The 72089-nt window shown below is 36.2% G+C and overlaps 4 protein-coding genes and 1 non-coding gene across 5 annotated transcripts; 2 read left to right on the forward strand and 3 right to left on the reverse strand.

The window, feature by feature from the left end:
• Positions 1-8463: 8463 nt before the first annotated feature.
• Positions 8464-14202, reverse strand: LOC115994671 (squalene epoxidase 3-like). The gene is made up of 8 exons (XM_031118891.1): positions 13772-14202; positions 11175-11286; positions 10827-11001; positions 10549-10717; positions 10157-10375; positions 9723-9998; positions 9112-9390; positions 8464-8861 (listed from the first exon to the last, which is right to left on the reverse strand). Exons 1-8 carry the CDS (start codon positions 14027-14029, stop codon positions 8748-8750), a joined length of 1602 nt encoding a protein of 533 aa, XP_030974751.1. The 5' UTR covers positions 14030-14202; the 3' UTR covers positions 8464-8747.
• Positions 14203-22990: 8788 nt separating this feature from the next.
• On the reverse strand, positions 22991-24725 carry LOC115950255. Its single transcript, XM_031067482.1, has 4 exons — positions 23964-24725; positions 23825-23884; positions 23525-23683; positions 22991-23314 (listed from the first exon to the last, which is right to left on the reverse strand). Exons 1-4 carry the CDS (start codon positions 24723-24725, stop codon positions 22991-22993), a joined length of 1305 nt encoding a protein of 434 aa, XP_030923342.1.
• A 22124-nt stretch (positions 24726-46849) lies between these two features.
• Positions 46850-56758, reverse strand: LOC115994160 (probable WRKY transcription factor 19). The gene is made up of 6 exons (XM_031118223.1): positions 55767-56758; positions 49736-49826; positions 49333-49611; positions 48386-49246; positions 47673-48280; positions 46850-47024 (listed from the first exon to the last, which is right to left on the reverse strand). Exons 1-5 carry the CDS (start codon positions 56252-56254, stop codon positions 47702-47704), a joined length of 2298 nt encoding a protein of 765 aa, XP_030974083.1. The 5' UTR covers positions 56255-56758; the 3' UTR covers positions 46850-47024; positions 47673-47701.
• A 4418-nt stretch (positions 56759-61176) lies between these two features.
• LOC115950256 lies at positions 61177-62811 on the forward strand. Its single transcript, XM_031067483.1, has one exon. It carries the CDS (start codon positions 61177-61179, stop codon positions 62809-62811), a length of 1635 nt encoding a protein of 544 aa, XP_030923343.1.
• An 8588-nt stretch (positions 62812-71399) lies between these two features.
• On the forward strand, positions 71400-71492 carry TRNAY-GUA. The gene is made up of 2 exons: positions 71400-71436; positions 71457-71492. It is a non-coding gene; the product is annotated as a tRNA-Tyr (tRNA).
• Positions 71493-72089: the final 597 nt, after the last annotated feature.

Genomic DNA, 72089 nt, shown 5'->3' on the forward strand with positions numbered 1-72089 from the left:
GTCTTTCTGACATGGTTCTTGTGCTTCATTGCTCTACCCTTTGTGACCATTGTTCTTTGATTTTGTTTTTTTTTGTCTCTAGGATTTTCATAGCATAACATTCATGCATTTCATTCTAGGTGTTTTTTATTTTTATTAAAATAAAATAATAAAAAAAAGGAAAAGGAAGCACATTTTGTTTTTGCACTATTCTTCTTGGTTTTTGAGAACAAGGTTGGTCAATTTATTTTCACATAACATGTTTTTTGTACCTTGTTTAGCTTTGATGAGCTTATTTATTGCACTCTACTAGTTGAAGATTTGTAATGCATGTTGTGTGGGAAAGATGTGTATGGTTTTTGATTACTATGTCTTAATCTTGAAGTCACATGTTTTTAAATGTTGGACTTGAACTTTTAGAGAAAGGCATAAATAACCATCTCACCACTGTTCACTAGCCAATCATGAACACCTTAGTGCATATCATAAGATTTTGTGCTCAAGAAAGTGTAGCACATGCACAAAAAGAACATAAGGTGAAGCCTCGGTAAAAGTGCTTAATTCTTAAAATCTAATTGGTGTGTACTATTAGGCTTGATGCCAAACTCACATAAACTTAAAATTGGAATGTATATTATGAGGCATAAATACAAGAAACTTACATGATTGTAAGCTTATGATCTAGGAGATGTGGGAGTTATATGATGTAACTCTTTAGGTGATAGTTTCTTTTAAATTCTTTGTGATGAATTTTGTAGACTTTGTGATTGATTGCTATTCACATATCACCTCACATGTATCTCAAGTCTTTGCTAGTCGCACATACTACACAAGTTACTCTTTTCTAAACACTGTACATGTTATTGTGTGTGTTTATGGTCTGACCAACCAAGTTTTTGCAATCACTTTGAATTATGTGCAAACTAAATTTGTTGCTTGAAAATTTGTGGAGAATGCAAAATTTTGTTTTTGGGAATATTGGGATTAAAATTCTTGTTTGGAAAATCATATAATCTCATACTCATGCATTTTTGTTATTAATTTTAATGCTTTGATTTAAATCAACTTGTTTTTCAAAAATTGTGTTTTTCCTGAAAAATATGGTGAGCCTCTGCTTGATTCGATCGGTCCATTCTGTTTTTCGACCGATCGAAATTTTTAAAATTTTTAAAAATTTGAGAGAGGGAGTCTCTGTCTGCTTCGACCGGTCGAGGCTGATTTTCGACCGATCGAAACTCGTATATCAGGTTTTTCAAAAAGGCAGAATTGGACTTTTTCAAACATCTTTTTCAAATAGTTCTTTTCCTTTCTCTCTCTCCGCGTTGGCTCTTGGCTCCACCAGTCAATTTTTGTCATTTTCCTTCAAGATTTTTGCAAGGTTTTTGTCCTTAGAAGCCGGTAAGACCCTTTTGCCCTTCTTTTTCAAGTTTATTTCTTGATTTCATGCATTTTTCATGCATTATCATAGGTATTTTTGGCATCTTCAAACTTTTTGGGGTTTTTGATGATTCAAGACTATTCTTGTGTAATTGATCAATGGGTTTTTGTGCCATGATGTTATATTGATGTTCCCTATGGTTTAATTTGATCAATTTTGTGGTTTTTGAAAAATTGAAAATTCTAGGGTTTTGAATTTGATCTGAATTGGGGATTTTGTCAAATTGGCTTAAATTGATGAAATTGGCTTCTTCAATTGATGTATTTGGTCATTATTTTTGTTATTATATCATGTGTAATGATCAATTCGTCAATTTTTTAAAATTGATCAAGTGGTTTCTATATTTTGGGGTTTTTGTGTTAAAAACCTTTATGTGCAAGCCAATTTTGTAATTTGAACCTTTTTGACTTAATTCACTGCATTAGAACATGCATCATGACATTTAAATTTATTCATGCATCATATAGATTTTGATTCTATATTTTTGTTTTTGTGCTAACTTACAGTCTGCCCTTGGTTTTTGGTTTGTGGTTTTTGTTCTTTTGCTCTGTGTTTTGATCCTTATCTTAGCACCATGCCTAGGAAAACTAGAGCTCATAGGACCACTTCCACTTCCTCTGAGTCTCCACCTAGAGTAGAGCTGTTTAAGAATGATAAGTGTAGAGAAGCCTATGACACCTTGAACTGTAGGCGTAAGATCTGGTCTGAGCGAGCTGTTGTGTTAGATGAGCTTGATCCGGCCATTAAGGCCAATTTTGAGTCTAGGGGTTGGTTGCCTCTCGTAGAGATAGATCATCCACCTCCGACTGCCCTGATTAGAGAGTTCTATTCGAACCTCTCTTGCCACATCTATGATTCCAACACCCTAGTTAGGAGTTGGATACGAGGTGTAGAGTTCACCATTACCCCTCAGGTAGTGGCTGAGGCTCTTGGGGTGCCGGTTGTTCGGGATGCTGACTATCCCTATGATGAGTCACCCTCTTTAGATGTTGTCATGTCTTACATCACTGGGTCATCTATCCAGTGGGGTTCTAATCCTCGAATCACGTTCGCTGAGCTTACCGAGACTGCCTATCTCTTCTTTAGGATTGCGTGTCATTCCTTGTGGCCTATCTCTCACTTCCACACCATCCCTTTAGAGCGATGTGTGTTTTTGTACGCCTTTGCTTCTAGAGCGTCCATCAGTTTTCCTCACTTGTTCCTTTGTTCTTTGAACGAGGTTCATAGGAGTTCTGCCGTAGGGCATGCACTGATTCATCCTATTTTCATTCATAGGATTCTACTCTATTTAGGTCTAGATGGTTTTCCATCAGGTGAGCCTGTTCATGTGATAGCTCCCATAGGTGCCACATTTCTTCGTCAGAGGGCTGCTCAGTTGAGAGTTCCTCCTCCTTGTCCTAGAGGTGCATCATCTAGTAGTATTCCCCCTTCTCCCTCTTCTACAGGTACAGCTGCTGTTGAGACTTCAGGTGCTGCTGCTGATGCTGATGCTGCTGTTCCTCCACCGACTGCTACGGATGATTCAGACATTTGTCGCATGTTGGATCATGTCTTGACTGTTCAGGCGGCTCAAGGACAGATTTTGGTGGACGTACTTGATGAGATCCGTGCCTTGCGTGCGAAGTTGGCACAGTTTAGACCACCTCCCTTTTGATGATGGATATCTTGTTTACCCTTTGGCATTCCGTCACAAAAAGGGGGAGTACTTGTAGGTTTCTTGTTTTCAGGGGGAGACTTTTTGATTTTGGTTGGAGCTTGTGGAGTTTTAGATTGTATCTAAGTGCTTCACTGTGTACTTAACTTTTTTAGCTCTTACCTTGTTCTTGATGGGATATTCATGTTAGGGGGAGTTTTATGTTTTTGTTGGTACTTTATTTGTTTCTTGTTTCAAACTGTTTATTGATTTATATTTATGAGTTATTCATTGATATATGTCTTTATTTGTGTGTTGTTTGAAATCAAGAAGTTATTTTGTTTACTTGTATTATTTCCACACATGCGGTTATGCATTTTGTTTAGTGTTTCAGGAAATATACAGGTTGATTCAATTGAGCTACTGTCTACACTTACAACTGATGGATAGTAGTTAGGATTGAATTTGATTTATGAGCATTATTTTGTAAAGGGCTTTTCATTTTGTAAACTTTGAGCTTCTAAGTTGTGTTTTGTCACGGATTGCCAAATGGGGAGTTTGTTAGGTTCTAAAGTTTAGGATTTTATGTATTTAGAACTCTAATTTGTATTGTTGGCAAACCATGATCAAAACAATGTGTTTAGAAGTGTTTAAAGCTAGCTCAAAGTTGTATGTCAATGTAAAGTTGGAATCGAGTGTAAAGCAGGAAGCACTGTGGCTTTCGACCTGGCTCGATCGATCGAAGCTTAGGCTCGACCGATTGAAGCTCGGGCAGATCGCTTTTCTGCAGAATTTTCCAACTCAGCCCTATTTGTTTTAAAACGTTTTTAGGGTTTCTTATTTGTCCTAAATATAAAAGGAAAACCCTAGCCACGTTTTAGTGTTGCTCATATTGCGGTTTGTGTAAATCTCTTGTGAGATCTAGATGAGCTTTCCTTTACACAAACTTAGGGTTTTTAAGGAGGAGATATTTTCTACACCTTGATGATCAATTCAGTTGTTGCCATTAAAGCTTAAAGAATACACAAGCGGGGGTGCTTGTCGTTGGTGGGAATCCAAGAAAGAAGGAGTCCGTGGATTCGGAGCTTGCACGTGGTCGTGTCAGTAAGTTCTACTGGTTGGTAGCATTAGGAAGTCAAGCGGGGGTGCTTGTAAGTCCTTTTGTATGAACTTTGATTCTTTCAAGAGAGTGGATTCAAGTTTACCTTGAGGATAGCTAGGTCAAATCCTCCCCAGGTTTTTACCGGTTTGGTTTCCTGGGTGATCATATCTTGTGTTATTTATTTTCCGCTGCTTTGCATGATTTGATCTTTTATATTGTGATAACCTAGACTTGTTTAATGGGATTAAGTAACAACTTAGCTAATTACCTAGGTTTAATCAATTGTTTAAGGGGTCTAAAAACTGTCAAGTTATATTAAGGTTATGAGTAGTGAGGAAATGAAAAGATTTGAGGAAATGTAACAGTAGAGTACAAAATCAATAGAAAGAAGAATAGTAAAAAAATAAGAGAAAAATGGTTGAAAATAAGTAGGTAATGTGGCCACTGATATGGTTCAACTGGAGCGTAGCAACAATAAATACTACGCATTATATATATAATATTAGGGTTTAGTTAATGAGTGTAGAAGTGCATTGATTAAGTTTGAGATATTTTTTATTTTTTATTTTTATTTTTTGCAATTGATCAACTTTTTTGTTTGTTAATCACACAACTTTTAATTGAAGAGGGTTTTTTTGTTTTTTTAATTTTTAATTTTAATTTTAATTAATTTATATATATATATATATTTTTTTTTTTTTTATGGATTCAGTTAACTAGTGCCTCAAGGAATTTTGTTAAAATTGAAATTTTTATTGTAATCAATTAGCTTCTTTTTTTCTTTTTTCTTTTTTTGAGGATTCGTACATAAGTCAGTTAAATAAGTGTTTCTTAGTGGATCTAGCTAACGAGTACCTTAATGCATATTTTGAGGAGTCACATATTAGTTAGTCAAAAGAATTATTTGTTTAGGGTTTTTGTTAATGAATGTTAATGGTTAATGTACATTTAATGTTTTATTAAATAAATTTTTTTTTTTTTAAAAAGCATAGTCAAATTATGCACAAATATCCAAAAAAAAAACATATAACCAAAATGAATTTATACGTGTAAATCAATAAATCATTAACAAGTGTATTTTTTTTTCTTCAAAAATGTGCATTATAACCATGGAGGGACGAACCTCTCCCTTAGAAGGTATTGTCCACTTTGGGTGAAAACCCTCATGGATTTGCTCAATCCCACATTAGAGAGAGATGCCTCCCACCCGCAGCGAGACGCCTCCCACCTGCAGCATATAAGCATGAGCTCACATGATCACATGAGTGGTACACCTCACATGTGAGCTCATGCTTATATGCTGCGGGTGTGAGGCGTCTCTCCCCAATGTGGGATTGAGTAAATCCGTTAGGGTCTTCACCCAAAGCGGACAATACTTTCTAAGGGAGAGGACAATACCTTCTAAGGGAGAGGTTTGTCCCTTCACAGTAACTAATAATTAAGGATTTATCAATTCTTAACATAATTACAAAATGGACATAGCAAACCAATGCCCTTAAGCACTTGTTAACAATACCCATTGTTTATTTGTTTTCGTTGCATTCCAATACAACGAGGCTTACTAAATTGTAAATTCCTCCTTAATAGATGTGCAAATAGGTGAATGTACCTATTAAGTATTAGCAAAAGCATTATTTACTATAAACCGATTAAACCTTAAAAATTATGAAAAATATCTAATTACTAAAACCTGTTGTTTTATTTACTATAAACCTAATTTGTGGCCTATTTAAACCATCTACCTAGGGATGTCAATGGGGTGGGGCTGGGTCGAAGGATGGGGTCTTCATCCCCACCCCGCATGGTTTTGTCTTGCCCCATCCCCGCCTAGTCCCGCATTACGGGGAAAATTTTCTCATCCCATCCCCGCCCTTGGGGCCCCGCGAAGCCCCCCCACACCCCATAAAACTCTACTTTTTGTTAATTTGCCTTACAACTAGTACAATTTTTTAATGAAACCTATTTCATTAATAAAAATATACTTGAAATTACAACTAAATTTATCCTATCAAATCAAATCAATTTTTAGAAAAAATTAAATAATATATCTAAGTGTTTAACAAGACAATCATAAAAAATAAATAAAAAATAAAAACTCATAGTATAACACAACAAAATAAAAGCAGAGAACTACATTGGGTAGAATAAAATAAGCTAATATTGATATGTTTATTTAATAGTAGGGTTTTAGGGTATGAAAAATTTACAATTATAACCCTTAGCAATGTGGGGTGGGGCGGGGCGAGTCTAAATAGTTTAAACCCATCCCCGCCTTGTCCGGTGGTGCAGGGCTAAAATCTTGCCCCATCCTCGCCCCACCACCTTTACGAGGCGGAGAAAACCTGCACGGGGCAAAGCGAGGAGGGGCAGGTTAAGCGAGGCGAGGAAAAATTGCCATCCCTACATCTACCTTCTAGTTGGTGCTATTGTCGTTGTCATTGATATCCAATATAAAGCACATTTTGAGAGTGCAAGACTACAAATATTTAAGAAACATTTGACTATTTGGTTTGGACTTTGGAGGGTGTCTAGGAATAAACTTGTAGGCAATGTAAATAACCCAAGAATGTCTCGCCAAAAAATCAAAAGAAACAGGAACTTCTTCCATTCAAAAAATATTCTTAAATGTTAAGGAGAAATACATGTTTTGGGTTGGAACAGAAGTATTGTTCACCCAGTAAAACACATCTTAGAGCACTCACAGCAGTGAAGCTAAATAGCTATATAACTATTTTAGCTTCACCAAAACACAAAAATCCATACTACAGTAGTGAAGCTAAAGGTAAAATTTTTACCTTCATTGCTACAGTGCATAACTATATATGGCTGTGCACTGTAGCTGAGAGCTAAAAAAAAAATTACTCTCAGCCGGATTAAAATAATATATGTTTGTTTATTTTTTTTATATTCTTTTATTCTCCCAACTGTGCCTTTCTCAGACTCACTCTCTCAAACTCTCACCTCTTTGTCTCACCTTCTCTCAAAATTCTCTCAAGCTCACTCTCTCAAACTCTCACCTCTTTATCTCATCGACGCCGACCCGACTCAATCCTCGTCGGCACCGCCCACCAAACCACCGAAGCTCGACGTCACCGACCCACCAGTCGACCCACTTCTTCAAACTCCCAAGTCGTCGATTAGCCTCAGGCCCACGCCGCCAATCCGCATCAGACCCACGCCGCCAATCCGCATCAGACCCACGCTGCCAATCCACTTCTCTGATGCTCTAAACTCTATGAAACTCTCATCTCTGAACTCTCACATCTCTGTCCCGCCGCCGCCATCACCGATCGACGCCTCCGACCCGACTCGCCTTTAGGTAAGTTGTCTTTGTCTTCTTCATCTACATGCTTGGGATTTTTGATTTGGGTATGTGTATCTATAAATATAGAATAAATAAATTTTAGATGCAATAATTTTTTTTGCTATTCTTGTTCAATGAAAATTTCTGTCATTTGATCTCAACAAGCTTATCCATGCTTTGGTAAGTTGAATTGATGAATGGACAGAATAGAGCAGTAAATTTAGAGCATCCATTTGTTTTGATTTGGATTTGAAACTTGCTTACTACCTTGTTTTTATTTTTTTTGCTTCATGCCTTATTTCAATGAGTTGTGAGTTACTCAGTTTTGACTCATATAATATTTGTTGTGAGTTGTGAGTTGAGGATTGGAATGTATTGGGAATTTTTTTGTTTGTAGGAATTTATGTTTTTGTTTTTAAATGTTAGTTTGGGAATTTTCTGTGTGTAGGGAAGGCTACAATTTTTTTTGTTTCTATTTTTGCTTCTTACTAATATTCTGTTTGTTGATTTTATTTTAATGAGAAATTGTTAGTTTGGTTTTGAGATGCTCAAAAATGAATTTGTTGTTTTCTTTATCAGTGAGATTAAGCTACATGTCAAATTAAGTATTTATGCATAATCATGTTCTATTGTTATACTTCTAAGTATTTTAAGTTTTGATATAAATGTAAGTTTGAGAATTTTCTGTATGCAGGGAAGTTTACATTTTTTTTTTCTTCTAGTGTTTACATTTGTTAATATTAGACGATTATTTGCTATCATGTGGCGGCGGCGGTAGTAGTAACGGTAGCGATTACAGTGGCGGTGGAAGAGTCGGTGGTGGTGGTGGTAGTGGTAGCAGTAGCGGTTGCGGTTGCGGGCAGTTGTGATTGTTGTTTATTGGAGTGAATATATGATTTTATTGTAATGGATATATTATTTTATTATGATGTTTATATTATTTTATTATGTTGAAAGCTAAAATAGATACACTGCTATAATATGTTTTGTAAAGTGAGTAGGTAAAATAAATAAAATAACGTTTTGTAATGCAAAATAGCTAAATTTTTAGTTTCGGGGCTGTGGATGCCCTTAGTAGTGGTCTGAACAAATAAATGATTGTACTATGCCCTCAAGTGGAGGCTCTAGCATACAAATTTTATGTACTCTAATGGAGGGCTTAAGAATTCAAATCTTATGAACTCTAACGGAGGGCTCAAGCATACAAATCTTCCCGTCTTCACTACATAATGCAAGCTGGTTTGCTTTACTGCAAAAAATTCAAACCTAAACAGATCTTTGCCATATTCTTCTAAATATCTGACTTAACACTAGGAGCTCTATAATATGCCGGAACAGTTGCAGGGAAGAACATCTGCCTCACTCCTTCTGCCTTGATGATGGGAAATATTATACCTGCTGCACCCTGGAAAAGACAAAGTTGTTCGATAAGAATTATTGAAGAAATATACTATATGGACAATGACATAAAAGAAAAAAACAATAAAAATAGCATATGTTTTGAGTAAACGGCTCAACGTGGTAGGTGTCATAAAACAGATTGGAGGCTTTAAAACAGAACAACAATAACTTAAAGGAACATAGAAGAGAAGAAAAACTATCTGCATGACTCAGCATTCTACAACAATCATACAAAGAGAATAGGATATACGTACCCAAATCAATCTAGCTCCAATCCACAAGCGTTGAGGTGAAGGAAATGGTAGTAGCAGGCGACCAACACCATAAATCGCCACAGCAAAGAAATGTAGAACTAAACTTAATGGACGAGGGTTCAGACCAGAGAGCAAAGCAACCGGTCCTGTAGAAAATATTCCTCCCAGGCTTAAATAGTCAAAGCATGCTTGGCGCATCTCCTTCCTTGCCTGATCAGGTGAAGCAGAAAACACCTTATAGAGGGCACCTGCCAGAGTATTTATTGTAGACGCCACTGGCTGCAATAAAGACCATATCATACAACAAGTTACACAATGTGAAACATAACAATCCCTGGACATAAAAAGGCTCCTTGATTTCCAACAATTTTGGAGCCAAAGATGATCACAGAAGAAAGCAATCCCGAAATCACATCTCTCCAAAATATCATCTTGACTGTTTTTTACCATTCACTAATATGAAATTCTGAAAAAACAACAGCTCACCCTTTCTTTTAATAACGATCACTGGCACTTTGCGATTCAATTCTATTTGCAACACACACAATCAGAAATTCATATCTGCCCCTTGTACATTTCATGATTATACTCTTGCTTTCTAGAAAGCATACCTTGCGCAAGGTGTAAAAGGATTCAAGATATCTGGACAATGAAGCTGCATCATTTAGGTCACGCAATGGCTTAAGAAGATCTCGAAGTACAACAATATCAGATAGGGCCACAGTCATTCCACCACCAGTCAAAGGATGACGCATGTTGAAAGCATCACCCATTAAAAGGGCTCCAGGAGTAGGATGTGGATCTGCTGGCATGCTTCTGTTTGGCATAGTTCTAATGTTTCCTTTATCGATTGCTGACACGAAGGCATCATGAAGCTCAGGTGGAATCTGCAACATAAATTCTCTTGATTAAGGGGCAGGACATATATGTTGCTTTGAAAGCCAAAGTGAAACAAAGATGAAAAATAAAGAACACATAAGTATTGCCAATGCAATTGGGCTATGGACTTGATAATCTAAGATCATATACTGAACAGAATAAGTACCTGTGGAGCCACCATTGTTTTCAAATATTTGGCCATTTCGCCATTAGCAATGGATGGTAATTTCTGACCAGGTACATCAACCAAACAGCGAACCTCTGTACCACTGATGGGATAAAACAAGATGGGAGAAGGGTCTGCTAAAATAACATGCCCATGATTTGCAAATGGAAGTTGACAGTTTTCCAAGACTAAACCCACAAAACAAGAGGGCACGTCTACCTGTTAAACAAAAATAAAATTGTACTATCAGTTAGCCTCAGTAGAAAGCATGAGTGCAAATGCCAACTGCAAGAAGCAATAGATACATATTACTCCCTATATAGCCATAGGCAATTTTCCAATTCATCGAATAACACCAAACAAACTGTTAAGTTTCAAGATGGCAACTTCACCTTGGGGTTGCAAAGAGCGCGGCGCAGATTTGAGAAGCAACCATCACACACAATTGTAAGAGGAGCATAAGCTGTGTGTTCTTGGCCATCCTTTGTTTTGTATTGAACCCCCCTGATAGTCCCATTTTCTTCAAGCAGGGATGTTACTATACCTTGCTCCAATTTCACACTGAACAGAAGATTGATCATGAAAAAGGACAAGAAAATATAAAATGGCAAATTTTAACAAGAAAATAAACTGTGATACAGTGAATCTATAAAAAGGCAAGAAAGTATACTTGGAAAGAGTAGCGGCTTTTTCTCTCATCCTTTGAATGAAACGTCCATTGTGGAAGCTCCTCCCGGACACATCTGAATGAAATTTTTCCAAAGGATAAGACAATTTAGTATTTTTCCCTTCCTTGAAGAGAGCGTATCCAAGCACACGCTGAGCATCAATTTCCTCCATGCAATCTGATGTCAAAGTGCAATTGTGTCACATTTCACATACAAAAGGCTAACAAATTCTTTATTGAAACAGAAGTAGTTCTAAAAACCATGTCCAACAATTATTCTGAAGATTTTCCATTCAATGTATTTGAAGGATATTTGTAAACTAGATTTAGGATGTTAACTTTGATACATACCTTCAAGGCCCAATTCAACTAATTTCAGGTATCCACCAGGCTGCAGCAGTTCACCAACAATTCGGTCTGGCTCTGTCAAGTCTCTTTCGATCACATGAACTCGTCTTCCATCCTGCAATTGGTAACAAAACAAGTAACATGAAGAACATTTTAGGCTGAATGGTCATAATGGGAAAAATTGCAGCATGCATGGTGAGAAAGTGAAACCAAACTGTATCTAAATTTGTGGACCAAATTCTGCCCATGCTAGTTAATCATGTGGAGTTACACACAATGATGCGTGTGCAAGCCAACAAAATTGACTCAAAACTCCACTACTTAATACATCTTAAAACACATTTAGGGTCCGTTTTGTTGGAGAAATGGAAAAGTGGGAGGATGAAAAATTAATTGGAGAATGGAAAAATGGGAGAATAGAAAAGATTTGGTTTTCCCTCATGTGTGTTTGGTTGGAGGGGTGGAAAAGTGGGAGAGTGGAAAACTTTTTTACTTGGTTGGAGAGAAAAATGGGAGGATGAAAAATGTAGTTTATATAAATTGACTATTATGTCCTTATTATATAATAGAGGGAAAGTGAGAGGGGTAAGTAAGTGTAATAAAGTGGAGGTATTTGTGTAAAATGCATTTCTCATCACTTTTCTCTCCTCATTTTCCTTCCAATTTGGGAGAATAAAAAATGGACCCAGGAGGGAAAACTTTCTCCCCTATTTTCTATCTCTCCTATTTTCTTTCCTTAACCAAATAGTGAAAAACAACATTTTTCACTCTATTTTTCTCGACTTATTTTCCATCCTTCCTATTTTCACCATAACCAAACACACCCTTAAGGATTGCATTTGCGTTCAGGGTGAGTTTGGTTCAGCTTTTTGTAAAAGTGCATAATGAAAAAATAGAATTTTCAAAAAGTGCATAATGAAAAAGTGCATTTTCAAAAAGCTGAGTGTTTGGTAAAAACTGTTAAAAAGTGCTTTTTGAAAAAGCTAAGTATTTGGCTAACACTTATAAAAGTGACAGTTTGAGGGATAAATTACCAAAAAGGACAATGTATATATAAGGGAGTTTATTTCATACCTTTTTTTTTTTTTTTTTTTTGGATGTGAGTTTGTTTCATACTTAAATCAACTACTTTATCATACATAAATCAATTTTTCTCTTTCTAAAAAAATTATTTTTTTCTCACCAATATTAGCTAATAATAACCTACCACTTAAGATTTATTGTGAAAATATTGTGATAAAAATTGATACTGATTTTAATTTTAACATACTATTAAAATTATTTTTTTCTCTTTCTAAAAAAATTATTTCTCACCAATATTAGCTAATAATAACATAGCCCTTAGAATTTGTTGTGAAAGAATTGTGAAAATATTGTGATAACATTTCTTTCTTCTTTTTTCCTTTTTTTTCCCTCTCTTTTTATCCTCCACACACGGCATTTCTTTCTTTTTTTTCCCCTCTTTTTTTCTCCTCCACACACGTACCCTTACTCTTTTCTTTTTTATCCTTCTTTCCTCCTTTTTTTTCCCTGCCATTCCTCCAAACCCCAGAACGTTCCAAAGCTCTCCTTCTTCCTCTCTCTCTTTTATTTTTATTTATTTATTTTTTAAAATTTTTCCTTTCTCCCTTTTCTCTTAGCACTTTGTCTATTGGTTCTTGGCGGAATCGATAGCGTCCTTGGTTCTAGCGACATAGAATCCATCAGAGTGCGCGACGAAGATGACGCGGTGGAGTTCGGAGACAACGAGTGGCTAAGAGGGAAGGGCTTGGAGATCGAAAATGGGGTTGGAGTCGGAGGGTTTGATTGGGAGGGGTTCGCCAATTTGATCGAAGTAGAAGTCGGTGTTGTTGACGCATTCGCCTTCAATTTCGTCTTGTAATTCTATCATTTTGCTATATTCTGATGTTTTTTTGTTTTGCATTTTGAGGAATCCTAATTTGTAAGGGATTGAATTTTTTTTTTTTTTCCTGAGCTGATTTGGGAATTTGTTATAAATTTTTTTGTGTTTGGATTTGGAAATTTGTTGGGAGAGCATAGAGATGAGATGAGAGGAATGAGGGACAGGCGTGAGAACTGAGAACTTTTTGAAGGAAGAGCCCAACGGATAGTTCAGAAACGCGCATGGACTTTTTGTTTATGGACCTCCAGAGCTCCATAATGCAAAAGCGCGTTCTCAGCCTAGGCCCAAAACGCAACTTTTTTTAGCTGAACCAAATGCGTTTCCAGCTTCAGCTTTCTTCAAAACGTGCATTTCAGTTTCTAAAAGATGAAACAAACAGACACTCAGTCAACCTCATAACCCCACCTACCAAACCAAACAATTTCTTTGCCATGAGAATTGCACTTGCGTCATTTGCTTCCACACGCAACCACCACTCCAGAATTTCATGACAAATTTTTTAGCAAGGAAAAATAATAATATAATATATATTTTATGTAAGAGACATGACAAATAAGCACTTTCCAAAATTCTCTAATTACTCAAGTACAAGTTACAATTAGTTAAGTTACAAGTCACCGTTAGAAAAAGGATTTCATAATTGAAAAAAAAAAAAAAAAATTGTGAAGAAACTAAGGACTTTGTTTTGAAAATGTACCTTGCCGAGAGTGTAAGCAAGGGCGGCACCAGCAACACCGGCGCCGACGACGATGACGTCGGTGCCGGAGTCGGAGCCATTAACGTGGCGGAACTCTCCGTCGGTGAAGCTGTTGTTGTCGACACGTTGTTGTGGAGAATTCTTCTTCTTTAGCTTCCTGTTATTGGCATTGTTATTACGACGAATTATGTAGAGAAGAACAAAGCCGAAGAGGGAGGCAAAGAATGTCCAGAGTACGTGCTGATCAATCACAACCATTATCTTCTTTGGAACAAAACAAAGAGACCCAGATGAAGAAGAATGGGTTGGGATCAAAATGAAACCTTTAGTAATTCTTTCTAGCTTTTTTGTGGTGTTGGTTGTTCATGTGGACCTTGTGGTGGTTGAAGTTGAGGTTGAGGATTTATTAGCACGGACAAGAGAGATAGTAAGAGGGTGGGGGTTGTGTTTGCTTTTATTGAGAGCTATTAAAGCTGAGCGGTGGTGATGTTGATTTTGATTTGCATGAAGGTGTGGATAAGTGAGGGAGTGGCTCATTGTGGAATGTGGACTCAATGACTGACTAAGTTTTTGTCTTTTGGATTAATGTCTTAAAATTTAAGGTCTTTATTCTTTAACATTGAACCCTAGGGCTTAATTTTGTGAAGGTGTGGGCAAGTACTATATAATCTAGTTACAGACCTGTGCGTTGCGCATGATAATTTTTTAAGTAAAATACTATTTTAGTCCCTAGACTTTATAAAGAGTTTCTTTTAAAAAAAGTAGTTTTATCATATTTTTTATAATCTTGTGTATAACGTTTTTTTACTATTATCATATATTTATTGGTTGATGATTTGCATAACATAGACATTAAATAAGAGGAAGAACTATTCATTAGATTTTTTTAAGTTATGGTATATGAAGATTATATATATATATATATATATATATAAAATGTTAAATGAAATGTCAAAAAAATGAGATTATAAAATTTTCGAACTTTATTTCTAATATAATTTCTAAATTACTGAAGAACATCTCATTTTTAGTTATGATAGGAAATATAATTTCCCTACTATCATTATATTTAACTGTTGATTATTGATTTAATTAAGTGAATATAGTGGTTGATTCTATTGCACTATAAAGTTTTCAATGTCCATTGTATAGCCATCTCCATTTTATTTTTTACTCCTCTTAACCACCTTTTTATTTTTCAAATAACAGTTATTAATTGACGTTTGATTTCATTTCTTTTTTTCTTCCTTCATTTATTCATTATTACTTTGTATGTTCCCTTGCTAGTTGTAAATTTTATGGTTATCAATAAGAAATAGATATCATGGATGGCTTACATAGGTATAGATGTAGTTACGCTAGTGGTATGTCAAAGTTTTTTTTTTTTTGAATTTTCAAGGGCATTTCTCTAGTTTGGTCTCAATCAATTAAGATATCCATAATATATTAATGGAAGTAATATTTTTAATGTATGAAGTGGTTAGGTTAGTGGTATGTCAAAATTTTTATAATTTTTAAAAAAAAAAATAATTCCAAGGAAATGTAAAAGGCCTTTTTTTGAAAAAAAAAATTGTGACTTTTTGAATTGTAGAAATATAATTGTTTTAATTACCTTGTTTATAGATTTCATTATTAAGTTATACACATCTAAGCTAAAGTAGATGAATATATAAATGCAAAATTATATGTAAAGTTACAACCGCACAAGATAAATATGTATATGTAAGGACTCAATTTGTAACGACCCCAAAATGATGTTGGGTTCGCACATGAAAGGCCCAAACAATATAATTTGTAGAGCGTGGGCTTAGAAGGCTAGGCCTTGGTCACCAGACGGTGGTTAGTCATGGTACTCATACAGAAATAAACCATGTTCGCTCAAGAAATCTTTCTCCTCGGCATGGCCTGGGAGGCTCTGGTTCTTGGCCTTTTTTCCCAGCCCCTTTTTCTAGATTGCTTACTTCTCTTTATATATTAGCCTTTGCTCTTCCTCCAACGTCCACGTGTAGGTTCAGCTTTCCAGGGCTGATACTTGTCCGATCAGCCCATACCCAAAGTGGTTGGGGTGGTTGTAAAAGCTGAAAAGCATTGCTCTGACTGGCGCAGAGTATTTAATTACAGTAATGGCAGCCTTTCCTTTGTCCTTTGTCACCATATTGTCCAGGAGTCCTTTCTCCATCAACGTGGATGTGTTCGGTTTTTCCCAAAACTGTTCCTATATTGTTCTTGCCCTTTCTTTTAAGAGTGTCTTGGGGATGCCGAGGATAGAATCATTATCGGCTATGCCTCAAGGCTATTTGGACTTTCATTGTATGTCCTCGGCTATATCTCTCCTCGGCTCGGGCCTTAGGCCCTAATGTAAAGTGGGCCAGGGTTACAAATTCTCTGGCCCCACAATAGCCCCTCAAAATCTTACTGCCCAACCTCTTGGTTGGGGAGGAGGGTTTTGGTGATGTCGGGCCTATATCATGGCTTGCCCAGCTTTGTCCTTCATTAATATCGGCGTCTTTTCATTTGCTTGGGAAACGCTTCCAGTCATGAGACATTCCTTTAGTTTTACTCACGTCACGCCTCTGCCGTTTCAGTGTACGAGGCACATTTTTAATAAGTTTCTTTTACGAGGCAACACCCATCCAACGGTTATAAACGGCGTTGGGAGTTGAGTGGGAATTATCTCGTTTGTAGCTTTTCTTGGAAATCTGTACAGATTAAATGCCACCAGACTTGCCTTTCGTATAAGAAGCAAGGTAGGAGGTCACTTCCTTTACGTACAGATCCTTCAGTCTTTTCAAATTCCTACACCTCCAGCTGCGCTCAAAGTTTTCATTATCAGTGCAATTTAAGCCTTAGAAAGTGATATGTTTGAGGCAAAAGTGGGGGTGAAGGGACCACACCCCTCCAGAAGCACTAAGTCTCTCCGAGACTCAAGATGGCGCGGTCAGGGCAAGGGAGACGGAGACTCAAGACAGCTCTCCCCTTTCACAAGGCGGGGGAGAAGCCTCCTCCTCCTTCAGCCAAAATCCGAAACAGATGCTGGTCTCGTCAGATTTTTGGTGCGATAGCAATGGGGTTTCTCATCGTCAGTACCATCCGCTCTCTCTCGAGCGCTACTAATATGACACCTGCGTGTTAGGAGTCAGAGCTGATGCGAGGATTGGGCATCCTCGCTTCCTCCTATCCTCCTTTTCTGGTGCCTCCTTTTGCCCCCGCTTCTTCTTCTCTTCCATCACTAGGAACATCCTGATGTTTCTGCTTCTTCTTCTACCTCTTCTCCCCTTCCGTTAAAGGGGCCATCCTGACACGCCTAATTGCCACAATAGCAGAATTTCAAAGGATTTATCGTCCCCTTGTATCTTTTTCCTTTTTTGCTTTTTCTTTTTGCCTTTGTAGTTAGCTTTTGGTATAGGCTTGCTTAAGCCCCTCATTGTACGCTGTACTATTTATTGGTATTAATAAAAGATGACTTTATCTTATTCTAAGTATTCTTTCTTTTCTGCAATAGTTATACTGTGAATGGATGTGCTATATATATATATTTGAGACTAACAAGCACAATAATGCCGACCTGAAAAAGGTTATGTATATAAGACTAACCGAGATAACAGCTGAACGTTCTGTATTGCGTATGAGGCGATCATCCGAGGATGGGTAACCTAAAATGAACCATCCGAGATGGTCGCTGTGTACTAGGATGCTTTACCACGTTCCTAACAACATTCATGGCCTTAACCATTTTTGGCATTCGGTCCAAGGACCGAGGTATGACTGTACCGAGCCTAAATACTCGTTTACATTAGTTTCCTTAGAGCTGGGGATCCGAGGACAGGACGGGACTTCCATTCTGTCTAAGTCTTAATCCATTTTCTAATGACTAATCTCCTCATAGGTTTGAGTTCGAGGACCATGCAATACCTTGGTTCTGTCCAGAACTTAGAATTTTCTTTAAGTAGTTGGTTTCCCCACAGAATTGAGTCCGAGGACCATACAATACCTTGGTTCTGTCCAAAACTTAGAATTCTTTTAAGCAGTTGGTTTCACCATAGGTTTGAGTCCGAGGACCATACAATACCTTAGTTCTGTCCAAAATTTAGAATTCTTTTAAATAGTTGGTTTCTCCATAGGTTTGAGTCCGAGACCATACAATACTTTGGTTTTGTCCAAAACTTAGAATTTTCTTTAAGTTTGGGGGGATTAGCCCCTCGGCCAAGATGTGGGATGTTGATCTGACGTTGGAAGCCCCCAGAACCACCCGCGCTACTAACGCTTCGAAGCGTAGCCCCTAGTGGAACTTTATGTTAGGGCACAACAATGGGCTGCTGGAGGTGAAGGAGGGACTTTCTCGATCCCCCGCTTGTGCCAGCACACAAGACTTTCCCACAAACGGCGCCAATTGTAAGGACTCAATTTGTAACGACCCCAAAATGATGTTGGGTTCGCACGTGAAGGGCCCAAACAATATAATTTGTAGAGCGTGGGCTTAGAAAGCTAGGCCTTGGTACCGGACGATGGTTAGTCATGGTACTCATACAGAAATAAACCATGTTCCTTCGAGAAGTCTTTCTCCTCGGCATTGCCTGGGAGGCTCTGGTTCTTGGCCTTTTTTCCCAACCCCTTTTTCTGGATTGCTTACTTCTCTTTATATATTAGCCTTTGCTCTTCCTCCAACGTCCACGTGTAGGTTCAGCTTTCCAGGGCTGATACTTGTCCCATCAGCCCATACCCAAAATGGTTGGGGGTGGTTGTAAAAGCTGAAAAGTATTGCTCTGTCTGGCGCAGAGTATTTAATTGCAGTAATGGCAGTCTTTCCTTTGTCCTTTGTCGCCGTATTGTCCAGGGGTCCTTTTTCCATCAATGTGGATGTGTTCGGTTTTTCCCAAAACTGTTCCTATATCGTTCTTGCCCTTTCTTTTAGAAGTGCCTTGGGGATGCCGAGGACAAAATCATCCTCGGCTATGCCTCAAGGCTATTTGGACTTTCATTGTATATCCTCGGCTATATCCCTCCTCGGCTCGAGCCTTAGGCCCTAATGTAAAGTGAGTCAGGGTCACAAATTCTCTGGCCCCACAGTATAGATAATATATTTTTTTGTTTTTGATTATTCATGAATCATTATTTCATTTTGTACTTATAAATATCTAAACTAAAGTTTTTTTTCTGGAAAAAAAATATAAATTAAAATAGATTGTGGGGCCAGAGAACTTATGACCCGGCCCACTTTCCATTAGGACCCAGGGCCCACGCCGAGGAGAGTAGTTGCCGAGAACAAGTAGTGAAAGACCAAATAGCCTAGAGATGCAGCCGAGGATGACCCTGTCCTCGGCATCCCAAGACTTCAAAGGGAAGAGCGACATTTCATCAAAGGCAGCCTCCAAAGCGCTCCCAGAAGAAAAGGCGAGTAGAATGGGGCTCACATGAGGGTACAGAGTGGGAGTGGTTCAAGGAAAAGACGTCACCTCCGCATTGAATGCGCCCACAAACGTCCTAGCCATATTGATGGGAAAAGACTCCTGAACAGTGTGGCTTCGGTTATTGCAACTAACAGAAAGTAGGAGGAGGCGGCTGATGGGACAAGTACTCGAATAGGTACCTGCCTGATCAACAAATGGAGAGTTAGGATCAACCGAGAAGGGCTATATAATGTAAAGGATTATGCGCCCAAAAGGGGGGGGGGGCCAAAAACCAGGGTACCCAAAAAAGGGAGATGAAGAATAAGAACATGAAGCTTCATGGACAAGATCCACGGACAACCTTAGCTCGTCTCTGCGCGTCCACCATGAGTAGCATGATTAACTACCGTCCAGTGACCAAGGCCTAACCTTTCAAACCCACGCTCTACAAATTATATTGTTTGGGCCCTTGATGTGCGAACCCAATATCGTTTTGGGGTCGTTACAAATTGAGTTCTTAAAATTGGCGCCGTCTGTGGGAAAGGCTTGTGCGTTGGCACAGGCGGTGGATCGAGAAAGTCCCTCCATCACTTCCAACAGCCCGTTGTAGTGCCCTAACATAAAGTTCCACAAGGGGCTACGCTTCAAAGCATCAGTAGCGCGGATGGTTCTAGGGGCTTCCAACGTTAGATCAACGTCCCACACCTTGGCCGAGGAGCTAATCCCCCCAAACTTAAAGAAAATCCTAAGTTTTGGACAGAACCAAGGTATTGCATGGTCCTCGGAATCAAACCTATAGGGAAACTAACTACTTAAAGAAAATCCTAAATTTTGGACAGAACCAAGGTATTGCATGGTCCTCGGACTCAAACCTATTGGGAAACCAACTACTTAAAGAAAATCCTAAGTTTTGGACAGAACCAAGGTATTGCATAGTCTTCGGACTCAAACCTATAGGGAAACCAACTACTTAAAGAAAATTCTAAGTTTTGGACAGAACCAAGGTATTGCATGGTCCTCGGACTCAAACCTATGGGGAAACCAACTACTTAAAGAAAATTCTAAGTTTTGGACAGAACCAAGGTATTGCATGGTCCTCGGACTCAAACCTTTGGGGAAACCAACTACTTAAAAAAAATTCTAAGTTTTGGACAGAACCAAGGTATTGCATGGTCCTCGGACTCAAACCTATGGGGAAACCAACTACTTAAAAAAATTCTAAATTTTGGACAGAACCAAGGTATTGTATGGTCCTCGAACTCAAACCTATGGGGAAACCAACTACTTAAAAGAATTCTATGTTTTGGACAGAATCAAGGTATTGCATGTTCCTCGAACTCAAACCTATGGAGAAACCAACTACTTAAAAGAATTCTAAGTTTTGGACAGAACCAAGGTATTGTATCGTCCTCAGACTCAAACCTATGGGGAAACCAACTACTTAAAAGAATTCTAAGTTTTGGACAGAACCAAGGTATTGTATGGTCCTCGGATTCAAACCTATGGGGAAACCAACTGCTTAAAAGAATTCTAAGTTTTGGACAGAACCAAGGTATTGTATGGTCCTCAGACTCAAACCTATGGGGAAACCAACTGCTTAAAAGAATTCTAAGTTTTGGACAGAACCAAGGTATTGTATGGTCCTCGGACTCAAACCTAAGGGAAAACCAACTGCTTAAAAGAATTCTAAGTTTTGGACAGAACCAAGGTATTGTATGGTCCTCGGACTCAAGGCTATAGGGAAACCCATTACTTAAAGGAAATCTAAGTACCAGGCTCGGCCTAACAGCACACACGGCACCTCTGGTGATACCTTTGACTCACCAGAAATGCGTCTAGATACAAGTTCGACGTCCCATGGGCATGGGTAAGTTGGAATTCCGGGATGTAGTCCCAAATAAATCATATGCATAGACATTCATACATGCTAAAATAACTAGTTCAAAAACCATGAGGTTCGCAACAACAGTAAATATCAGCAAGGATAACCAACATGTAATTTAAAGGAAAAAGGAGGAAAAGAATTTCACGCATGTGGTCAAGGAGTTCAACTACAAGTTGTGAGAGTGCTTTTTTCTTTAGCACACAGGCCCAAGGATCCTGGGCCAAATAGTTGTATTTTGGTAGACTGGGCTTGGTTCACCGCAGCTAAATGGGGGTTGATTACGAACCAAGTTGTGCGCAAGTCACATAAATCTCCTCAAGGCAAAAATGTGATTCCTCCCCGGGCGTACTGTCATGGGATCCCAGGACGTACTGTCGTGGGATCCCGGGGCGAATGAGGCCTGTAAGAACCCAGAATCTCTGGTTCTCTGCACTATACAATCTTTCTCCATGCTTGTTATGCAATGGAGTTTTGTCCTTTCCTTTTACCTCTATAGGTCCTACACAAGAACAACTATATAATGCACATATCTTCAAATAATTGTTAGTTTCTTAGATTAGGATATATATATATATATATATATTTAATACATATACATATATGTAAATGAATTTCATGAGAATGATTCAGCCACGAGGATCCTGGCCCCAATTCTCACAGACTTATGCTTTTGCACAAGACTTGTGGGATTTGGAACTCAAGTCTGAGTGGCTTTGCTTGGGCAGGGACTCAACTTTACAAGCAAGAATATATATGTATTGAGCAGCAAGAAGCAGTAAAGAAATATGCAAAGTAATTGTTAGAAATTCTCAAATCAATATGAGATATTTCATTATTTTTCTTGATTGTGGATTACAAATGTGCTCACTAAGACGTGATACAAGGTTCAAATAAGCTCAAAAATTACAGACTTTGATGGCTATTCAAGCCTCTAAGACTTGCAAAGTTTGAATCCTTTTGAATCCAAGTATGTGCTATAGTGGCTGTTTCTGGGATACCGGGAGACATTCCTCTGTTTTTCTTAAATTTTACAGAGTTCTAATGACTCTGTTATGATATTCTTCCTACTGAAAATCCTCTGCCTCTTCAACATGGGTTTTCTCTTCCTTTTATAGTGTGTTTTCTAGGGCTCCATGGTACTAGTGATTTCTCTCTTTTGCCCCTCAGAGCTCGTGCTGTGACAGTTGCTCAAGGGCTGGTCTCTTCCCCTTTTTCTCATGGTTTTCATCTTTTAATACTGTTTCTCTAAAAGTCACTTGCTGACTTTCCATTCCGGGGCGTCCTAGCCTTCAATCTCTCTTCCTTCAAGATTTCTCACTTTTCAGACTCAGCTGCGTTTGTATTTCCTTGCTGTCATTATTCCCAAATAGTTGGAATCTTTTACTGCTGGGTTGAAAGTTCTCTTCCAGTTGCTTCTACGTATGATTTTCTCATTCTTGGTTCCTTGTGGTACAGTTCCTTTGTTCATGAATGTTTGCTTTATACTTTCTGATTCTTTGCTGCACCAGTGGGTACTTGAGAAGGACATCTCTGTTCTTCATTTCTTGTATTTCGTGGTACCTTTGAGTTGTCTCAATCCTACAGCAGCTGTCCTGCATTACCTGAGGATCCCAGGCCAGTTCTTTCACTGAATTTTGCTGGACTTTTTGATGACCTTTTTGCTGGAAATCTGAATATAAATTGGGCCTTAATGTTGATTCTTCTTGCTGCTTGAATTGGGCCTTCTTTACTTTTCATGGAATGAGCTTTTTTTGTGAAATTTTAGCCTTCAACACAAGCAAACTATAAAGTTTTCAAAACAAAAGGGAAACTAGTTAATAATTAAACTAGAAACAAATACAAAGGTCGGTCAGGGCTTCTACTTCTTCAGTTTCGTTTTGGCCACATCCTAGAAAGGCCGAGCAGGACTAGCTTCGGGGCCCTGGGAGACATCCCCTTCTTGGGAAGCTAAGCAGGGTCAGTTTCGACGCTCTTGGAGACATCAGTAAGGGGAATGGCCTGTAGGGGCTGAACAAAGATGGCTGGCTCCTCGGCACCATAGATCTGAGCATTGACCGTAGGCTCGGCACCCTCTTTAGGCATCTCGGGATTCAGACCTCTAGGTGCTTCCGTCGCATCATAAGGCTCTCTTCCTTCAGTTGACTCACCAGGAGGGACGATGATTTGAGCAACTTTTGACTGAGCAGCCCCTGCCTTGTGTGGATCGCTTGTAGCCTCGGAGCTGGCGGAGGTGGTCTCACGGATGGCTGGGGGATAAAATATGCTCTCTGCCTTCCACAAGTCGGACAAAGCTTACACCCCAGCTCGTTTGAGGGCTTCTTCCCAAACCTGGGAGCAGTATGGCCTGCATACGCCGAGAATTTGAGCTTTAAGGGAGGCTTGGGCTTCAGCCACCCCCGCCTCGTAACCCTCCTCCTCGGCCTTGTCCCTGGCCACTTCGGCCTCAGTTCTGGCAAACTCAGCCTCCTACTTGGCCCTCACGGCTTCGTCCTTGGCAAATTCCGCCACGTCCTTGGCAAATTCCGCCACGCCTTTAGCATTATTTGCCTCGATCAGTTGCTTTTTCAAATCGCTGATCTGCTCCTTAGCAATCTGCAATTGATCCTCGGCGGCGAGTAGGCACTTTGTCTGTTCCTCGGCCTACTTTTGGGCACCAGTCAAACCTGCCGCGACACTATCCCTGGCTCGAGCAGCCTCCTTTAAGTCCTCCCTAGCCTTCGCGAGGTCAGTCTCGGAAGCTTAGAGGGTCCACGCAGCATCTATGCGTTTAGTGCGTTCAACCTCGGCAGCCTTACTCTGCCCCTTAACTTCTTCCTCCATCCTATAGGTGGCCTGGATAGCCTGCCAATTGAGACAAGTATATTGTGAATGAAAATCTGGGATCAAGAATTGATAGAGCCTTAGGTTTCAAGAGTCTTACCATACCCAGGCACCTCTTCGCGCTAAGGAAAACCTCCTGCATCCTCATATTCTTCAACTCCTCCATATCAGTAGGAAGCAGCATGGTCGTTCCTAACGCGTCGGCCATATAACCGCCATCACCGTCTCCAAGGTCCCTCATGGACGCATTCTCCAACAATGGCTCCCCGTGGAGCAGTGGGGCGGGAAGCCAAGCACTCGGCGCGGATTGGGCTTCGATCCCTTTCCCTTTGATTTGGGCGGATTGGGCTTCAATCCATTTCCCCTTACTTTGGTGCCCAATTTTTAACTGTTTTTGAGCTCGCGGGGCTTCATCCCTCACATGAGAGGATTGGGATTTTCCCCCATCAATGGGTTCCTTCCCCTTGGGACTCCTCTTTCTCTTTAAGTCAGCGGGCTCCAGCCGTGGAGGCAGAGCTGATTGAGGAGGAGCAGGAAGTTTGGGGCGGGGAGATTGTGGCTGCGACTTAGTAGAGGAGGACCTAGTCTGGACGGGCTGGGGCTGAGGTGGTGGAGACGGAGCATTGGATTGCGGTTTTCCCTGTGCACCCTTCCCCGGCTGACCCTCGATGAGGTCGAACAAGCTGGTTGGGGGCTTTCTCTTAATACCCATCTCGGCTCGGGAGGATGTTCCCACTGACAACAGTTTCGCTTCAGACAAGTCTGGGTCACCTAGATCACCAGAAGGATCCTCGGATGGGTCGGCATTGTCAAATGCCCCAAAACCCTCCTCGGACAGACCCAAATTACCTTCGTCCTCCATTGCCTGATAAGACGACGAAGAGCCCACCAATGGGATGCCCTCTAGGATAGGAGATCCTTTGGAGATCAAAAACCCTTGTTCGACTACGATAATTTTCGGAAGTCGAGGACGGTTAGCGCTGATCACATGCTTTGGGTCGGCAAATGACTTCTGAAGGGGAGCGTACCCTAAGATTTTGTGAGCGGCTCTGACTTGAAGAACAGTTTTCAAATCAACCCGGTTAACCAAATAAAAGTGTCGATGAAAGGCGTTTGGATCTGCAAAAAGAAGCATGTACATGGTTAGTAACCGAACCACACCAAATTAAAATGGCGCAAAGGATTGGCACTTGTTTGCTCTCTATACCCCACCTGGTTCTCCCTCCACCATCGGGCATGGAAGGCCATCATGCCGTTCCCCGGATACGATAAGAAAGTCCTTGTTCAACCCCTTGTTGGAGTCGGGGAGGCACTGGATTAGCCGAACCCTATCGTCTCTCGTCTTCATGTAATAGGATTTGCCCTTCAAATTTTGGAGATTGTAGCACCAATCTACATCATGATGGGTTAGTCTTAGCCCCATTTTTTCGTTTAAGGCATCCACACAATCCAGAATCCTAAACATATTGGCCGCGCATTAGGTGGGAGCTAATCGGAAATGCCTAAGATAACTCTTCATTACCGACCCCATGGGGATTCTCATACCCCCCTCTATGAAGGCGAGAATGGGAATTACCACCTCGCCCGTCCTTCTCAGAAGATGCCACTCCCCCATCTTACAGTGCCTTAAACTTACGTTGGGGAGAATCCTATAATCAGCGATGAACTTTTCCATCGCTTCCTCAATATCAACCAATTCTCTCAATTTAACCATCTCTAAGAGCTACTAAACAAACTCAGTGGATGATGGGAGAATGAGAGGAACAAGAGAAAAATAAACCCAGAAAAGAAAAAGCACGAGTTAGTGAAGGCAGAGAACTTACAGAAAGGAGGAAGGGAACCTCGGACAGGCTTTTTGTGCTGGAGATAGACTTGAATTTGGATGAAAGTTTGGATGAACCCAGGATATATGCGCTAGAACTCTTAAGTGCAAAAGTGAAGAGACTAATCGATTCCAACAATCATTTATACCTCCCATCGAAAGTAATTGCACGAATTTTCCCGCCCATAAAGGCAAGGAAATCTCCACCGTTAGATCACCATCGCGTCGTTAAACGTGGGGAGTACAGAGCTGCCCGCATTTAATGAAGACACGTTTCACCTTCCAAAGGCTCCAAGAACGTGTCTCAGGCAGACGAAGAGTCTCGGGAACCGATAGGTGACAAGGATTGACAAGCTTTGACAGAGGCCTGATGTCATCAAAACCCTCCTATCCGTCCGAGGATCCGAACAGCAGGATTTTGAGGGGCTATTGTGGGGCCAGAGAACTTATGACCCGGCCCACTTTCCATTAGGACCCAAGGCCCGCGCCGAGGAGAGTAGTTGCCGAGGACAAGTAGTGAAAGACCAAATAGCTTAAAGATGCAGCCGAGGATGACCCTGTCCTCGGCATCCCAAGACTTCAAAGGGAAGAGCGACATGTCGTTAAAGGCAACCTCCAAAGCGCCCTCAGAAGAAAAGGCAAGTAGAATGGGGCTCACATGGAGGTACGGAGTGAGAGTGATTTAAGGAAAAGACGTCACCTCCGCATTGAATGCGCCCACAAACGTCCTAGCCATATTGATGGGAAAAGAGTCTTGAACAGTGTGGCTTCGGTTATTGCAACTAACAGAAAGTAAGGGGAGGCGGCTGATGGGACAGGTACTCGAATAGGTACTTGTCTGATCAACAGATGGAGGGTCAGGATTAACCGAGAAGGGCTACATAATGTAAAGGCTTATGCGCCAAAAGGGGGGGGGGCGAAAACCAGGGTACCAAAAAAGGGAGAGGAAGAATAAGAACATGAAGTTTCATGGACAAGATCCACGGACAACCTTAGCTCGTCTCTGCGCGTCCACCATGAGTACCATGATTAACTACCGTCCAGTGACCAAGGCCTAGCTTTTCAAACCCACACTTTACAAATTATATTGTTTGGGCCCTTGACGTGCGAACCCAACATCGTTTTGGGGTCATTACAAATTGAGTCCTTACATAGATGAATGGTAAAGTAAGGTAGGTTTGTGTTTAGCCATTTTATTGATTTGTGCTGCATAATTTAATAGTATGAAGGATGTGACTAGATTTAAATGTTGAATAAAATAAGATGGGAAGAAAAAAGAGTAAAAATAAAATATATAACAATAAATATTAAATTATCCAAGTCATTTTATGTAATATAATAACATTATATTATTATATACTATATGTATATTATAGTAGGATAATATTTAATCAAAGAGAATATAAAAGATAACAACTTAAAACACAAAAATAAATTACATCAACCCAAAGTAGAATTTTAATTAACACAAAAATTCATCAACCTAGCTAAAGAATTCATGCAATAAAAAAAATCAAACAAAAAATGAAAAACAAATTGAGAGAGAGAGAGAGAGAGAAAGAAGTAACCTTTTTTGTGTGAGAAAACTATGCATAGAATGAAAAAGAAAATGTCAAATTTATAGTAAGATGTTGAGAATAAGAAGAGTCAAAATAAAGAAAAATAAAAAGGTAGAGAAATAATGATATTAAGGTAGAAAGTAGTAGGGAGATGAAGAGATAAAAGAGAGAGAGAGTTTTGGAAAATTAATAATAAAAATAATAGTTAAAAGATATTTTAATTTTTAAATAATGGAGTTTTTAAGTCACCTTAAATGATAAAATGTTTTTAAAAAATATACAAGAAAAATTGGAAACAAAAAATGATGACGTGACTACCGATATGACTCAACGTGAGCATAGCAATATTTAATACTACGCTTCAGTTTTTAGTAATATATATATATATATATATAGATTAATCTATTTTAGCAGAGTTATATAGTATTTTATTATAGTGGACATGAGAAGGGAACTTTTAAGTTAAAAAAAAATAAAAAAAATAAAAAAATAAAAAACTGGTTTTTTTAATTAGTTGTGGGCAAGAGATGAGAGAGACCTCTGTGGCCATTGCCAACCCACCGGTGACTCTAGAAATTACTAAATTTTGGGGTTCAAGTCCAATTCCAACACCATTCACATCAGAATCACATCTTGTCTTCCAAATTAGATTTTTCTCTAAAATGACCAATTTTTTCTCTAAAATGACCAATTCTGTTGTTAAAGACTTGTATGAATCATTGTTCAAAATTTTACAACTTGTTACAATTGTCTTGACTATAGTCTAGCAAGTCTCAAAACAAAACAAAACTAGAGCAAGGGTTGGGCTCTCTCATATTTGTTCAATTTCATTTCTCTGAAAAAAAAAATTTGTTTTATCTCTAATCTATTTGTATGTGGGAAAGGAAAAATAAATAAAATTATTTTAATAAGGATGTATTGCAAAATAGAGAATTGGAGATAGGGTGTTGGTTAAAAATTGACGTGAAAACTTAGATAACAAAATAAAAATACAAAGCCGAGAGTGAATGCTTTTATGATTCAACGCATCTGTCATGTTACAAAAAATTGAAGAAATATTCTTTAAAATTCCTTTTTATTCCACTTCATTCCTTCTTTTTCATTCCTTCATCATCTCCTCCTCTTTAACAGTGTTAGGTGTGTATGTTACATCTTAATTTATAAATTAAGCTAACTTATTTTTTAGATACAGATTTAAAGTTTCCCTTTTTGTAAGTACAATATAGTCTACTATTGTTTATTAGCAGAAAGAAAGAAAAAAATACATTATAGTCAAAAAAAAAAAAAATACAATATAGTCAAAATCAAAACAAGCTTAATTTTATCTTGAGGAGATTGCGCAAACACCTCCATCTTGTATTTAGTATTTACTATTTAGTCGACGGGAAGGCTTTGGTCCAGAGCACCAATTTCTTTAGTCAAAATCAACTTAATTTCTAATAGTGTTATAGTAAAGGAAGGAAATTTTTATAAAAATTTAAATGCGGAGCTTACCAAAATAAACCCAAAGCACCCCCCTCCCCCCCAAAAAAATGGTTTTGGGGCTTATTTTGGTGGGCCCGGGCTTCACCCAAAAAATAAAACACTTCCAAACGTACTTAAGTATAAAGAAACAAACACTCATTTTGTATTTCTTTTTTTTTTTCTTTTTTTAATAACTAATGATGTTATTGAAAGTCATAACCTTTAATATAAAGAATCGTTTTGAGAAGATTATTTTATTTTATATTTTTATTAATATTCATATATTTTAAAACAAATTTTATAAATTAAAGGCATAAATATTAAGTTAACACAAACTAGTTGATAAAAGAGTAAAAGTTCAAATAGTGTATAAAACACCCTTGAACGTTTAGACCCCCAATAACAAAAATAACAACTCAAGTTTTATGACAAACAATAAGTGTGCAAAAAATGAACACAAGCTATAAACAGAATTGGTAAACAATCTAAGCCAATTAAAATCACATCCACAGCAGAAAATAAAAGGCAAAGATTAAGGGAAGAGAGATGCAAACACAAGGACAACACAACGATGTGTTATCGAAGAGGAAACCGAAACTCTCAGCGTAAATCTCTCCGCCGCCCTCCAAGTGGTAAGTAATCCACTAGAAAATGTAATTGGGATACATGAACAGTAATAGACCCTCCAAGCCTAATCTACCTAGTGTACCTAAGCCCTCCAAGCTTCTTGCTCTAACGAGATTGCGCCAAACCTATTTCTTTTCTAACTTCCCGGATTCTGCTACTTGACCATAGCATCAACCAATGTGAAATTGGTTCCTTCCTAACTGCTTCCCAAAACACCAAACAGCCCTCCCACAGAAATGGATATGGTGAGAAAAGGTTTTGGTAAAAAGTCTCTCAAGGATTTAACAATGGAGAGGTAGAGAGTAGAGGAATTTGAAGAGTCTCTTATGTGAAGATTGTGGATGAATCAATTTTGTTTTTCTCTAGGGTTTCTCTCTTAAAATTCTCTCTAGAAGCTCTCATTCTTTCGTGGGTATAAAGGGTATTTATACTAGGGTGAAAATGGAATGTGAAGAGTCAGATTTTTCAAAACAAGGCTGGCTCGTGGCTTGACTGAGTCACGAGTTCCAGCCGCGAGATAACTAAATGGCCAATTGTCCTATTTTGTTTTGTAGTGCTCTAGCTAGTATGACGCTTCAACTTCTAGCATGCCTGACACGTGTGCTGCTTCTGACAGCTTGCAGCCGCGAGTCACCTGCGAGATTCAGTTGCGAGTCTCTGTTTTTCTTGCACACTCTTAAGCATTTCTTCACACTATCTCATTCACTACCTTTACAAGAATCCCACCTAAATACAGGGTTACTAATTGCTAAAATACAAGTAAATTTGGTACGGAATAAAGCCAACAAGATGCTTGATTAAATTTAACCTTACAATCTCCCCCTTTGGCTATTCTGTGACAAAACCCTAAAACAGACTCTAGACTTAACATGTGAGTTGGAAACAGTTGAACATAACTCACTCACACCTAACTTTAGAAACTGTGAAGCTCTTGAATCATATGAACATGAATCTCCTGAAACACAACAATACACTATTATCATTGTATGCAGAAAAGCATGAAATGCATATGAAGCAAGCATGATGTGATCAAACAAAGATGGAGTTAAGAAACAAACCATGACTTGATCAAACAAGCAATCACTACAAGGTAGTGACCACAATGCTTATTCACACTTGGAATGAACACTTGGACATACAAGCTAATAAGATCAATGCAAATTACTTGCATGCCCAACACTTAACCAATGCATAATACACTAAGTATATGCATCTAGGAACAATCCTACAAGGGCACAAGAGTGACAGTACTTAAAAGAAAAATGCATGACATTTAGTTAGAAGTATTGATTTAACAAAGCATAAAGGCTGCATAAAGCATGGTACAAACCATAAAGCCTACAAACTATGAAAACAAACCCTAAAAGCTTACAAAAGCAACATGGGTACAAACCACAAAATACTGAATATAAACTTAAATAATATAAGCTAAAAGTGCTTAAAATTTCTCCCCTTCAGAATGATGAGAAGCTGTGATGCACTTGAAACATATATACTTGTAACTTGAAACACTTGCACAAAACACATTAGACCCTCAAGGTAAAGCAAGTAATAAAATGACAAGTATAATGTAACAAGTAAATTGCGATCAAGAAAACATGATGTGAAACATGTGAGCAACTTGATCATACACCAAAACAGTCATATAGAAATTATTAAAACACTTCGGTATACTCTCCCATTTTTTGTCAGGAATAGACAAAGGGTCAAGAAGAAAAGAGAGCAAGAGATGAAGGAACAAACAATGATAATGATGCATGAGGGGTGAGAGATGAATGAGAAAATGAAGCTCAATCCTAAGACAAAACAAAGTGCTACAAAGCATAAGGTAAACATGACTTGTTAGGATGAAGAAACAAGGTATAGACCAATGCATGACAAGGGTAGCAAATGTGTGTGCAAGAGGTGGCTAAGTGCAATGCATGACCAATGCATGTTAAATGCACATGTGGGAAAAGGTGTGTTAAATACACAACCAATGAACCAAACATGTTCCTAATGAGGAAACATGAGAAACTCTAATGTTTGGTACTCATCGGAGTCCAAACTAGCATGCACACTATGAACAACAAGGTGAAACAATACATTCACATCATGAAATCCACCCTTAATACATGTTCTTTTTGCCACGAGTGGCCAACAACCAAAGTAAATCATCAAAAGAAACCAATCCCATGAAAAAATTTAACAAAAATTAAGTTTTCCTAACTTCTATGATGAAAATCCCAACCAAGAGTACAAAACTCTCCAAAACATAATCTAAGAATCAAAATCAATGGAAAGAGTTTATAATAACTTTAGAGATGTTAATGGAATGAAAAACCATTCAAATTGATTGGGTTTGGATGTAAAAATAGTGAAAAAGGGGTTTAAGAAAGGAAGGGAGAGGTTTAAAACAGGTTTCCCACAAAAAGCCCTTTAAAAAGCTATTTCTGGGCGTTTCGTGACTGGGTGAGTCGCGAGGTTCAGTTGCGAAAATTTTCGCGAGTCGTGAGCAAGCCGCGAGTGAGTCGCCAAAGCTTTTGGATGAACTCGCGACTGGGGTTTCACAACTAGCGAGTCGTCAGCTGAGTCGCGAAAAACTCTGACACTTGTTTTTCAACACAGAACATGTTTAAACAATGAAAAATAAAGTAAGCACTAAACATAAACACAAAGATTGATAAAAATCACTTCCAAAAACATATAAAATGATCAAAAATCTTTTTGGATTAATCCATATAAGATTGAGCACACACACATCACATTTAGACAAGTACAATCTAACAAATGAATAAGACATTCATTGAACATTAGGTATGTGTGTTGTGTGTGTGTATCAAATGTGGAATAGTCCTTAGTCTAGAGTGAAGTTTCAATGATCAATTCAATCAAGTCATACACAACTAGAACTAAGTCAAGTGGTCTATCTCAATTATAGAAATGAACATATATGACCTCCCATAAGAAAATGATTATATACGATGAAGCTTTTCATTTGGCTTCTTTACAATTCATAACATTTTATCATTTTGAATCAAAACGTCTCATTTTGAGATTGATGCCTGAAATTTGTGATATTTCAATTTGATGAACAAGCTTTTGGCTTTTTGGGCATCATACATTTTTCATATAAGTCGCTTTCTCTTTTTCCTAGTCGAATACTAGTATATGCAATGGCTTTTGTAGCTCATTATCTCCTTTCATTTTGAGATTTACATTTATTGAGCTCTTTAAGCAATAAAAATAAAAGAGTAGGAAGAGATATACGTACAAGTCTACGCATGTATCAAAACCAACATGACTATTGACTAATCATTCATGACAAGCTTGAAGATCGATTTACAACAATCACACAAAAATGTCAAGATTTTTTCCACAAAGATATAAGTGCAAAAATAACAAGCTAAACTCGTAAATGCACAAAGTCATTTGTACAAAGGTACAATGCCAAACTCACATGTGATATGTGCTCAAACATATACGATCAAACTTTTTAAATTTTTCACTTTTTATGTGGTTTTGAATTTTTTACTCACACAAAACTGAAATATAAAAGTAAGATAAAAAACAAAAAAATGCAAGATGCACAAAATGCATGAAGATATGATATTTAATGCATGAAGGGTCTTACAAAGATCAAAATAATTAGATCAAGGACCAAAAGAGCAAAAGCTCAACCATAGGAACCCTTCCTCATCCAAACGGAACGATTGTTTGGAATGAGTGTTTCAAGAGAAATGAGACGAGGGTTGGAAGAATGAAAACCGGAGATGCACATAGTCAAGGAGTTAAGAGCATTAAACATTTTCTTTAACAACATGCTATTTTCACTCAAAACCGGTTTACTCTTTTTAGCACAATTTCCAAAAAACTCAAGTTTTTCTTTTCTTTTGATTCTTTTAAAAGCATGAAACTTAGAGCATTGAGGTCTTAGATGACCAAAGGCACCACAATGGTGACACACAATGTGTTTAGGTCCACTAGGCCTTTTGAGAAGGGATTTAGCAATATGGTTTTGTTCCCTCTTCAACTTATGACATTGAGGTCTTATATGACCAATCACACCACAATGGTGGCAAGTTGGAACAAACTTAGATCCATCCAAAACCTTAGGTTGAGACCTAAATAGAGGCTTTGACTTAATAGTCTTTCTCTCCATCTTTTGATTTCTTTTGTGTGGAGGAACGTACACCAATTTGTCCTTAGAGGTAGAACACACAATAGGCACAAAATCGGGTACCACAACATGATTGCAACAAATATTATCATCCCTTTTATTAATGGGTTCAGCAATCAAACACTTGACATGCATCTTAAGAGATTTAATTTCACATTTTAACTCATCAACAAGTTTGTTAGACAAAACAAGTTTAACATCCAAGTCCATATTCAAACATTCAAACTCTTTTAGCTTTTCAAGAGAATCTTTAGCAAGTTTTATATAATTCTCAACCAATTTGTTGGATTCATTGAGTTTAGCAATCAAATCATCATTTTCACAAAATAACTTGCTCAAATTCTTTTGAAACTTCTTAAAATTTTTCTTCAAGAGTTTGTCATTTGGAATATCAATAACATCAAATGATTCATGCAACATAGCATCACAATCATGAGAATCCACACTCATAGAGGTATTTTCACAAACACGTGACATGCTACATTTATCATCAACCAAATCATACAAAGAGGCATACAAAGCACAATCCATGGCAAATAAACATAAGGGGTCAAGGATCACACTTAGGTATTTAAACCACAACAAGTGTACCTACTCTGATACCAATTGAAAGTTCAAATAGTGTATAAAACACCCTTGAACGTTTAGACCCCCAATAACAAAAATACCAACTCAAGCTTTATGACAAACAATAAATGTGCGGAAAATGAACACAAGCTATAAACAGAATTGGAAAACAATCTAAGCCAATTAAAATCACATCCACAGCAGAAAATAAAAGGCAAAGATTAAGGGAAGAGAGATGCAAACACAAGGACAACACAACGATGTATTATCGAAGAGGAAACCGAAGCCCTCGGCGTAAAACCTCTTCGCTGCCCTCTAAGCAGTAAGTAATCCACTAGAAAATGTAGTTGGGATACATGAACAACAATGGACCCTCCAAGCCTAATCTACCCAGTGTACCTAAGCCCTCCAAACTTCTTACTCCAACAAGGTTGCGCCGAACCTATTTCTTTTCTAGCTTCCCGAATTCCGCTACTTAACCATAGCATCAACCAATGTGAAATTGGTTCCTTCCTAATTGCTTCCCAAAACACCAAACAGCCCTCTCACAGAAATGGATATGGTGAGAAAAAGTTTTGGTAAAAAGCCTCTCAAGGATTTAACAATGGAGAAGTAGAGAGTTGAACAATTTGAAGAGTCTCTTATGTGAAGATTGTGGATGAATCAATCTTGTTTTTCTCTAGGGTTTCTCTCTTAAAATTCTCTCTGGAAGCTCTCATTCTTTCGTGGGTATAAGGGGTATTTATACTAGGATGAGAATGGAATTTGAAGAGTCAGGTTTTTCAAAACAGGGCTGGCTCGCGGCTTGACTAAGTCGCGAGTTCTAGCCACGAGATAACTGAATGGCCAATTGTCCTATTTTGTCCTATAATACTGTAGCTAGCATGACGCTTCAACTTCTGGCATGCCTAGCACGTGTGCTGCTTCCGGCGGCTTGCAGCTGCAAGTTACCCGCGAGATCCAGTCGCGAGTCTCTGTTTTTCTTGCACACTCTTAAGCATTCCTTCACACTATCTCACTCACTACCTTTACAAGAATCCCACCTAAATACAAGGTTACTAATTGTTGAAATACAAACAAATTTGGCACGGAATAAAGCCAACAAGATGCTTGATTAAATTCAACCTTACAAAGAGTAACTATAGCTTAATTTGTACTGGCCTTTCTTGATTTGAAGGTGGTATGCAATAGATAATTTCTGATTAAAGTAGTTGTCTTTGTTTTATTGCTGAAAGAATAGTTTATTTATCTTCTTATGTTTCATATTTTTTTAGTTGGAAACTGTTCATATCTTTTTGTTCTTGGTATTTCAAAAAATGCAAGTCAATGAAAAGCAAACTCATTAGAGCATCAAATATTTTCTGTTTTTGAAGAGCAAAAATACATTTTTTAGGAACATTACATATACTCAATAGATCAACGCAAAATAAACTACACATCACAAAAACAAATTCTCCCATCGATAGTTTCTCTCAAAAAAAAAAAAAAAATCTCCCATCAATAATTACTCCTTTTGTCCCCTCCCCCTATCATTTCACGAGAAATTATTGTGTACTCTCAAAATACCATAAATACGTACTCCTTCCTCCCACATGAATGGTAGGTCCTACTAATTAAATTCATAGTGGGATCCATCATTCATATGAGAGTAGGAAGTATGCATTTATGGTACTCTGAGAGTATCTAATAATTTTCCTCATTTCACTATCCATCTATTAATTGCCATTGACCATCTATTACTCGACCATTAACTTTTTTTCAAATGGTATTTTTCGCTCAAACCAATTGTTTTTATACTTAATTCTTTTGTGTTAGTTTCAAAATTGCGAGTTCCTTATCAATTTAAGGCTCCAATATGGCCCCAAAAATTGGTAGTTTTTCACTAGCTATTTGGGGACAGTTTTGTGAATAAAAGTTTTTATTTATATAATTGTTTGAAATAATAAGATATATTAATGATTTTCAATACAAACCAAACAACATATAATGTTTTATGATTTACTTTTAAGGTCGCAACTAAATACAATAAAAAAAAAAAGTCATTTCTTAAAAATTCCATGAAAAAATATGAAGTACGTCAACTTTTCTTTTATTTATTTTGAGTAATGCTAACTTGCTATATAAGTATAAAACTCTTTTTTTTTTCCAAAATTTGCTAAGGGGGCTAGTTGTAATAATTGCAATATCTCTTTCACTTGAGACTTGAGTTTACCACAAACATTATTTTTATTAAAGTCCAGTTAATAAGTGTCCAAGTGCATTTATTAAGTTTGAATTTTTTTTTTATTGGTTGCAATTGATCAGTTTTTGTTGGGTAGTCGCACAACTTTTAATTAAAGAAGTATTTAATTATGGGTCTGGTTAAAGAGTGTCCCAAGGAATTTAATAAAGTTGATTTTTTTTTTTTTTATTCTAATCGATCAGCTTTTTTTTGGGGGGGGGGGGGGTCTTACATCAATTAGTTAAAGATGTATTTGTTTATGGATCCAACTATCGAGTGCCTTAAGAAATATTTTGAGGAGTCGCACATTAGTTTTTTTTTTTTTTATGAGAAGGAGTTGCACATTAGTTAGTTTGTTTAGACATTTTATTAACGAATATCTTAAGGATAATGATTAATGTGAATTTAATGCTTTATTAAATAATTTTTTATACATTTTTCAAAAAATAAACTCAAATGTGCAGGTATATCCAAAAAAAATACACAACCAAAGTGAATTTGTATATGTAAACCAATAAATCTTTAACAAGTGTATTTTTTTCTTAGAAAAATGTGCACTACAACTAATAATTAAGCACTTATTAATTCTTAACATAATAATAATAATTAAAAAAAAGGGGGCATAGTAAACCAATGCCCTTAAGAACTTGTAACAGTACCCTTTGTTTATTTGTTTTTTTTTTGCTTTCCAACGCAGCTAAGGTGTTTGGTTTAGCCAAAATCCTAAGTCAAAACTCTGTTTTCATCCATCAAATCTTAAAATTCGTGGATCCCACCTCTAAATTATGTGTTCCATTTAATTTTTGCTTTCGGTTTCCATAACTGTGTTATTAGGGTATTGTTGTAGATTTTTGGACTTATGTGGGACCTATTGTCATATTGTGTCTCTATCAAATCAGACCACCTCATCCACTCCCAGCGTCTCTCCCCTTTTTCTTCCTTCTCATTTGTATCTCTATTACATTGTCTGAACCCACACCCACCAGAGTATACCCATTTCATTGGTTTTTCACTTTCCTCCTCTCATTCCTCTTCTCATTTCTTCCTTTGCATCCGAAGATGAGTAGCTATCAGCAAGAGCATTTGAAACCCAACAACTCTAGCCAAAACCCAGAAGTCTCCACGAAGATATGATGCTGTGTAATTGGTTTTTTTAATAAAGTATTTTTCGAGTTTGTGCTAGATTCTTCTGCTCTCTTTTTCTCTTTCTTTTTTTCTTCACCCATTTCTTTTCTCAACTTTGTCTTGTTTCTCTCTCTCTCTTTCATTATTTCTTCTTTCAAGATCTGTGGTTTTTTTTTTTGGGTTTGTCTGGTGCTTTCTATAGGTTTATTTGTTTTAGTATTTGTGGGTTTTATTTTGGGTTGGTATGGTATTTTAATGGTGATTTCAAGCCTCTGATCTGATCTATGGGCGTAGAGTTCAGACTTGAAATGTGGTTGTGGGGTTTGGATTTTTGAGATGTGGTTGTGGGTGTGGGGTTCGGATTTGTGGTGTGGCTGTGGTGGGTTTGGATCTGAGATGTAGTGGTTATTTCTCTCTCTTCCTCTATGGGTTTATGTTTGTATGTTTAAGAGGGTTTTGATTTGTGGTGACCATTAGCTTCTTTCTTTTGGGGGAGAGAAATTAAGAGGAAGATGACAATTTCAGAGAGAAAATGAAAGAGGAGTGTGGACAGAAAATTTCGTGGGTGGACTTTTCAGGTACTGTTACAATTCTGATTTGTGGGCTCCAAAACCTTTGAGTTAAACTTGAGTTTAATTGTGATTTTGGCACAGTTTAAAAAGTTAGTTTTTTTAACTATTTAATTTATTTTTGCGGTTATTTATGAGTTTTATTGTACTTTTTGATACTATTTATAAGTTCTATTGTATTATTTTAATTACTTTTTAGCTTTATTTACAGTATTTTCAACCAAAATTTTTCAGTTTCAACTAAATAAGACCAAATGTTTGTTGAGTAAGCTAAGAGAAAAATAGAGAATAAGATATGAGATATGAGTTAGAAGTTTGACTCATGAGAATTGAGTTTTAAGAGCTGGGTTTTGAGTCTTCGCAAACCAAATAGGCCCTTATTAAATTCCTAATAGATATGCGAATGCACTTGTTAGCAAAAACTTTGTGTACTTGTTTTTGCTACTTCGCAATGCAATTGGGTCCCAATGTAGTGTGTCCTATTAAATTCCTCTTTAATGAATGTGTGAGTGCAATTGTTAACAAAAATATATATATATATGGTTACTTCCCAATGCAATGGGACCAATTAAATTCTTCAACAGATGTGCAAATAGGTGTATGCACCTATTAACCGCCCACCCATAACATAATAGTCACAAGTATAATGCTTGTAAGGTGTAGCGGTGCAAAGGTCGGAGTTCAAAACTTCAGGAATGAGTTTTACACGCATACATTAAGATTAGGCTAGAGTAGAATTCTATCTTAAATTAAAAAAACAAAAACATTTTCTACTATACACATATTAAAACTCAAAATTTATGAAAAATATTATATTACCTCTGTTGTTTTATTTTTGGTAAGCCATCCAAGGATCAGATATGTTTTAATATTGGTTATATTACCTTGAACGATGCTGTTGTTTGCCCCAATTTAGGCAAAAGATCTATGCATTGGTTTCCTTGACGTTGTAAATGAGCAAGATTACAAGATGGAGGAGGTGTTCCAACATCTACTGCAAAAATTAACGAGCTGGGTGAGCACATTAATAAGGCATGAACTAGAGTCATCAGTGAGTTAGAGCCACATGAGACTCTAATTCTAAAATGAGATTGTAATAATAATCCAATCCGATTGGCCCATAATAATTTAGTAGCAAGTGAGGTAGTGTTGATACTGTATTTTTTCTGGCCTTGTTGACATGACAAGTCAAAGACAAAAAAATCAAAAATATTGAAAAAGAGGGAAAAATCATGAATTACAAAGCCAAAAAGGGTAAAAATAAGTACTAAATATTTGAACAGTGAATCAAAAAGTCATAATGATTGTAAAATCCATTTTACAGCAATTAAGACCAAAACCCTAATTGGGTATGGTCAAAAAGTTTACTTTAAATCTAACCATTGGATCGTGTTGAATTTTGGACCGTCTCGTTCAAGAGAAGGGGAAGAGTGTAGAACCACCAAAAGAAGCACTGACTTTTCCTGCTCTCAAAGAACATTTGTTCCTCCTAAAAGTACCAGTTAATCAAGCTACCAGTCACTCATGTTCCTCCCACAGAAAAAATGATTGACGAAGACTTCACACAACAAATGGAAAGGGACATGCTACAAGCACTTTGAGCCAGTAGCATCTGGAATAGGTTCAACTCCTAAAGAAAGCTCACCCTTGACACAATTACTTGCCAAATTCTATTTTTAAGTCTCTAACATTATTGTTTGTAATATTAGAGTAGCCTTATATTCATCACAGCCTTTAACTTAGATGCCCTTAATAACTTATTGAAAATAGCAAATAGTCTCTTCAGTGAATCTTTTGGAGCTTCATCCTTCATATCTTGAGGCAACCTCAAGTCTTCCTGACACAACATATTTGCATACTTTAACATTGAAGCAGATGCTCTTAACAGACATTCATTAGAAGCTGCATGATACAAAATTTTGGAGCATGTTTATGAAGTTGCTTCAACTCCTATAGCTCTAGGAGCATGATAGGTCACATTACACTATAGCATACATTTGAAATACAATTCTCACACAATGATTATGTCATGATAGACTATAACTACATTAGTTATCAATTGACTAAAATCAGGGTAGTTTTATATTCAACTAGTCTAAAATCATAATTAGCTATCAATTGACAAAAATCAGAATCTAACTACAACAAAAACTAAAGATGACTCATTCTGTTTTTTCCAACTCCTATAAATACAAAATTATTTCTCCTTTCCAATGCTAAGACCCACTGTAAACATGAGTCAATTATGGCTCTACTTGGGAACTACGGCTCGGTTTCAGTCCGAAGCTCTGAAGCTCAACAAATTCCTCAAGTGATTTGCCATAACTGTGAATGAGAAAAAGACAGTCAGACAAAGACACAAATAGAGAGAGAGAGAGAGAGAGAGAGAGAGAGAGAGAGATTCATGTATCACTTTACTTACATAATAGAATCAGTGGCCATAAATTTTCTGGTAGCAAATTTAGATGCCCTTGATGGAGTAGGAGAATTCCCAACTAAACCATCAGACAATTCATCCAACTTGGGAATTTCAATGGAAGATTTCATCAACCATTGAGGAGCTCCTGCATATTGTAGGCAGAACAGTTTTAGCCTTTCCATTGTTCGTAATTGAAAATTTTAGCTAATAAGAATAATCAAGAAATACAACTTATCATAATTGAAAATCAAGTTCTCAACTATGGCATAACAATTTCAATTGTATTCCTCCTTTCAACAGCAATCTTCACTAGTGGTACTTAGTTCTCATTGTATTACTTCCAATTCTAAATGGACATTTTAGATTTTAATTCCAACTTCCAAGGTTGTTTCTTAATCGAAATCAATTGGCATCTTAAGTCAAAGACATCAGTGCATTAAAATGACTTCACTAGCAAAATAAGACAATTTTAGCAAGTAATAAATAAGCAGATTTCCATTGCATAACTTGCAAATAGAAAATTCAAGAGCATGAAACACTCAGGGTCCAAAAGCCCGAGGGGCAGAGAGTGAGAGACAAACCTAAAAAATTATATTGCAATTCTTCACATAAAGGGACTAACTCCCAGCAAAATTATATTGCAATTGAATTAAAAAAGAAAAGAAAAAAGTGTGTAATATTTGAGTCTGCGTAAAAGGAATTCTAGTCATAAATGATGCAATTTGCATGCCCGTCAACATGTTTATAATGAAATATAAAGCAAAAAAATCAACCAATATTGTGGTAGAGCCTTTCTTGATTTAACTACTGGAAATGGATGTTATACCTGAATATGAAGTGGATATATCTTATAAATTTATGGTACACCATAGGATAGTATAAAGTAGCATCATCTTGACATTTGAACCTTTGATTGAGAAGAGTTCAACCAAGGCGAAAAGTTACCCAAACATGCAGTGGATCAAAAAGCTACAAACATCTATCTAAGACATTATATTGGACACAAAGGTCTAAGACTGTTAACAACACAAAATCCTCGTATGCATGCTTAACTATATTGACATTTGACAGGTCATCTAGGACTGTCCCTGAAAAATATTACAAACTTAGAAGAAGAAAGGGAAAATCAAGAATGGAGGAAGTTTTTTTGAAAACAAAACCCTAAAGAACAAATCATGTAGTTCAAAGAAAAAAAATTTCGAGGTCTATAAAACTCACTTCCTCCTCTAAATCATTATCATCAGGAAAAAAAAAAAAAAATCTTGCTAATTTCAAGATAATTGAGTCTGCCTCATTTTAAAAGCCCAAATGACCTTTTCTGAAAATGAAAAGGTGAAATAAGAAATAACACACTCTACAAGTATGGACTTCAAAGAAGCACTATCCGCATTTTACCACACAACATGTTTAGTCCTCATGACAAGGATTTGGAGCAGCTTTGGTGGTATGTAAAGCAAGTCTAGGAAGTACTATATGTGTGTGTGTGTGTGCGTGTGTGTGTCTAATTGCATGGAACAAACAAGAACGACATCAATTGCTTCTTGCATCCGCTATGTCACTCCATCTTTCTTAGTACTGTCTATAATGATAATGACTAATGAATCAAAAAATGTCAATTGGTATTTTTTCTTATTCTCAAATATTAAAATTTCTCCATCTCAAATAATATATGGTTATTCAAGTTGCTAATATAATTATTTATCACAGACAAGTGATGTATCTCAAGGGCAATTGTAGTTTGGCCTGATGGCAATTCCACCCGTGGCATTTATCAAGAAAGAAAATTATATTCTCGTGGTTGGAAAGAAAAGCTTTTCCACAAATTTTTTGGCTTAGGATTGAGTAATTGACCATCAATTTATAAGAAGAGTTCACACCATAATACTAACAAGGTACCTACATCAAACAGATAGGGCATGTGTGTATGTGAGAGTGAGATCAATTAAGTTAATGTTTGGAGTTGAGTGGCTGTCAAAGGCATAATCTTGTATGAACTTATTGATGCTAACATCTAAAGACAACTCTCTAATATGCCAATATATGCATTCCTTGCACATTTTGTTGTTTCCAATCAATGACCTCAATACATTACCGCCATAAGTCATGATCTTAGCGTAGATTTAGGAAAAGCAATGATAAGAAATAAGAGAACTAATATACTGCTTCCATGTTGTGTTAATGGTCAACACTTGGTGAACAAAATTTTTCGGGAGAGATAATTAATGTTATGCAAGTTAGAAAGTTTAACCACCAAGGAGAATAGCCATCTAGAGATAAATTTATTTATTTAAATAAAAAGCATGAGTTACTTGGATATAAGGTTTTACCTGGCTCAGTAAGAGGTTAAGAACGGTGGAACCAGCAAAATTATTATCTGAAGCTTGAAGATTTCTGTATCACAGTGGACAATGCTTGCATAATTGCAATAGTAAATCTTGACAGGAAACTATAATAATTGACTCCTTGTTTGGAAATTCTTCCAAGTTGAAACTAGTGCTAAACTTATGCTACAATAGCCTGGCAAACATGATAAGAAATTTTTAAATGGCATTTAAGGAGCAATCATTTATGAATAGTACAAATAAAAAAGACACTCATAAAAAAATAGTACAGTCTCACAAACTAACACAAAATTGTCTAAAATGATTAAATAATATGTATGAATACTATCAATAGGGCAATTTTAACATGCAAAATTAACATTATAAATGCTTGATATTTTAAACCAACCATTGGTTACAACAAGAACAAAATCAACAAAAAGGGGGAAAAAAAGGAGAAATAATAAAAAAAATTTGGAATTTCCTTAAGTGACCTCTTCTCCACACTGTTTTTATGTACAAGATGGTAAAAGGCACACACATTGTTTATGTTGGATATAAAATCATTAATATTTTACTCATAACCATTTTTTACCTACTTCTGTACTAGGTATTCCAATAACAAGGTGAATTTTCAAGGTAATACAATTAAGAAACCACACATCAATGTTTTGTACAAATCAAATACTTGAAGTGAAATTAGTAAGATAGGCCATAGATTCTTAGAAAATTACTATAATTAAACTCAACACAGTAATTGAATCAACCATAATCAAACTAAACTTCAAGCAAACTATTTGGGAAATCAGAACTAATCCAATTAACTTATTTCAAAAGATATGCAAGCAAGAAAGAGATGAAATGGGTGTCCATGGCATCAAAATTACCTCCAAAGAATTTTAATAAGTTGGTGGATCCATAAGATATCCAAGATACATAACTATATTCTTCCAAATGATAGAAAATATGTTCACAGTTGCTAATAATAATAAAAACATTTTCTTTTCAGCTATAGAGATTCATTCTAATGTCTCAAAAATAAGCACATCACATATCATAGAACAAAGACTTACAGTTGTACCGATTGCATAAGTACAAATTACATCAACATAATAAGATACATTCAAAACAGTCCAAAAGGACAGAAAGATCAATTTTAGGCAGCCATAGTGATGAAGTTGTGGTGCTGCCATCCTTATTAATTCAAATATTATTAATAGAAAAAAAAAATTACATATAAATACCTCTGGTTTGTATATAAAGAAACTCTTCAACCAATCAAGTAGAATTATATTCTTCCATAGATCACACCTAAAGGCATTTAGGAAACCCAGTAACTTAATATTTGGCTAACCCGTCTTGCATGACCTACCAACCTAAAAAAGTATCATAGACTTGAAAGGTTCAAAGCAAAACCCCAACTCATTGTAACAGCACAAATGGTTTGCTAGACATTTCCCTATTATTTACTTTCAACACCAATAAATTCTCAGGCAATCTAGAACATTGTAGAGTTGAAAGGTTAACCAATAAGAAGGATGATTTATACACTTCTCACCATTTCAAATCTTGGTTAGAAACCAGGAAGTGCAATGAAGACTATACATATCTTGAGTTTGTAGTTTGTTTCTCTGAGCTCAAAATTACCATCTTGTCTTTACATTCACACATGTTAGGGGACTCATATTATTCTTCCTTTCATCTTTACTTTTTTTTTTTTTCAATTAAATTGTTGTTTAATAAATTGTATCCTTTTAATTTAACCAATTGGAAGATATAATAGAGAAGAAGTAGCATTCAAAGCAGGGCCAAACTTGGTTGTTTAAACATGATAATTCAACATCAAAAGCGAAGCAAAATTGAATATTCACATGACTTACAATGCATAGAAACTAGCTGGAGTGCCCAAGTGTAGCAGCAAAGGTCTGATTAACTAAGCCACTCTTGAACTGAGACCTACTCTTATTAATGAGAAAGCTCTCATACAAATGAAAATAAACTTAGGCTAATAATGAAAATACGGCATACAGCATGCTATTGCTCCCCCCATATGATACAAGTCATTCTATGATGTCCTTAGTCCTAACATAATCACTTCTCTATATAGTTTCTCTTTCTGATTGCTCCTGTTTTGTAAATTTCAAAACACTTGGTGAGAAATCCAAGTAGTTGATAATAAAACCATTCAATTATTATTATCTTTTGACATTGATTATTATTTTGTTAAGTGGACATTTTCATAGGGAGGTTTTTGTTATTGTTTGTTATTGTCAAGGAAGTTAATAAGTTATTTCCTTTTTCAAGGCATATAAGCTGCACTTTTGGGAGTATTTAGGGTACCATGAAAAAGAAAGAACATTGCTAAGGACCTGAAAACAACTTTTTGTTGCTCTTTGGGGCCATGTTTAACTTTGCCTTGAAGTGAAAAATGAGACTACATCATACAAAAATACAATTTCTCTATAGATTGTACAACAATATAGAGGTAACAGTCTATAGTAATGAAGATTTCCATCCATGAGAAGTGGAAGCATACAAGCATAAACAAATTCTTTTCGTATTTATTTGTATGTGAGTTTTTGTTGTTATATTATTACAATTTTAATGTGGAAATTGTTATATGAACCTATGAAATAAGCATCAAGTTACTATTAACCTTGATTTATTTGCTCATATATACTTAGAGATAACATATATAATATTATATCATGTTAATATGAAATTAATTGACATTTTTTGATTTATTAGTACTTAATAAAGAAAACAAATATGTATAATATATTAAAATAAAATTGTCAAACTTTCCTGTGCATAACACGGGTTAGCGACTAGTTCAAATAAAGACCTATCATCATTGATTGAACTCTCTAAAAAAAAAAAAAAACTAACGAAAGCAAGATTCAGCATATAAATGGAATTAAAAGTTTATCCCAACGGCAACTCCAAGCAAAAAGGTGAAATGAAAGACGAGTAGGCTGGCTACTATCTCTCTCTCTCTCTCTCTCTCTCTCTCTCTCTCTCTCTCTCTCTCTCTCTCTCCGCTTAAAATATTCAATAATTTTTTACCATCTACTCAATTACGCTGCACCTGCAGTGCACAAACGTCTTAAGTTAACCAATTGACTTACACTACATGCCTAGCATCGAAACGACATTATTTTGATTGAGAAAACCCAAACGTTTTCTTTTTTGAACTAACTAGCAATTATCTGTTTAGAAATCAAGAATATCCCCCAACTACACCCACAAAGGCCATACACAATAAAAAAAGTCTAACAACACAAAAAAAATATATATATATATTTATTTATTTATTTATATATATATCTCAAGGCATTTTTACAACATTCTTGTTTTTTGTTGTAGTGAATTTTCATATAATATTTTTTTTTTTTTTATTTAACCTTAGTTTGATATATGATCGATTAATACCTCAAATGTAGTGACATTTTGTTTTGATAGTAGAACAATTCTACCACGATAATGGCAACATGAGCACAACAACAACAATAAAAGGTTAACACTTGACAACTACGAAAAAAAAGAAAAAACACACTCACACAAACAAAAAATGTGATGGAGGAAGAACATCTACTAGCAGGCCCGATTAAAATTTTCACCTGGGCTTAGACTATATTAGCTACTTAAAAGTCCGGTCCAAATGAACCAGTTCTGAAGTGGGAAAAGGGGTATGAACATGTGTCATTTATTTGCTACGGCTACTGATTCTATTGAAATCTACAGCCTGTGGGCCCTTTTACTCTCCTCTAAAAATAGTTTGTTAAGCTGAACGATTACTCAACTTATCATCTATGATCTATGATTTGTACATTTCTATCCTTCAAATTTATCCATTGCTCTGTATGTCGTATTTTCATTATCATCTATGATTAAGATTTATTATCTATCAATTCCAACTGTACTAGAGAGGTATCATCAATAAAAATAGAGCAGAGAAGAAAATCAAATGGGCAAATGAAACAACGGAACTAAAGAAGGAGACAAACCTTGTCATAAAGTGTAAAAGAATTGAACACTCAAACGGAACTGACAAAGGAGAGAATAGTTCAAGGCTGTGCTCAGATGGAGGCATATTTCTATCAAATTCAATCAATATGTTCTGCTCTTCTTCAATGGTGAAGTCAGATTGGAGTCAGAATCATTGTCAACAAAGTAAGTCCCATTGAAGATGAACCCATATCAAACCCCTCATAACAAACATAGTAACTCCATCTCCATTATATGCATGATTAAACTCTTTACTTCTTCATACAGTCAAAAACTTATAGTCATATGCCCTGGTGTATCCTGTTAGTAATCTATACTTCATCAATTGGGTCTTTTTTTTTTTTTTTTTTTCCTCAAGCACTTAATCAATTTTTATGAGATGCTGTAAACTTAAATAAATGATACGATTAAATACGCTTAGAGGATTGCATAAAATTCATGGAAAAGAACTTGGGTACACTTCAACAAGCTACAAAAAATTCGGCTGTTACAAAGGCCAAGTAATACAACAAAGCCTAGTTAGTTGAAGGATATCACACAGCACTCGGCCTGGTTTGTCTCATTGAATTTTTCAATCTTGCAATCAAATAATCAATAAAAAAGTTAACATTCCATTTCATAGTAAAAGTTATAAAATAGCATGCCCAAGTGAGAAATAAAAAGGTCCAACCAAAACAATATAACAAAGAATTCTAATAAGATGAATTGTTGTTGCACCAGATTAGAGATCTCAGTAATTACTAATTCATACATGAAATGCTAAATGCATAAATGGATCAACCTAGAATTTAATACCATCCTTCTGTCTAGTTTCCACAATCTCTTTTAATTAAGATGTATTTTCCTTCAATTTCAACCGTACTGAAGAGGATATCATCAATAAAAAATAAAGGAGAGAAGATATAATTAAGGGTAAATGCTACATTGCAACTAAAGAAGGAGACAAACCTTGGCATATATATATCTCCCGAATTCAATCAATACTTTCTCCTCTTCTTTAATGGTAGATTCAGATCGGAGTCAGAATAATTGTCAACAAGGGTAGGGGCCATTGAAGACGAAATACTAGATTTTTGAGGACAACAGATACATTCTACTTTGACCCCCCACCTTCTAAGCTCTAAATTACGAATAGGTGGAATTAATCCATATGTAACCTCAACATGATTGTAATCAGATGGATTTGATTCATTCAACAACTTTTGCAATTTGAGATGTGATCTAGAAGATATCCACAATGTATCAGAAGCATCACGATATGGGGTAATAAAATTAATCAAAACTTTTTCAAAACCATTAATGGAGAGGTAAACATTAAGAACAGCCGGGGATGGACGCGGCACCGGTCCAAAAGCGAAATAGACAGCAAAAACATTTGGAAATTTGCGACCAACACGGAATGATATGGAATTTCCAACACTATGATGCTTGGAATTCAACCTCCTTGGAATCTCTGTGCCTGGTACCATAAAACTACGTTCATCCCCCCAATGAAAGAGGAACAAATCTCTACTTAATATGTCGCTTCTTTCTCCTTCACATAAAATTTCTCCAATCTGCATATAATTAGCAAATTCAACGAATTAAATTAAGAAAGAAAGTATAAAAAAAAAAAAATTGTTTTATTTTAAATTTTTTATTATAACTTGAAAAAGAGAGACCTGATTCAATAATCTGCTTGAGGATTGTGCATCTAATGATGTACAGCCCCTTGCATCTACACGTTTTATAAATTGTGGAAGCCTCAAAATTTGTCGTAGTTGCTTGCAACTTCGTATATCAAGGCATTCTAACGTAGTAAATCTGTGTAGGCTTTCAGGGATGCTAACAATATCAGTCCCAGATATACTTAGAACTTTCAATGTGGGAAAGTAATTGGGCTTCATCAAAAATTCTAATTCGATTCCACATTCATAGATATACAGCTCCCTTAAGCTTGGAAACCCATATACGGAAAGTCCATCAAAAAAATTACACGGTGGTCTCAATCTGGCAGTGTCAAAAGACAAGAACTCAAGCATTTGCAATTTGTAGGTGCTGTCTGGAAGATCCCTCAGGTTGTGGCAACCTTTTAACCATAATCCAGTAAGCTGAGTAAGATACCCGATTGATGAAGGCAAACCTTTGATGCCACTCTCAGATAAATGTAAATTCTCTAAACGTTTCATTTCTTGATGAATATTGGGGAATTTCTCAAGCATAGAGCAGTGCTCAAGATTAAACCCTTCGAGTGATTTCAACCTGAGGTTGTTTGGAAGATTTTGAAGACTCATACAGTATTGTAGGTCCCATATCCGTAGCCTATCAAGAAATCCAACGGACTCATGAATCGTAACTAATTTATAACAAAAAGAAAGGTTCAATGTCTCTAGGTTTGTGACACACAATTCATGAACCGTAACTAATTCAGTACAAGAAGAGAGGTCCAATGTCTTTAGGTTTGGAGCACACAATTTAGGTAATTCTGTAATGGAGTCACACTCCTGAAGATTGATATGCTTTAAATTTGTTAATTGGATACCCTGTAGATTAAAAATATGAAAATTTAGTTTTGCCAACATTCAAAAAATTTAAAGAAATTATAATTCATAAATACTAATAATCATACCTGCTTGAATATTGTCTCCATTTTAATGCGACTACTCCAACTCATATTGAGTGCAACAAGCTTTTGAGGACAATATTTAGATGGCCAAGAGGAAAAAGGAAATTTATGCCATTCAAGTAACCGTAACCCATTAGGGAGATATTGAAATTCTTCACAAATGTGTACATTTTCAACGAAAAGAAATTTAAGATTTTTCATCCTTTCAAAAGGTTCACCTTGCAATTTCATGGTTACTGGGTTAGGTGAGCGCAATATCATTGCTTGAATTTTATCAGTCCCCTAATTGAACAAAGAATAAAACAAATAAATTCGATTATATAATTTTTTAAAAAGCATAAAAATTTTGAAATTTAAAACAAAAAAATATTTGGAAAAATGAAAAGTGAAGTAAAAGAACTTGTACCATATTTCTAGTTAGCACTTCATAAGCATCCTCATAACACCATATCCTGCTACAATTTTCAGGGTTTTCAGATTCTTGTTGAACGATTTCCCTGCCCATTTGTTGTAACAAGTCATGCATCGACAATATGCCATATTCATCAACAGTTATGAGACACTTCTCGATAAGTTTGCAAATACCATAATGTGGATATAAATTGCAAGTTTCTAGTATATTTGTAACGTAATCCTCCTCAAATCCCTTAAAAAAACAAGCAACATTGAGAAAAATCTCCTTTTCAGTTTTTTCCAATCCATTATAACTTATTTTGAGCCTTTCTTGAATTTCTTGGTGAGGAATTTTTTTGTGCTTTTCTAATGCATTTTCCCATTCCTGTATACTTTTTCCACACAAATCAGAACCTATTATTATTAGTGCTAATGGAAGACCATTGGCATAATGTATAATTTGCTTTGCAACTTCTGCATAGTCTTTCCCTAGTTTATTCATTCTGAAGGTGTGTAGGCTGAAGAGTTCATGAGCTTCACGTTGATTCAATTCCTTAACCTCATAAACTAGATGATCTTTTCCAAAAGTGGTTAGCACTTGTTTGTCTCTTGTTGTTATAATAATTCTACTTCCGGAACTAAACCAATCATAACTTCCAAGAAAATTATCTATTTGGTTCGATTTATCCACGTCATCAAGAATTAAAAGAAGCCTTGTATGACAAAGCCTATCCATTATTAGTTCAATTCCTTTGGGAACACTATCCACCTTTAAATATGGGCCTTGTAATATCTTAGAAAGAAGTGTCTCTTGTAGTTGGATTACACCATTGGTTGTCCATGACTTTTCTCTAACATTCTCTAGAAAGCAGCTCTTATCAAACTGATCAAAAATTCTATTATAAACTGCTTTTGCAATTGTAGTTTTACCTACTCCCCCAAGACCATGAATCCCTAGCATGCGAACACCATTTGACTTTGTATCCAAAAGCAATTCTATCTCCTTCGCACGAGAATCTATTCCAACTGGATATTTAGCGACAAATAGTTGTGTTCGATTTGATATGGTACTTGATATCTCTTTTATAATTCTTTCGATAAATTGAGTTTCGGATTCAAAGCAACTGCCAAGCACAAAAGCATAAGAAGCACTTGATGTGTTAGACTATACGAAAATCTATACTATAATCAATCAATATATTACTAAAAGCTGAAGCGTAGTGTTTAATGTTACTATACTCACGTTGAGCCACATCAGCATCCACAACATTATCCTTTTTCTTTCCAATTTTTCTATAATTGTTTTTTAACTTTTACTTTTTTTTAATAATTGCACTTTCTCCAACCTTTCTCATGCCTTTACCTTTTCATCTCCCCACTATCCTTAACATTAATATCACTTTTCATCTTTCTTTATTTTGTCTCTTCATCTTTCCCTCCCTTACCTTTTCATCTCCTCACTGCCCTCAACCTTAATCTCACTATTTATCTTTCCATTCAACTTCCTATATTTTGTCTCTTCATATTCGCACCATCTTCTATAAATTTGTTATTCTCTTTTCCATTCTTTGTATAGTTTTCCATCATAGAAAGGTTGTTTCTCCCTCCCTCTCCCTCTCTCTCTTTCTCTCTCTCTCTCTCTCTCACACACACACACAATAATTTTTGGAGTTTTTTATTTATTTATTTATTATTTTATTTAGTTTTGTGTTTTAAGTTTTTTTGTTCTCTTTGATTGTTAAATATTATACTATTGCGTTATAAAAAAAATTTAAAAAAGATAATATATAAGAATATAATATATATTATTCTATTACATAATATGATTTGGGTAATTTGGTGTTTATTGTTATATATTGTTAGGTTCTAAAGTTTAGGACTTAATGTATTTTAGAACTCTAATGTGTAATGTTGGCAAACCATGATCAAAACAATGTGTTTAGAAGTGTTTTAAACTAGCTCAAAGTTGTATGTCAATGTAAAGTTGGAATCAAGTGTAAAGCAGAAAGCAGTGTGACTTTCGGCCTAGCTCGATCGATCGAAGCTTAGGCTCGACCGATCGAACGTCGGGCAGATTGCTTTTCTGCAGATTCGTCCAACTCAGCCCTATGTGTTTAAAACATTTTTTAAGGTTTCCTATTTGTCCTAAGTATAAAAGACAAACCCTAGCCACGTTTTAGTGTTGCTCATATTGCGGTTTGTGTAAATTTCTTGTGAGATCTAGAGGAGCTTTCCTTTACACAAACTTAGGATTTTCTAGGAAGAGACATTCTCTAAACCTTGATGATCAAAACAGTTGCTGCCATTAAAGCTTAAAGAATACACAAGCGGGGGTGCTTATAGCTGGTGGAATCCAAAGAAAGAAGGAGTTCGTGGATTCGGAGTTTGCACGTAGTCGTGTCAGTAAATTCTACTGGTTGGTAGCATTAGGAAGTCGAGCGGGGGTGCTTGTAAGTCCTTTTGTATGAACTTCGATTCTTTCTGATAGTGGATTCAAGTTTACCTTGAGGATAGCTAGGTCAAATCCTCCCCAGGTTTTTACCGGTTTGGTTTCCTGGGTGATCATATCGTGTGTTATTTATTTTCCGCTGCTTTGCATGATTTGATCTTTATTATTGTGATAACCTAGACTTGTTAATCTGACTAAGTAACAACTTGGCTAATTAACTAGGTTTAGCAATTGTTTGAAGGGGTCTAAAAACTGTCATATATATTATACTTTTACTTTTTTAATCTTTTCATCTTATGTTATTCAATATTTAAACTCAGTCACATCCTCCATATAATTAAATTATTTATATTTTCTTTTTTTAATTAAACATATAATATTTTGTTTAAATTTAAATAAATTAAATTGTACTCACTTTTTTTAACATTTACACTTTCTCTAACCTTTCTATTTCCCTTTACATTTTCATCTCCCCACTACCCTCTCTCTTAATATCACTCTTCATCTATCCCTTTATTTTGTTTCTTCTTATTGTTATCCTTTTCGTATAAATTTGGCATTCTCTTTTCCATTATATGTATAATTTTTCTTCACAAAAAAATTGTTTCTCTCTCTTTCTCTCTCAATTTTTGGTGATATATATATATATATATATATATATTGCATCTCTGCTTTAGGTTGTGAAATTTTTGTGTTTTTTAGAACTCTACTTTAGGTTGATGCGATTTAATTGTGTTTTAGGTTTTTTTTTTCTTTTTTTTTTCTTCACTTTGGTTGTTAAATTTTATCATATTGCATTGTAAATAATTAAAGATGGTATATAAGAATGTAATATTATAATATTACATAATATGATTTAAATAATTTGGTATTTATTTAGAGATAATTAATTTGGTGTTTATTGTTATATCTTTTATTTTTACTTTTTTTCTTTTCATATTATTTTATTCAACATTATTATTATTATTGTTGTTGAATTAATATATTAGATTTTATATTTTTTTAAAGTCAATATATTAACTTGAAAGAAAATGAAAAACCAACTATTAACCAATAATAACTAAAACAATAATATTATCACGCGCAATGCGCGGGTCTATGACTAGTATATATAATACAGGAAAAGTTTTATTTTTGATTGACCTTGTAGAATTTTTTTCACATACGCTTACGATTTACAAGGCCACACAAATATATATGTATATATATTCATATGAATTTTGGTCATCTCCTAATTGTAAGTGGTGGACACTCACTTTCATATGAATGTACCACTTTTCTATTTCACCCACAATCAACCCTTTATAGTTGTAGTAAAAGTTGTGTTCCTAAACTTTTTCCTCAATTAAATTAAGCACCCAACTTTTGAAATGCTTTCTCCCACTTTTCACTCTTTTCCCCTTTCCTAGAATTTGTTCTAAATATTTTCCTCTATACTAATGTTTATTTATTTATTTACTGTCATATTCTGAAATTGTTGCTTGGTAACCAATTAAGGATGCGATTATGAGATTTTTCTCCTTCCCAGCATGACAGTATTTCAAAACCATATCAAAATGTAAACAGAAAGGGAATCAGCAAAGAGGAGGCAATCTAGAGTGAATCTATGGGTTATCTCTTGTTTATTTCCTACTTAGTAAATGGACATAAAATTGAGAGGTGAAATCATTTACCTTGAAGTGTATATCCTTTATATATTAATTTAGATATGAATGCTCATTTACTTATGTATGACGAATTTGAAGTTTTAACATGTGCTAATTTTGAGTATACAATGCAAACCCAGTGGTCTATGGGATTACAAGTTATATATATAAAAAGTAAGTGAGTAACAAAAATATTAAGAGTAATTGTGTTTCATGTTATGGTAAAGGAAATTACTAATTATTTAATTACTAACAATTGAGGAAACGTGTTTTGTGATTTTAAATCATGGAAGTATGATTATGATGAGATTTTTATGAAGTTAAGAAGTTCTCAAGTCTGAGGTTTTTTCAATAGATAATGTTTAAAAAAAAAAAAAATCTTTATCTAAAGAAAACAATTGTGGGTTCTAGGCTTCCAACTAGCTCAATTAGTAAAGTATTTTATTATCAAATAAGAGATCTAAGGTTCAAATCCCGCCTATACTTAAAATCAATCGGTGTCTTGGCTTGATAATAAAGGGCAATTATCATGAAGCGAACTCTATAGGATGAAATTCTATCTTATCTAGCCAAAAAAAAAAAAAAAAACATTTTCTAAGGAAATTATTTTTTGAATCTAACGAGATATATCTTTAGAGAAAGTATACAAATTATTTTTCAAAGCTCTGTCTAAAGATTTTTTTCTTTTGTAGAGCTCGTGAAAAATTGTGGGTCTGTTTGGATTGAACTTATTATTGCTGAAACTGAAAACTGAAAACACTGTAGCAAAATAATTTTTAAATGTGTGAATAGTGTCGTGGGACCCATAAACAGTACATAAACAGTACATGAACAGTGCGTGAACAGTATTTTTTGTCTCCTGCACAGTGATTTTACTGTTCACGTGCAGGGGGAAAAAAAAAAAAGCATGAAAACGAAGCCTAGTTTCAGCCACTTTCAGCCCAAAACAAGCGCTCACTGTGTGTACATGCTCAAAGAAGTTTATCTCGAAGTGTATTCACTTATTAAGAAAATTTTCTAATTTTCATGTATTTATGCATTCTTTATAACTCATACCACCTATCCCCTTTTATTGACCTCTGTTAGCTTACCTTCTTTATAAAAATAAAAAAATAAAAAATCAGTGAGCAGGTTTTATGCAATAGAGTAGTAGCTGGAGCCTTAGTTGAGTTTCATAAGAGCTAGTTTTATTTTCATTTAGTTTTTACTTTTTTTTTTAGTAGTTTCGCACTTAACTTGGTAGAGATGTTTGTATTTATGAATCAATATTTGAGCGTTGGAACTTTTGACGTAATAGGGGGTTTCAGTGTGTGAACTTGTGGTATATTCCAAATTGATGATGTTTGTTATTATTTGGAGAAAGATATTAGATAAGCTATTTATCAACTAACAAATAGATAATTTTTTGTTCACAGGTTTACTTTGGTTCATATTAACATCAGGCTTAAGCTTGGTGTTGACATGTCAGTCATGGTTGAAAATGTGGAATTCATTTGGATTGCGAGTCGTGACAAATTTTTTTATTATAAAAAATATCGTATTCTGAAATTTTTGTTTGGCAAGTGATTATGGATGTGATTGTGACTTTTCCTCTCTCTTAGCTTCTCAAAAAACCAAATCAAAATCTATTATGGAGAAAGGAAGCAGAATAGAAGAGGCAATCTAAAGTGGATCCAATGTTTCTCTAGTCTCTCTTGTTTATTTCCTATTTAGTACATGGACATAACATTGTAAGGTGAAATCATTTACCCTTCTAGAAGTATATATCTTTCTGTGTTAATTTAGAAATCAATATTCTTCTACCTACGCATGATGAATTTGAAATTTTACCATGTACTAACTTTGAGTATGCAATGCAAATCCTTTGATTATTTGGAATTAAATGGTGATAACAAAACTATGAATGTTTTATACTACAAGAAGGCAAAAAAGTAGTAATAGATACATACCCATCCTTGTAAGAGAATCCAGCCAAATCAGTTGCTTTGGTTAAAGCTTCCCTCCAACTCTGAACCTTATCTCTGTTTTCTTTTTCTTCATGTTTAGTTAGTGCAATCTGAAACTTTCCCTCTTGTTTACATACTTCTGATGGATTTACTTTGTAAAAAACAGGTAGAACAAGTTGGCCAAAATTCTTACACTCAAGAATTTTGACAAGTTCCTTCAAACACCAAGTTGAAGATGCATAATTTTCAGAAAATACAACAATCGAAATCATTGACAATTCTATCGCTTTGAGAAGCTCCGTTGAAATTTCTTCTCCTCTTTGAAGATTATCATCATCAATAAAGGTGTTAAAACCTTTGTCACATAAAGCCTTATATAAATGACTAGTAAAATTATAGCGAGTATCTTCACCTCTAAAGCTCAAGAAAATGTCATACATGCATTCGGCAGTGGAAGAAGAAGAGCCTCCTTGGTTGATTTGCAGAGCCATTGGAATCTATGAGCAAAAGAATTGAGAAAATATGGAAGAAGAAGAGGAGAATGAAAGAAAGATGTGACTAAATGGAAATTAAGAGGGATATGAGTAAAGAAAGCATAACGGACTATGGAAACAACCTTATTTATAAATGACTGGTAGTGTCCATAAAAGTAAATTCCCCTATTTAGTCTTGTTGTGAAAATTGGGTGAAATAATTTGTTAACACAAGGTTAAAAAAGAGAGAGAAGAAAATATGACACAAAGAATTTTACGTGATTCGTCAATATGCCTATGTCCACGAAAGGCGACAGAATAAATTTTCACTATAATTGTGGAGATTACAACAATGACTTGAAGACACTCTCACACAAACCCAAACCCCAAATACACCCTTGGTTCTCTCACAAGTAAATAGAGAACACCCTATTATATTTAGATAAATTGCAAGACACAACTTCTTAACTCTGGTGCACACACAGAAGAAGTTATTTTGCTATCTCCCTAGCTCACGTAGGAACTCTCCTTTTTCTCACACAGCCCTATTGCTCTCAATTGCTCCATCTTGCTTTTATAGCCAAGCTCCAGCCGAAATACCAAATTTCAGCACACTAGAGACTTCTATTGCTAAGGAAGTCAACAATAGTGGCTAAGCAATTTATTGCTTAAGAATTCATTCAATTCGGCTAGCACACTCCTTGACAATTCATGAATTCAATGAAGTCACATATTTCGGCTGCAAGTCAAGTGTTCTAGACCAATGGGAATGCAAGACTTCTATCAACCAAGAAGTCTAAAATTTCGGCCATACATGAATATTGGTCAAGTCGATTTTGTTTCCTTAGCCGAAATGTTAATCCACCATCATTAAAATTCAAGCCATTTCAACAAGTCTTTACACGAACTTTCGATCCATGACTAACAGTGTCCCTAAAAGTGACCGACAATCGCACGCGTTTTCAGTTTTCAAATCCAAAGTGGGAGCATATGGGTCCGTTTGGATTGAACTTATTGTTGCTGAAACTGAAAACACTGTAGCAAAATATTTTTTAAATGTGTGAATAGTGTCGTGAGACCCATGAACAATGCGTGAACAGTACATGAACAGTGTTTTTTGTCCCCTGTACAGTAAAATCACTGTTCACGCGCAGGAAAAAAAAAAAAGGACTGAAAACGTTGTTGCAAAATGTAGACGCAGGATTAAGTTGAATCCAAATGGGTACTATATATGATTTGAGCTACATCTAAAGAAACTAAGAAAGTGTTAAAAAGAAAAAGCACTAAAGTCATAAAGCAAGTATTCTACATTTAGAATCTACTGTAGCAACTTGCAAAACCAAAATAATAATTTTTTATTCCTTTTTCCTAAAATATCTTTTTCTTTCTCTCTCTTCAACCTCTCATCTCCTCTCTCTCCCTACTCTCTTCTTTTCTCTTTCCACTTCTCCCGATCCTGCTCTCTCTCCTCCCTCTCTCTAGTGAATGATGGGTTCCGATGTGGGTATTTTCTGGCATGGGCTCCGGCATGGGTCAAGTGACGATGTGGGTCGTGGGTCTGGTGGCATAAGCTAGGTCGTGGGTCTGGCGGCGTGGAGGTGGGTCGCATGGAGGTGGGTCGTAGCGAGGTTGGTCGTGGCAAGCTGGGTCACAGACTCATGGCAAAGGTGAATGAGTTTTGATGGGTCGGTTCAGATGGGGTTTAGGGTGGATTCCGACTTTGAGGGTGTTTCGATTTTGATTTTTTGCTATGGATTTTTGTTTTTTGGATTTGGATGGTTGGGTTTTTTGCTATGGATTTTGTTTTTTGGACTTTGGATTCCAATAGGGTTTGGGTTTAGCACATCTTGGTTGGTTTGGTTTGGTTTGGCATGGTGGTGGTGTGGTGGTGGTGGTGGTTGATACAAAATGATTCTTGGTGGTGGGTGGTGTGAATGTTGCTCAGTAGAGGTGGGTGGTGACTGGGAAGTTGGACGGTGATGGTGGTGGTGAGTGGTTGAGAGAGAGTGAGAGAAACAGAATTAGAGAGGGAAGTGAGAAATATTTTTATATTATTTTAATGTGTAGTATGGTAAAATAAAAGTTGGGATGTTAGATGTGTTGTAAAATGGTATGGTATAAATGATAAAGTAGCTTTTGAAATGGTAAAATAGAATTTTCTGTAGATACCAGATGTGAATGCTCTAAGAAAGTGTTAAGAAGTAAAAGCACTAAAGCCATAAAGCAAGTTAGCAACATCATATGACATTGAAGCCATATGGGTATTTTGACTTAAATCCTATAGTAAAGTGCTTGGTTCAAGATTGTTGTGTAGGTTGTTGGTTTATTCCCATTGCGGGGTCCTACAAAACAAAAGGAAAATTTATGCTGTCTTCTTTTATTTTGATCACTTGATCTCTTTTATCTATATATATAAAAGCGCGAATGTGCTAAAACACTGTAACTACAGTGCTTTGGTTTCGTCAACCTTTGCATTATAACTACAGTGCCTTTTTTTTTTTTAATGCACTAAAGCACTGTAGCTATAGTGCCTTTTTTTTTTTTAATGCACTAAAGCACTGTAGCTACAGTGCTTTGGTTTCGTCAACCTTTGCACTGTAGCTACAGTGCCTAGAGGTTTTTTTTTTAGTTATCGGTTTTTGTTTTTGTTTTTTTTTTCTTTTAAATATTTATGTAAGCTGGTATATATATTGTTATACTGACACAATAAATTTCACAATATTTTCACAATTATTGACATGTCAATTTCTTACAAGTCGAAATAAAATAATAAAATATGAGAGTTTGACCAACCACAACTAAAAATAAATGTTTTGAGAAAGTGTTACAACACTTATTGTTATCATAATATTTTTACAATTGTTGAGATCTCAGTTTTTTATAAATAAAATAAAAAAATGCTAAGTCAACAACATTTTAACATTAATTTCTACAGCTAACCATGCAAATCATTTGTCATGTAGACATTTTCCGTTAGTGAATTAATAGTAAGGATTAAATTGATTACAAGTTGAAAATAACTAGAACCAAATTGACTATTAACAAAATATAGTGATCAAATTTACTATGACTCTAAAATGGTGTTTTCGTCTAAAAAAATCTTTTGCCGTTTTTCTCCACGGGAAAGAACTAGGAAGCACCGTTGAAAGTTCAAAGAAAGTGACCTTCATCGAGACGACTAGTCCAGCACGAAAGTTTGTAACATGTTAAGGTTTCAGTAAAAACGCTCTGAAGCGGAGATGAAAAACAGAGTATTTTCTAGAGAGGAGGAAGCCGAGCTATCCAGGAGCAAGAAAAAAGTTAAAGAGGGTCATCATGCTGATTTCAACGATGGTTTAAGTGAGAGTGGGCATTCGCAGGGAAGCCAGACCCTGTGGGGGGATGCAAAGAAAACTTTCAAAGATAAACTGGTGGGAGAGATCCTAGGAGCCTATGCAAAGGTTTTCGATTTCTCGGACCTTATGGACATGGAGGCCAATTCAGATGATGAGATGGAAGAGCTTCGTGAGGGGCTAGTAGCGGTGAAGCTTACGAGGGAAACCAAACTCCATATTAGGAAACCGTGGTCCAAAGCATTGATCATTAAGCTCTACGGCAAAGCGATTGGACTCGGTGTTCTTCAGAGTAAACTTAATATGCTGTGGAAACCGGCTGGGTCATTGGACTGTGTTGATCTCGGTAAAGAGTTCTACTCAGTAAGATTCTCGCTGAAAGAAGATATGGAGGCAGTTCTCAAAAATGGACCGTGGTTCATTACGGGGCATTTTTTGTCCATTAGGCCTTGGGAACCTTTTTTCAAGCCGGATTGTGCCCGTGTTTCGTCTATCGCGGTTTGGGTTAGGCTTCATGCATTACCTATGGAGTTGTATGAGACGGAAGTGCTTAAACAAATTGGTGAAGCCATAGGGAGGGTCCTTCAGATTGGTTCCCATACCGCCATGGAAGCCAAGGGGAGATATGCTAGACTCTGTATCTAGCTAGACATTACCAAACCACTTATCAACACTGTGCTCATTGGTAGATTTGAGCAGCCTGTGATTTATGAAGGGATTCACAAGCTTTGTTTCTTATGTGGGAGGATAGGGCGTAGGATAGAAGCTTGTCCGCTCATCATTAAAAAGCTTGAAACACCGGTGGAGGGTGGTCCGATTGGTGGTGGTGTGAAGAAGAGTACGAACCAAGGAGCGAATCAACGTGGCTCGCATGACTCGCATAGTACTGACACAGGTAGTGGGACGTCGAATAACAGAGGTTTTGGCACAGAGGAGGACGGATACGACCCTTGGATGCTAGTGGCACGTAGAAAACTTGGGCAGAAGAGAACAAACTTTACAGGTAATTCTGAGGCCCATGCTGGACATGGACTGGGCCAGACAACTCATGGGCTTAGGCAGGAATCGAAAGGAGTTACGGGGAGTGTTTTTGATATTAAAAAAGGTGTTGAGTTTGTTGGGCCTTCGAATGTGGGCCGAGTTTTACACAATGGTAGAAATAAGGTGGATGAGCATCATGAAGCCCGATTCAGCCCTTCAGTTAAGGGCAAAAGAGTCTTAGCAAGGACTAGGGCAATTAAGGTAATGTCTAAGCCAGACGTGGGTCATTTCGCTGTGAATAACTATTCGGGTGGGATTGCTTTGGGTAAGGGAGGTGATGGTGACTGCGCCGGTGAGTCTTTCCAGTTTATAGCTAGTGGCCGAACCGAGGTGGAGATTCAAGCTTGTCGGCAGGGCTGCGATGAGTTCAAAAGAGGTGTTGCTCATTCTCGAGATGGGTTTGTCTGGCTGGCTGGTGGCGCTAGAGTGGAGGAAGCTCTTCCAGTTGATGGCGGACAGTTTAAGGGAAATTTCCTGCAGACAATTCCAGGGAGGAGCAAAGTAAGCCTAGTGGAGATAATAGTGGAGTGAGGGAGGCGAGTGGCTCTATTCGGACTCATCCTCATGATGGGGTTTCGGCTCTGCCCGAAGACCATTTTGGTAATCAAGCCAGTGCCAATATTCAGCAAGGTTACGAGGCTGAAGGAGTTGTTCTTGGAAATGTTGAAGCAGGGGATAATTCTGTTCCAAAGGAAGGGAAGTTCAAAGGAGAGGATGGCTTGGTTGGGATGGAGTTTGAAGTGGGAAAAGGAGAATTTGACTCTTCTGTTTGATTATCTGTTCCTTCTTTTCTTTTTAGTTATGAATATTATAGTGTGGAATTGTAGGGGTGCTCTGAAGCCCAATTTTCAAAGGTATGTTAGTGAGTTAGTTAGGAATCATAATCTTGCTATTTTGGTGGTTATGGAAACGCGGGTTGGGGGAGACAGAGCAAAGGAGATTAGTGATTGCCTTCCATTTGATGGTGCTATTCATGCGGAGTCAATGGGTTGTGCGGGCAATATTTGGTTGCTTTGGAATTCAGACAGAGTTGGGATTTCGCTGCTCACGAGCACGGAACAAGAAATTCATGTCGAAGTAAAGGTATTACCTACTAACCTTTCTTGGATTTTTTCTGCTGTGTACACTAGTCCTAGAATTGGGGAGAGACAAGTGTTGTGGGAAAACCTTACTAAAGTTACTGATCTTCATAGTAAACCTTGGATTATTGCGGGTGATTTTAATGAACCCCTCGCTGAGGTTGATAAGTTTGGGGGTCGGCCAATTAGTATAAACAGATCGTTGCTATTCAAAGATTGCTTGGATAAATGTAACATGGTGGATATGGGCTTTAGTGGGCCGAAATATACGTGGACGAATAGAAGGGAGGTTAGCAGTCTTATTCAAGAAAGAATTGATAGATTCTTTATGAATCCTAGTTGGTGTATGTTATACCCGGATGCCAAAGTGTCGCACTTAACTAGGTGCCATTCGGACCATTGCCCTGTGTTAATGGAAACTAATCCCAATAGGCAAATGCATCTCTTGAGACCTTTTAGATTCCAATCCTTTTGGCTGTCCGATCCTTCCTTTCCTAATGTGGTTAACCAAGCGTGGCAGCAGCCTAGAAAGTTGCTGGAAGCTATTGAAGCTTTTTCTAAGCAGGCTAGCTTGTGGAACAAAAACCATTTTGGAAATATCTTCCAAAAAAAGAAAAGGATTGTAGCCCGGCTGGATGGGGTGCAAAAGGCTTTGGCCAATCAACCTTCTGCCTCTCTAGTAGCACTAGAGAATCATCTTATTAAGGAGTTGGATGCTGTGCTAGAGCAAGAAAGGGACCTTTGGGCTTTAAAATCTAGAATTAATTGGATGATTTTGGGAGATAGGAATACTTCCTTTTACCATGTTTCTGCTCTTGCTCGTAGGAAGCAGAATTTGATCACTGCTATTAAGAACGACGCGGGGGATTGGTTGACTGAGGAAAGAGAGGTTGCAAAGCATATCAGAGAAGGATTTATTGACATTTATACTACTTCTCAGGAGGTTGCAACCCGTGATTTTGAGTACAGTGTGCAGTGGCAGCCTAAACTTTCTTGTGAAGAGAAAGATAGTCTTAGCCAAAAGGTGACAGAGGGGGAAATTAGAGCTGCTCTGTGGTCTTTAAAAGCCTTTAAAGCCTCTGGTCCAGACGGGTTGCATACCGGATTCTTCCAAAGATTCTAGTTTGTGGTGGGTAGATCGGTTACAAAGGAGGTGATGGCTGTGTTTAGAGAGAGAAAAATGCCGGAGTACCTTAATAGCACCAACATTGTGCTTATTCTGAAGACCCAAGGACCTGAAACCATTGGTAGTTATCTCCCCATAAGTTTGTGCAACTCAGTGTATAAGATAGTGTCCAAGATTTTGGTTGGAAGAATTAGACCCTTGTTGGAGCATCTAATTTCCCCATGCCAAACAGCATTTGTTCTAGGGCGGAAGGGAGTTGATAATGCGATTGTCGTCCAAGAGATTATTCACACTATGGGGAGAGCCAAGGGAAAATATGGATATATGGCTCTCAAAATTGACTTGGAGAAGGCTTATGATAAACTCGAATGGGGATTCATAAGGAGCATGTTGATTAGATATAATTTCCCTAATAACCTCATTAAGACCATTATGAGTTGCATTTCTTCTGTTTCGACGTCTCTCCTTTTTAATGGAGGGAGCCTCGACCTCTTCAAGCCTTGGAGAGGTATAAGGCAGGGGGATCCGCTATCCCCTTACATTTTTATCCTCTGTATGGACTTCTTGGGCCAGCTTATTCAAGAGAAGTTAGAAGCCAAAGTGTGGTGTCCGGTTAAGGCGTTTAGGAGTGGTCCTTCCTTTTCCCATCTTTTTTTTGCAGATGATCTAGTGCTCTTTGCCAAGGCTAATGTAGTCAATTGTAATGCCATTAAAGAGGTTCTTGATACCTTTTGTAGTTGCTCCGGGCAAACAGTGAGTGATTCTAAGTCAAGGGTTTACTTCTCGCCGAGTACTGATCAGGATGATAGGGAGGCTTTCATTGATATTCTTGGTTTCCATCGAATGGAGCACTTGGGGAAATATTTAGGCTTTCCTATCAATCACCAAGGAAATAATAACCAGGACTTTGGTTTTGTTTTGGATAGAGTTAAGAGTAAGCTTGCGGGGTGGAAGGCCAATCTTCTTTCCATGGCTGGGAGAGCAGTTCTGATTCAAGTTTCATCTTCAACTATTCCGGCATACATAATGCAGAGTCATTTGCTGCCTAGTAAGGTGTTGGATGGTATTGATCGAGTTAATAGAAATTTCTTGTGGGGTTCAACAGAGAGCAAGGGGAAAATGCATTGGGTGGGCTGGAAAAAGGTTACTAGACCTAAAGATGAAGGGGGTTTGGGGCTTCAAACAGCTAAAGGAAGAAATACAGCGCTTTTAGCAAAGCTTAACTGGAGGTTCCATACCGAAGAAAAGGCACCTAGGGTTAAGGTTCTTAAATTGAAATATTGCAGCCCTCGGAGATTGAATTCAAGAAATTTAAGTAAGCTTCCTAGCTCTAGAACTTGGAAGGGGATGATGCGAGGTGAAGATACTTTCAAGAAAGGAATTAAATGGATTCCGGGTTTTGAAAGTAGCCTGGACTTTTGGAATGATAATTGGACTAGTTTCGGTCCGTTAAGAAGTACTATTCAGGGTCCGTTGTCTAGAGAAGCAGCCAGCTTGAAGATTAAAGATGTAGTGGATTTTACGGGCAGATGGGACTGGTCTTCAATTCAAATGCTCTTCCCGGATGAGGTACTTAGAGACATTATGGCCACTCCAATCCCCTTTTCTACCAGAATTGAGGATAGGCTGGCCTGGAAGCATTCGGCCAAGGGGGTGTTTGATCTTAAAAGTGCATATTTGCTTGCTACGGATGTTTTGGGGGATGCTCCTTTTAATGGGCAATGGATTTGGAAGCTGAAAATTCTACCCAGTATTCAAATGTTTGTTTGGAAGTGTATGCACCTTAGTCTTGGGGTAAATCAATGCTTGGTGGCTAGAGGAGTGAGTATGGATGCCTGCTGCCCTCGGTGTCATTGCGAGGTTGAGTCTATTCTTCACTTGTTACGGGATTGCCCCTTAAGCAAGAACGTGTGGCATCAACTCGGAAGGCAGGTAAATAGTTCCAATTTTTTTTCCTTGAGTCTCCAGGAATGGCTTTTCTCTAATGCCACATCTAAACTTCATCACTATTCGGGTCCTCCTTGGAACCAAGTGTTTTTATTTAGTCTTTGGCTGATTTGGAAAGATAGGAATTTATGCATCTTCAAGCATAAAAATCCTAATCCCAACTTGAGTAGAGAAATTATGGATAGGGCTGTTGAGTTTTTCTTTTGTGCAAGCAAAGCCTTGGCCACCAAAAGGATGATTGTGAAGATCATTAGATGGGAGAAACCGAGGGCTGGTTGGATCACCTTGAACACTGATGGTTCTACAGCAAGCAACTTAGGTCCAGTCGGGGGAGGTGGGCTAGTCAGAGATGAAAATGGTGATTGGGTTATGGGTTTTGCAAGGAGGATTGGGAATACATCAAGCTACTTGGCTGAATTATGGGCTCTCCGAGATGGGTTGCAGCTGTGTTTACAAATCAATGCTCAATCTGTTGTTATTGAGTTAGATGCTAAAGCCATTGTGGATGCCTTTAACTCTCTGTCCTCTTCCAATTCTATTGTCTCCTCTTTAATGGATGATTGTATATGATTGGCTACCCGTATTCCCTAAAAGAGGTTTAGACATATCTATAGGGAGGCTAACAAGTGTGCTGACTGCTTGGTTAGAATAGGCTCTTTGCTTGATAGTGACTTTGCTGTATTTTCTAGTCCGCCTGTGGACTTCTTTAGTTTTTTGGAGGCTAATGCCACTGGTATGTTTGTCCAAAGGCTTTGTCCTGATTCTCTGTTGGTTGTTTAGTGTTTAATGATATTCCCTTTTTACCAAAAAAAGTTCAAAGAAAGCGACTTTTAAGTAAAAGTCTAGAAGAAGAATTGGCCAAAACCAATTTCTTCGAAACTACTATATTTCCATCATATTCATATTGACTTGGAAAAAGAAAAACACAGTTGACCATTGGGAGTAATCTGCAAGTTACCAACCAGGACTAGACTTTGGTTCAATTTCTTTTTTCTTTTTTTTTCAAAGATTATATGGAGGAGGATGTGGGCTGGAAAAGGCATTGTGCTCAAAACTCAAAAGCATAATTGCATTTTACCATTGTAAATAAATAAGAAGTGTTTGGTTTAATTAGGGATGGCATTTTACTTCTTTGGGTATAAAATAATTTTTTAATATTTTTTCTTTTTTTTAGGTGTTCTGGGGTTGAAAATTTTTACTATTTTATTTTTGTTAACCAGGAAAATCATATCCCTCTAGCTGAAATCATTAAAATATCCAAACCTCCTGAAATGACCACAAGAAGGGAAAAAAAAAAAAAAAAACTCTCAAAAGCTGTCAAATTATCAAAATTCTCCAAAAATAAAAAACAATGGGGATTACTAGATGTAATGAATTATTTTAGCAACTTTTTACTACATTCTTAATAAATTGCTCTTTTTTCCTTTTTCCTTTTTTCTTTTTTCTTTTTTCTTTTTTTTTTTACATAGATGCAGTCATATTTTATAACTTATTTTTCTGCAAAATCAAACAACGAAAATTGAGCTATACCAAACCAATCCTTATAGTATTATTCAATTTACAAAAATAAAAGATAGCTCACAAATGAATTACTAGAAAGAATATGTTCTTCGTTCAGAACTTTAACCAAAAATAATTTATTTTTTGTTTTGTGTTTTGTAATTTTTTTATTTTATTTATTTAGTAAGGCTTATATTCAGTTCACACATTTTATTGTTTTTATCACATGTTGTGTTGGTGTTGCATTACGTTTCATTTCTTGATGAATATCAGGGAATTTCTCAAGCATAAAGCATCCACAGAGATCATATAACTTTTCAAGCGATTTCAACCTAAGGTTGTTTGGAAGATTTTGAAGACTATCATAGAATGCGAGGTCCCATTTCCATAGCTTATCAAGAAATCCAACAAACTCATGAACCATAACTAATTTTTTACAAGAAAAAAGGTTCAATGTCTCTAGGTTTGGGGGCACACAATTCAGGTAATTATGTAATAGTGCCACACTCTCAAAGTTTGATATGTTTTAAAATTTTAAATTGGATACCCTGTAGATTAAAAAAAAAAATCAAAATTTAGTTTTGGCCCACATTCAAAAAAGTTTTAAGAAATTATAATTCATAAATACTAATAATCATACTTGCTTGAATATTGTCTCTGTAGGGACAAGGGGCCCAAAAATATATGTTGGGCCTTGGGCTTGGCTGAGGAGGCTCAGTGATCCAAGAACAGATCAACAGTAAGGAAGATGTAAAACTTTGAACTTCACGAGCAAGCTATGACTGTGAAAGATGAGGGAAGTATACCGAGGAGGAGTATCTCCTCAACTAATGAAGTGGAGGTCAGAAAGTGTGTTATGTCGTCCAAGGTGACATTCCAGGAAATTCTATTGATGAGGATAAGCTTTGTGAACGTACATGACAAATCGGAGCTAGGAAATATTTAAGGGAAAGCTGCTACCACCGTATTAAATACTCTACAACTAACTCTCTAGCTGCATTAATAAGGAAGTAATATTTGAACAGTAGTTTTCAACCTTACAGCTACTCTCCCAAGACTTCAGGAAGATGCTGATGTGGCAGGGATCAACATCAACAATCTAACCTACACATGAAGGGCAGAGATGAAAGCAAAGGGATAGTATGAAATAGGGAGAAGGCAATGAGTGAAGAGAGGGAGAAATGAAGAGAAAAACACTGTAGCAATCAAGAATTGAACTTGTAATCAAACAAAAGAAGAAATATATAAGAATTGATCTCCTCAGATTGAGCCGAGGACGATTCTCTTTAGATTAAACCAGTCTATCTTCATTTTCTTATCATCTGGATCCACTTTACTTGTTGTCTGACTCATTAAAGCCCAGTTTTCCAACCCACTTTCTATAAATTAATTGTATTGGGCTCTTTGGGCCTAAGTTCATACATCCTTTGGGCTTGGGAGCCAAATTGTGTCCTTACAGTCTCCATTATAATGCGATTACTACCTCTCATATTGAGTGCAACGAGCTTTTGTGGACAATATTTAGATGGCCAGGAAAAAGGAAAATCATGCCATTAAAGTAACCGTAACCCATTAGGGAAATATTTAAACTCTTCACAAATGTGTACATTTTTAACTAAAAGAAATTTAAGATTTTTCATCCTTTCAAAAGGTTCACCCTGCAATTTCATGGTTACCGATTCAGGTGAGTGTAATATCATTGCTTGAATTTTATCAGACCCATAATTGAACAAAGAATAAAACAAATAAGTTCAATTATATAATTTTTTAAAAAGCTTAAAATTTTTGAAATTTCAAACAAAAAAATATTTGGAAAAAGGAAAAGTGAAGTAAAAGAACTTGTACCATATTTCTCGGTTAGCACTTCATAAGCATCCTCATAACACCATATCCTGCTACGATTTTCAGGTTGTTCAGATTCTTGTTGAATGATTTCCTTGCCCACTTGTTGTAACAAGTCATGCATCAACAATATGCCATATTGATTAACAGTTATGAGACATTTATCGATAAGTTTGCAAATACCATCACAAGGATATAAATTACAAGTTTCTAGTATATTTGTAACATAATCCTTCTTAAATCCCTTGAAAAAGCAAGCAACATTGAGATAAATATCATTTTCAGTTCTTTCCAATCCATCGTAACTTATTTTGAGCTTTTCTTGAAGAATGTTTTTGTACTTTTCTAATGCATTTTTCCATTCATGTATACTTTTTCCACACAAATCAAAACCTATTATTTTTAGTGCTAATGGAAGACCATTGGCATAATGTATAATTTGCTTTGCAACTTTGAATAGTCTTCCCCTAGTTTTATTCATTTGGAAGGTGTGCAAGTTGAAGAGTTCATGAGCTTCACATTGATTCAATTCCGTAACCTCATAAACTAGATGATCTTTTCGAAAAGTGGTTACCACTATTTTGTCCCTCATTGTTATAATAATTCTACTTCCTGAACTAAACAATCACATCTTCCAAGCAAATTTTCTATCTAGTTCGATTCATCCACGTCATCAAGAATTAAAAGAAGCCTTGTGTGGCAAAGCCTATCTGTTATTAGTTCAATTCCTTTGGGAACATTGTCCACCTTTAAATATGTGTCTTGTAGTTGGATTATGCCATTCGTTGTCCCTAAATTTTCTCTAACATTCACTAGAAAGCAGCTCCAAATAAAATGATCAAAAATTCTATTATAAATAGCTTTTGCAATTGTAGTTTTACCTACTCCCCCAAGACCATAAATCCCTAGCATGCGAACACCATTTGACTTTGTCTCCAAAAGCAATTATATCTCCTCCACTTGAGAATCTATTCCAACTGAATATTTAGCGACAACAAGTTGTGTCCGATTCTATGTGGCACTTGATATCTCTTTTATAATTCTTTTGATAAATCGAGTTTCGGATTCAAAGCAATTGCCAAGCACAAAAGCATAAGAAGCATTTGATGTGTTAGACTAGACGAAAATGGATACTATATAATATATATAATACTGGAAAAGTTTGATTTTTGATTAACCTTGTAGAATTTTTTTCACATACGCTTACGAGTTAAGCTAATTTAACTAGTCATGCTAATTTTTTGACAGGGAGACATCTATCATCATGAGAGCATGGTGAAGGCAATCAAGCAAGTTGATATAGTGATCTCAGCAGTTGGATCAAAACAGATAGCTGATCAGGTGAAGATTATTGCTGCTATCAAAGAAGCCGGAAATATCAAGGCAAGGCACACATCTTTTACTGAATACGTAACATTCTCTCGCAGTTCTTTTATATACTGGTGTTATTAAGTGTTACTCGGTTATACAATCATACATACATACATATATATATATATATATATATGCTTGTAATTCATGAATTAAATAACTGATGAAAAAACTTATATACAATGAAATGTGGGTGGGTTTTAGAGGTTCATCCCGTCCGAGTTTGGAACTGATGATGTGGATCGAGTCCATGCAGACGAGCCAGCTGCACATTTTTTTGGGGTCAAGGCCAGACTTCTTAGTTTCTACCCTATCTGTGTTTTCTTTTTATTTAACTAACAAAAATTCTTAGTTTACACTATACTAGTAACGTGTATAACATTTTACACGTTTATTTAGTCCACAATGTAATATGTAATATTTATATTGATAGTATATTGTAAATCTATAAATACCCTTTAACTAACTTTGAGCAAGTCATTTCAAATCAGACATGTAGATTTTCAAATGGTGTGAGTGTCATTCGATATGATATGACTCAATTACCAACCATAAATTATTTTTTTTTTTGGGGTATAATTTAAAAAAATAATAATAATGCATAGGAGGGACGAGTGGCAACTCCTATGAGCCTAGGGCAACACAAAGAGAGATAGATACAAAACAGGGCCGGCCCAACAAAATTTGGGGCCTAAGGAAAAAAATCTATATGGGGCCTTTTTATATGTAAACATTAATTAAATAAAATGATATAATACTAATTAAATTAAGACTAATTTGATGTAAATACAGAAATTGATGAATAATACTAGCTAAACTAAGGTTAATTTCAAATAGAAGATTGAATATTATAGTTGAATCAAAAGGAACTTACTTTAACTTGGATATATGACTATATATAGTTAAGTACAGTTGTAATCTAAATTTTAATTTTATATATTCTTTTTAAGAGAAAGAGATAGATAGATATTATTTGGTGTGTGGCTTAGTAAGAGATTAGTCATCATTGGTGATTTATCACATTTGCAGCATTTTATTTGAAACATCTTAGGGTTTCAATTGAGTTAAATTTTTATCGGTCTCCTATTTTAAAAGCCTTGTTAAAAATGAAAAAGAAAAATACTAAAAATACTACAAAATGTTCACAATAAATGTGATTATGACTGTAATTGATGAATTTTAACAACTTAATTTATTTGTGTTTGAATTACTTTTTTATGTGATTGGTGATATGTCAGTTAAATCTATAATAAAATTTGTGGTATTTTTAGCATCACTCTTAAAAAAAAGTACCAATTATTTAAAAAATGTTATATTTTTATAAAATTTTGGGCCTTTTACTAAGAGAGATGGGGCCTTTTTTTTAGTAGGGAAATTTTTTATTTGTTGTGGGGCCTTAGGCCTAGGCCTTGAGCCAGCACTGATATAAAAAATGTTTCTCTCTAAGCTAGTTTAAAAAGAAATCCTTTGAACTCCGCCGATAAATTTTAGTTAATGTAAATTTTGAAAATCTAACCGTTGGATTATAGGTTTTTATTATATCATTCATGCTTGTAAAATTTCAAGAAGATCAAAAACCATTAGTTATGTTATTAATAAAATGTTTAAATTTTAAACTTTTGTGATCTAAAATGACATGAAAAATAAATTTACTGATCGAATAGTAAATGATCGAATAGTAAATACTGTAACAAATAGAAGTCTATAATAAAATATTTTTGTGCTTTTCTATATGTGCACATTTTAAGTTGTCCTTAATAGAAGTCTATAATAAATTTTTTTTTTTTTTTAAGTACTCGTACGTACTGCGAGTTATAAGCTAGATGCAAACGCTCTTCACCAAATAAAGTTCTCTTAGGTATTTGGTGAATTAATGAAGTTTATTCTTATCGATTTATAAAAAAGTAGGAAAATCTATGTACAAGCCGACCTTAGCTCAGTTGGTAGAGCGGAGGACTGTAGTAGGTAACACCTGTCAGATAATCCTTAGGTCGCTGGTTCGAATCCGGCAGGTCGGACTTTTTTTTGTTTTTTCCTTCATTTTCTAAAACACGGATAGAAACAAAATTACTTTCAAGCTTTCCAAGGATAGGAATTTTAGCAAACACAAAAATCCAATGTTAAGAGTTCTTTTTTTTTTTCCCCAACTTCTTTTCAAGGCAGACAATTCAACTTCTACTCAAAATGAGAACTTGTAGGTATTCAAGGGCCATTTCTAATATAATAAAGATTTTCATTAATAATTAAATTTTCTATAATTGATAATTAAATTTTTTTTATAACACATTTCATATAGTTCACACATCACATAAGGTCATAGAGTTATCAATTTATAGTATGTGTAGTTGATAAAGTATAATAAACAATATAATTCTATTAAAAAATAGTATATAAATTTTGTTTATAGGCTTACCAATTTTAACAGGAAAACGCCTAAACATTGAGAAAAATTTAGTATATTAAACAAATAGTGCGGAAGAAGATAGTGTCAGTTAGAAATATGATAAAAAAGTGAAGAAGAAATATTGTGGGTTTGAATTTTGAGGGATTTAACATTATTATAATTTATCCTTCTGCATTCCACACCATTGGGATGGGGAAGAGGGGGAACAAAT

This window comes from Quercus lobata, chromosome 6, assembly GCF_001633185.2.
Source record: "Quercus lobata isolate SW786 chromosome 6, ValleyOak3.0 Primary Assembly, whole genome shotgun sequence".
NCBI classification, from domain to species: Eukaryota; Viridiplantae; Streptophyta; class Magnoliopsida; order Fagales; family Fagaceae; genus Quercus; species Quercus lobata.

Coding starts and splice junctions, on each gene's coding strand:
- LOC115994671 (XM_031118891.1), bottom strand. CDS start 14,029: ATGGTTGTGATTGATCAGCACGTACTCTGGACATTCTTTGCCTCCCTC. Junction 11,002..11,174: donor AGTTGAATTGGGCCTTGAAG/GTATGTATCAAA, acceptor CTTTGACATCAG/ATTGCATGGAGGAAATTGAT. Junction 10,718..10,826: donor AAAGCCGCTACTCTTTCCAA/GTATACTTTCTT, acceptor TCTTCTGTTCAG/TGTGAAATTGGAGCAAGGTA.
- LOC115950255 (XM_031067482.1), bottom strand. CDS start 24,725: ATGGAGGACGAAGGTAATTTGGGTCTGTCCGAGGAGGGTTTTGGGGCA. Junction 23,684..23,824: donor GGCAGAGTAAGGCTGCCGAG/GTTGAACGCACT, acceptor GCCCAAAAGTAG/GCCGAGGAACAGACAAAGTG. Junction 23,315..23,524: donor AATTTGCCAAGGACGAAGCC/GTGAGGGCCAAG, acceptor GACTTGTGGAAG/GCAGAGAGCATATTTTATCC.
- LOC115950256 (XM_031067483.1), top strand. CDS start 61,177: ATGGGGTTTCGGCTCTGCCCGAAGACCATTTTGGTAATCAAGCCAGTG.
- LOC115994160 (XM_031118223.1), bottom strand. CDS start 56,254: ATGGCTCTGCAAATCAACCAAGGAGGCTCTTCTTCTTCCACTGCCGAA. Junction 49,612..49,735: donor AAGTGCTAACTAGAAATATG/GTACAAGTTCTT, acceptor TTGTTCAATTAG/GGGACTGATAAAATTCAAGC. Junction 48,281..48,385: donor CAAGCAGATTATTGAATCAG/GTCTCTCTTTTT, acceptor AATTATATGCAG/ATTGGAGAAATTTTATGTGA.